Source organism: Nestor notabilis, unplaced genomic scaffold, assembly GCF_000696875.1.
Source record: "Nestor notabilis isolate BGI_N333 unplaced genomic scaffold, ASM69687v1 scaffold14226, whole genome shotgun sequence".
NCBI classification, from domain to species: Eukaryota; Metazoa; Chordata; class Aves; order Psittaciformes; family Psittacidae; genus Nestor; species Nestor notabilis.
In genome coordinates, this window is record NW_009932491.1 from 10,072 (window position 1) to 71,043 (window position 60,972).

Genomic DNA, 60,972 nt, shown 5'->3' on the forward strand with positions numbered 1-60,972 from the left:
CATCTCACCCATGCCAGTCCAGAGCCTGCCGCAGCTGCTGCCAGGGACAGTGGGCTTGTGCCAAAGCACTGGGTTGTGAATTGCCATAGCAGTTGTATCCCTTGCCAGAGGCTACCTGGTACAGCAGAGCTAACAGCTGCGGGATTTAACATCTTAAATTGCCAGGCTGACATCCATCAGAGCTCACGTGAGAGTGCCAAGCAATCTGGGTAACCTCCAGCCAAGTACTAAATCTTCTCTGTCCCCAGTATATGCTAATCTGTGAGAAATGGATTGTTACAGATCCCAGCTCTGCTGATGAAGCAATTCTGGTTATAAAATCCCATGATTTTATACACAGAAGTTTCCACTGTCTACCATGGTATTAGACACAGAAATAGGTGTAAAGCCACTAAGTCCATTTGCCACTGCAGAATTTGGAATAAAGTGAACTGCTTGAGCAAAGCTGTGAAATGTGTGTGAAGGACCATGTGCAACCAAAATGCTCTCCTCCTCCTAAATGTATACATTTCTCCGGTTGTCAGCAGTGCGTACATAGCTTCTGCAGTCAGATAAGATAGCTTCAGGAAAGCTGGAAATGTAATTTTTTAATGAAAATAATCTGCTGGCTCAGTATAGGCAGGTATTATCCCTGCATTGTCTGCTCTGCTGGAGAAGTTCGATAATAGGGCAGTGTTTGATTCTTCATGCTCTTTTCCCATTCCTGTGTAGCACAGTTGTTTTGCTGCTATTTGCAGTACCTTAAATTACTCACTGGTAAGTATTATTAAGGAACAATTCTTAGCACTTCAGATTTTCAGGGATTTTCTTTGGCTAATTTCCACAGCATCCCTGAGAGGTGTAATGACTCACAGCCTTTCTGTTCACAGCAGTGCTGTGTTGATCTGTTCTTTGAGTAGCTTAAGAGCATTTCACCTTGTGGGACTGCCTGGTTCCTTTGAAGCATGCACTTTCTGCAGTAGGAATAAGTTTCCCCTAAAACCACTGAGGAACTCAGAGGGCCAGGTTTTGTGTGTTACAGGATTAGTGTGCTCTGGCACTGCTACAGAGCTGCGCAGTTGTGGATGCATTAGGGAGAACTGAGCTTTTGGAGGGGAAAATGTCTCTCCAGCTTGCTTGGTTTAGAAGTGGTAAAGCACCCTGGAACAGGGAGAGGACTCGCTCAGATGTCACCTTCCTGCCACCCTTTAGGGGTGGAGATCCTGCAGCTCTCACCTTGAGGGGGAGCTAGGGAGGGAGAGTGGGCTGTGTTTGAAGCAGCTTTCTGAGCTCACATCTGTGCATGGTCCAGCCACAGGCTGACCTTGGGTAAATAAGCGAGACTGAATTGAGGAAGCAGACAAGGCTTCAAAGACAAGAATGCAGGATGGTGCAGCATGCAATATTTATGAATCCAAGTGTAAAATCTGTTAACCAATATGCTTTCCAAAGGATGCTGTCCAGGGAACCACTCAGTAGCCCCAGTGTCCTTGTATGTGGGATTAGAAGAACATAAAGTTCATAAAGTTACTTTTTTTTTTTTTTAGTTGAGCTTAAAAATGGTGTGAAAAATACATGATCCATCTTGGTCATGGTCTAGTGTGTCAGCATTGGTTTAACTGTTTGGCTTTCGCTTGCTTTTTCTATTGCACAATCACCCTTGTGATTGCACCTGCGGGTGTGCACCTCCATGCTAGCCATGCATTTACATCTGCAGAAGAGTGGAGATAAGTTTAATAACTACTCCTGTTTAAATGCAGGATAGATATTTTACATGCCCATACAGACCTTTGACTTGTTTTATTATTTGCCCTTTGTCTTTTGCTCACATTCCAAATTGTGTGCATTTTCTACAGGCATTGAACACTCCTCATAAACATGTATCTTCATTTCTGAGCCGATTTGCTGTGTTTCTGCTGATCAGATCTAATTTAAAGGATGGGCTGAGGAAAGGGCCACCCACTTGGAACAAATATTTCAAACAACTAATAAAAAGGCAGGTAGAGAAGATTCTCAGCGTGAGTTCTGGTGCTTTAATTGACAAAAATGGAGCCATGCCAGTTTTCACTATCTGAAAATCAGACCTGTTACTTCTGTGTCTAGGTCAGCATATTAGTGCTTCTGGAAAATCATTCAGTTGTTAGTAAAACTGATCTAAATACTCATGAGTAGTACTGCACTCTGCCAGTTTTGACCCCTTGGCAAACTGTGAATAAATATTTTATTGATTTCTTTGGATTGGCTCAATAACTATTAATATATCAACATATATATCTTTGGAGACATGAATTTTTCATAGCAAGTGTTCAAAAGATCTGAAAAGCAATTTTCTTTTGGGGATGTGTGACTGGCTGCATGGGTGGCATTGTGTTCTCTCATCCCTGATTGTGTTAGCATTTTAATTGCTTATTCTGTCAGATGCTAATTTTGATTCTTGATGAGGTCTGAGTGGTATTACTAAGTCCATTCTCATTGAGCATTCATCCCTACAAAGCTTCATTTATGGATAAAGAGGTATGAGCCAGACAAGCGTCAGACTGGTTTCATTATTTGGGCTGCTAGCTGATAAATGCTCATGTATTTGGATCAGCTTTAGTCATGACTGGGCTGAAGACTTCAAATCAACTATCTCCCAGCAAATAAATTCAGGTATGAATTCAGTATGAAGACAACTTCAGTATGAAGTCTCCCATTTTGATTGCTGTGGTATGTATATTAATTTCTCCTCCTGAGTGGATAGAAGTTACTGAAGAAGTGTGTTATGAACCTTTATTTTGAAAATCAAGATATGACTCATTCTCCAAAAGCATCTATTGCACATCTTAGTAAGTTTAAGCCAGAAGATGAGCCAAGCAGCAACAGGCAACATCAAGAAAACTGTTTTGTGCCAAAAAAGTCAGTAAACTGCAAAGCCCAAGGGTGAACAGGACAACCATGCAGCTTATAGGAGTGGCTCCGTGGTGGACTATGAGACTCTGAAAGAGTTTTGCACTAGTAGAAAGTAACTGAGGAGATCAGTAGTGTGATGGGCAGCACTGGAAAGGGAAGTTACAACTGTCTACTGCCTCTGCTTCTCAGGAATGAGAAGAAAATGTATTCATACACAGGGATGTGGGTTTGGAGTGCTTCAGTCAACTCAGAGCAATGTGGATATGGGCAGGCTAACTGAAAGCAGGTGCAGAGGGAAAGTTAATGCATGTTGGCCTAACACAAGTATTCATTACATGCACATCGACGTGGCCCAGCTTGCCATGCTACTGCATCTGTTGAGCGGGTTTAATATGGTGCATAACCAGTATGTCCTTCCATAGGCTTCCTTGTGCCTGTCGAACAGTGAACAGAGAATAAGCTATTGTAGTGACTCAGGACTGCAGCTATTGAAGTGCTTCACAGGGAACCCTGACAACACTGTCTCCCTGCTTCTCTTTCTGATTCATTTTTGAATCTCTAAAGAAATAAATGGGCAGGTTCTGTTCAGACAATGTTCTCTAGTAATAGTTTTCATTAAGCCGACTACTGAATGTTTACTTGATTAAAATCTTTTGCTGGTGGAATAAAAGGTTTGTTGTTCTCAACCTGGCAAACAATCTCTAAAATCACTATAAAATGACATCCCAGGAAAAGCACCAAAAGCAAATAATTCTTGGGAAAACATTTCAAGTTTCTTACCAAAGAATTTAAAATCTAAATGTAAAGCTGAAACTCCACTGACTTATATTAAGGCCGATATTGGTTATGTACTTACAAGAAAACAAAATACTTCATTATGGAAAGTAATTTTGAAGGTATGCTTTAAATAAGACATCTTTCTGCTGCCGTCAACTAGAAATTACAAACAAGTATACACACTGGACTGAGAGCCCATCTTGTCTCTCATCAGTGCTTCAGACTGACTGTATGCTTTTTCAGTGCCTGATAATCACCACCTCACAGATACGTTGAGATATATTACATTTATGTATGTACAAGTGATGAAAACCTCTGCACTACAGAATAAACTGAAATTTTTCCCAGCTGCATTTTCTAAGATTCAAAGTGACTTTGTCTTTGCTTAGACTTGCTTATTTTATATTTGTGCTACAATGCTATTAAATGTCTTATACATGAATATTCCACTGTTTTGACACTGTGAAGATGTTTTTGTCAAATCTAAGCAACTGAAGACTAATGGAATCCTTTTGAAAATTGATGCTGTGAGCTTTTGGGGAACTTAACCTCTTTTATCCACAGCAAAGTCTTATGAGTTTCTGCAGAATAGAAACTGTACTTATGGGACTTGTGAGAACTTTCAGTTCCTTGAATGGGATGTGCTACAAACAATGAAAACATCATTTTTGTTGATGACATAAATAGTAGGAAATTATTTTGGTTAATCCTGGATCAGCTTGTTTCTCTATTTGTTTAACACTCCAAACTACCCATCAAAGCAGAGGTTCAAATGCTATTTTTTTCTCTCTCTTCTGTAAATTAAACCAAACTTCTGTGTTTGGAGAAATCTGTAAATCTGCTAATCCTTCCTCATACTTTAGAGAGAAATATTATTACAAAAAAAGATTGTTTAACTCTATCAGTGCAACAGTTGTAACGTGCAAAATGGAAATTCCTAGAAAAGTGATGCATTATTTTGCCTTGGACTCTATGTAGTCTTAACCAGATTGTTCAGAAAGTGCTCTGTTGTCAGTGGCAGCAGCTGGTTTGACCAATGACACAATAAAAACCCTCTTCAGAAACTTTGATAGGCATTTCACTAAATGCTAGCATTATAAAAGATATAAAGACTATGTTAATGACACCTTGATCCCGTGCTCATGGAAGACAATGACAAAGCTCTCACTGACCATGGTGCTGAAGGATGAAGTTGTTTCCTTTTATAACCTCCAAGTGTTTTGGTAAGAGCAATTGATCAATCCTGCCACCACTGTGTCGGGTAGCTCTTAATTTTGATGTTAGATATGAATGAACTGAGGTGAAATAATTAATTCAGGTTCTGTGGTGATTATGCACTGAAGATGGACAGTGCTCAGTTGCTATTCTCTGATCTAATCATCAAGAAATACTCTTCTCCCTTCCCTGACAAAAGATTTTGAAAGACATCTCGCAATCTTGGATGAACCAATATTATGAATTAAAGATATTTTGGCTTATGTATTATGGAAATATATTGGGTATGTTCAGCGTGCAAGCTCACTGGACACACAGTATTTGAATAACTTGTTCCTGTTTTGCCTAAACTGTGAATGTCTTTCAATCCACAGCTGTCATTTGGCCAACCCTCTCCCTCCAGTAACTTACAACTTTCAATTTCTAGTGTGCAATTTTGTTCATCCAGAGGATATCTGCGTAGATCCATCATGCAAGCAGCTGTTGTTGTGATCCTGAAAGAGGAGGGTGAAAAAAAAAATGAGATTTGAAACCACCTTTTATTTATTCGAGAAGGCAAAATTTTCTATGGTGGCTTTTCTGTTTGTTTGAATACAGAATGGATATGCACATGGATTCCTGGCACTCAGGCTTTACATAGCGTGTAAAACATGATTAAGTAATTTATGCAGCACTATATACTGATTACAGTATAAAGAGTCAGGGGATATGCTGAATACCATAGAGCAGAATTTTGACTGAAAACTTTATGTGCAAAAGTGTTCAGTGTTTTGAAGAACATTTAGTGAAATTTCTACTTGGACATTTTATTTTTGATGTCCTCAGTTCAGATATCTTCAAGCTGTTTTGCAAAATATTTTATTTATAACTAGGGCTGCTGATAGCCTTCTTTGTTAATTTTGTTGTCACCTACTGCTCTTTCAATTTTGTTTGATTGGTAGGTGCATTTTCATTCATACTGTGGAAATATTGGTAATATCTGATTGATTATTTTTATGATTTCATAAACAGTTTATCATTAACTGTGATAATTGAACATTACCTCTTAAAAATGGCAGGATGCTATCAAACACTTGTGAAATACAATATTATATGGTGGTTACTTAATGAATATTGAGAGTCGCTACGATGTAGGCTGGATCTTACAGATCTTTGCTCCTTCTAGAGGGCATGTGAGCTGATATTCAGTCCCTGAAGATATTCTTCATAGCCTAAGCCTTTTTACAGGCAGTTCCTCTCCTTCTGTTACACTGTAAATCACAGAGCATCCAAGCAAATACTTGCTGGTAAGCCTGTAACCCTTGGTAGAAAGGTGAAGTGTCTATGTGAGGACAGGCGTCAAATTATAGATTCTTTTAAAGATCCAATTAAGACACTCACAGTGGTGCTTTCAGACTCAAAACAGTGTGTTATCACCTGCATTTGCTTTTTTTTTTTTTTTTTGATAGATGTGTTCTTAAATCCTTATAAAACTTCTGAACTTGTGAATGGGAAAACTTGGCTTGTAATTTTATTGGTCTTTCTCCCCCCAGCAATTTCTACTTCAGGAAGGCAGATAACCTATTTTCTTGATCTGGATTTGGTCCTATTGCTCCAGTTCCATGACAATTAATGCCTCGGGAATGCATCTATAAATTTTACTTTTGATGTGCTAAGAGCCAAGCACACTTACATCTGTATTGGCATCATAATGCTTGCTGTCACAGAGCTGACATAATTAAAAGAAAAAAAAAATGCCACATGCTTCATTACTGTGACATTCTTCACATTATCCTAGGTCTACAAAATCCTTCTGTCTACCTGCATATAAGGAACATTTAGCAAGTCCATGCAACTACTCTAAAATACTGTCAAGTACCATGGAAATGGTATATTTATGCTTTTCCTTTAGGCTAATTTGCATGTGTCTTAACAGGTTTTGCATTTGTCATAGAAAAGGTTGGGGGCTTCATTTAATTTAGCCATGAACCAAATATTACCTTACTGAGAAGCACTGAAAAGATGTAATCATTTGTCAGATGCCTACCTAGGAATGCGTAAGGTCATACCTAACAGTATACTAACAGTCACAGTTAAATGCTTTTAAATGAAGATTTCATAGAGCAGTGTTTTGTTCCCAATAAATAAGTTGGCCTTTATGGTAATTTAGTTCATCTATATCAACCAGATTTATACGAGTGTGTCCAGAAGTAGAAGCTGACATAGTGTTTCCTAGACCATGGAGTTACAGTGGCCAGCTATTTCCCAAAAGCCAGCATATCTGTACTGCTGACTTCTGCAGTTTTGCATATCCCACATAAGCTATATAAGAAATCATAATTTGTTACACTTTATAACATCAGTGCAAATTATTTGTGCAGCAGTAAATTATGCAGTTGTTGCATATCTGACATCTAAATATTCTACATAATTATTTTTTCCAATAATTCTGACAACTGTATTGTCTTTTTTCTATTTGTGCAGTTTTTGGTGCACTGGTTGTTTTGGTGTGTCTGATCACTACTATAATTAAGAACAAAAATTAATGTATGCGTGACTAAGACACTGTATTGCTATTTGGGGGTGAGGTCTGGAAGTAAGTGTTTGGAGTATGCAGAAGAAAGATAATAAACCTCTCGTATTGATTTCTGGTTGCAGTAAGTGATCCAAATCTGCCTAGCTTGTTGATTGGTAATTTCTCATCCTTCATCCTTGTTAAATCACTCCTTGCCTCTATGTTACAAGGAAAGGTAAAACAGAAGCACTTGATCTATGTTCTCTGCTTCCCTTAGCTTTGTTTTGCATTCCCTATAGGGCCTGTAAGGCAGTCCCTGTACTTTGATGCCAGTCTACATACCTTGGGGAAAGTCAAAGGTGGTGGCAGTGAGCAGCTTTCCACCTCATGACTCATTTAACCCCTTAGCAGCAGTCCTGAATGCTACTGTGGCTCTCTGCTGCAATAGCAAGCAGTTGCTTTCAGGAAAGAGGGGAATGACATGGTTTTAGCTGAAGTTTGCAGAGATGAGAGCTGCACAATACTAGATGGGAAAGACAACTGGAGACTACTGTCTAGCAGGCAGTGGAGGGTGGCTGTCAAGAAGCTTGAAGTTTGTGGCTTCCAGCAGCAGGAGAAAGAATCCTGCTTCACTTGTAGACCCACAACTTTGGAAGTGGTACAGTGTCCTGGATAGGGGGGATGATGAGCAACATTTGCCCAAAAATTTTTCTAGAGCCCCCTGAGCCTGACCTGTGTCCAGTGCGAATGGGAAAAGGCAGGCGGGAGGGAAGGAAGTCACCAAACTACTAACACAGCGTGATGCCTTCTAAAGCTGGAGGTGCTTAAACTTTATTGGGAATCAGTTTTTGTTGAAAACTGCTACTTGCAATTGCAGCAGGAGTGCTTCAGGACCCGTCAACATTCATTACCTGTAGTTCATAAATCTGCCTTTTGAGCATTTCTTTCTCCCTCATGATAGATCTCAGCTGTGTAAAATTTTTAATGGCATTATGCTCTGCATAACCACAAAAGTTGTTTAAGGACATAAATTAAACTCAGATTGTTGTCTCAACTGAAAAAAAAATAAATCAGGTCTTTTATTATAAATAGAATAAAATCCCAAACCTGATACTGGCTGCACTCTCTCAGTGGAGAAAATAACTGTTGGCTTGCACACGCACCAGGAGCTTAAAAATGAAGACATTCAAATGCAGAATACATCAAAGGCTGTAATGGTAGGAAGGGGAATGCAATAGTCTGAAGATAGGGCAAAGCTGCAATAAATCTGTGTTCAGGAGGATTAGTCCTGAAAGTCCCTGGGCACAAGCAGTTTGTGGAAATGGTGAAATATCATGAGGCTCTGTAAAAGTTTAAGTGGAGGACTAATCCGACACTTGAAGCAGAGTTATATATGTCTCAGAGTAGGATATGCTTCTTCCAGGCTTTCCATTCTTAAAATATGCTTTAAGTTCCAGTGTTGCAGCTAATTTGTTTTGTTTGTACAGTGTCTTTTATCCTGTGATCCTTACATTCTTTAGATTCTTTTGAATCTAATATACAATTCACAAAAATTAAGAAAAAAATTAAACAAATGATAAAAATGGGATTATACAAAGAAGACAAGCAGTTTGGTGGAAATATATCATTATGGTACTTAATTTGCTTCATGTCAGTACTCAGACATACTGGAATGGAGTATACTGGAAGTCTGCATTGCTAACAGGCAAGATAAATAACATTTGCAATAAAGCAAAATTAACTGGTTTTGTTTTTTGTTTTTTTGTTATATTTGGCTTGGAGTTCAAGTTATCTGATCCACTGCTTAGATTTCATTTTTATGTCTGACTTGCTGAATACTGTATTCTTACTATATAGTCAAGTTATTTTTAGCCAAATATTATATGACAGAAAACATTAATCTCCAGTAGGTACAAAACTGACGTCCTTAGGTAATACTGTCAAATCCCTGCAGGGCAGCAGGTCTTATAGGAATGAATGGTGAAGAATATTTTGGGTTAAGTCATCAGTGAGCAGTTAAAGTAAGTTCAGAATGAATGTGGGAAGTGGAGTTATGGTTCAGTACTGAGAGCATTTCATCAAAATGCTGTCAAAAAGCCATGCCTCAATTCTTGAAGTAGAAACAGAAGCAATGTTTAAGACAGCAATGACAACTAAATGTGGAGATGATCAGAGCTAAACAATGCAAATTCTGTTGTGAAATGTTCCCTTCATTTGGAGGACAGGTATCAAATTTTAATATGTTCATTCTTTTTTCTCTCAGTCAACACAGCATAAATTATGAATGTATATGAAGTTATGAAATGAGATGGACTTTTTTAATGTCCTTAAAGCAAAATAAAATCTCAAATCAAATAATAACCATGCTTTTCTTAACCACTGAAGGGCTGGAAACTCTATTACACACTGGAATTAGATTTACATATCCCAGGTAAAACACTGATTTTATGAAATCAGTGTTAATTTAACTTCAGTGGTATCAGGGAACTTAATTCCATAGCAACTGTTTGACATCAGAACCCAGTCCCATGGTGTAACTTGCATATTTTTTTCTGGAACTTGGAAGAACCTTGATGTTTGAGATTTAATGGGATGTCTTGTAGGGAGAGTTATTGAAGGAATAGAGGAAGGCATTAAAAATGCACACTTGAAGGCAGAAAAAAATGTTCATTTAGTTGGCAAATTTTTTTTCTCTGTTCATGCCATGATAAGTTTTACAGTTGTCAGGCCTGGTAACATTGTAAATTTCCAAGCAAAGTCTGAGTGCTTGACCCTGGCAGAAAAAGTCAGCTCTGAACCTGCAAACATGCTCAACTTGTAGTGCTTGAAAGAGACAACTCACAGGATGTACAGTTGAGCATTAGCATTATTTGAGTTGGTAGTGTGCATATTATATAATGTAGCATACACTTGAGAAATCTGTGTTCGACAGTCTGTGTATTGCTTGTCTGGTCAAATTCTATTAAAAAGAAGTTGCAAGTGTTAGTAAAATTGGGAAGGGCCAATAGGTGAATAAATAATAACATTTTCACAGTTCTCAGTAGAAGTTGAGAGAAAAATGGAATATTGGGTCCTAAGCCAGATACAGTAAAAAATTTAGGTGCTTAGTTTTAGATATGAGTACATTAGCATGTGGAAAACATTTTTTTTAGATTGGAAATTGTTATAATTTAGCTATTAAAATTCTATTTCAGCTATTTTTAAAATTTGGGGTTTTTTTTGCTGTTATTTTTATTTTTTTTTTTTTTTTAATATCTTTGACTCTAGGGAGGCAAGCTGTCAACTCCTAGGTTGCTGCTGGGGACTACATATTTTGGGATAACACTCAAGTTTATGAGGAAAGCTTTTGTATGGATTTAGGTTGGCAAGTACAAGACACATTTCCCTTTAATCTTGCTCAGAGAAACAGTAGAGTTGCATAAGCATGAAAAAATAAAAAGTGTCTTGAGGAAGACGTGTACAGAGAAATATAATGTTCAAAGAGATCTCAAAAGCTGTAAGCAGTTGAGAACAGGGTCTTGCTCAAGAAGGGCCCAACAACCTCTATTATATTGGGTAAAGTGACCCGTTCTACTTAAGTCACAAAGATGAGGCCGGGAAAAACGTGTCAGGTTGGTTTAACATGGATCATTTCATCAATTAGGCTCACTGCTGGGCCCCAAAGATGGCACCACTTCTGAAGAGAGTATTGATGATAAAGAACTGATGAAGGCAGTGCTCACACACAATGAATTTTGTCATGTTATTTCATTGTCAGTGTTATGCACCAGTGAATTGCCAAGGTCAACCCATTGCTGGTAAGCTGCTTGAGCTTTGTTTCAGACAGAAGTCCTGGAAGAGTCAAAATGCTATTATTAAATAATCTTTCTGTCAATCGTGGTAGTACAGTCTAATCCTGTGGGGTATGCTCAGTATGTCTTAGGCATCTTTAGTGTGTATGGTAATAAGTATTTTTAAAAGCCTGAATCACTGGATCATGTAGACAGAGAGATAAGATGTGGATAAATCTGAAATATCTGGAAAAAAAAATAATCAAAATTCCTTAGTTCTTTTTTAGATATACACAGTGGAAAGATGTGCTAAATTAAAAAGGAGAGCTCTTGGACTTGTGCATTGTGGATTCATTTATGCCTTTGTAAGCAAGCTTATGATTGTGACAGACTGAGCCACTGGCATTTTGTGCTGAGTTGGAGCAGGTGTAAATAACTAATACATGCTACAAAACACAAGAGTTGCAGCACTGTATCTTTAACTCTGGCAATTCCAGCGATTCAGGATGAGTGAACTATTAAACACTATAGTATGAGATTCAGCTTTGTGCTACCATCTATTCAAGTGTAAATATTCTTTTGCTGAATATTTACTGAACTGTTTGAACTGACTTTGAACTTAAAACCTGTTACCCATCTGCTGTTCATTCCTTTTTACTCTCTTACATGTTGTATTTACTGTATTTGTTATTTTTATTTATTTTGGTTTATAATGGTGAAGGTCTGTTTGCTGGAAAAGGTCACTTCTATTCTTCCTTTAAGGATCCCAGGTTCAATAATTTCTTGAAGCTCTTTGAAGCTTACAGGTTTTCTGGAGAAGGCTTTCAGCTGTAGTACTTTATGATTATGGTGTTGTGTGCTGCCTAAGAACGGCCTGGGTACTTCACCAGCAATGCCACCCTGAGCCCAGTGGCTGCTGCATGCTGGTTGGTGCAGGTGGGCCAGGCTATGGCATGTCAGGTGTCAAGGTGAGAACCTAAAGGGAAGGATTCGTGACACTCCTTCATTGTCTGCATTATGTTCATTTCAAGTTTATTCAGTGACCCCCATTGAAATCTATCACTGTGCTGTAACGTTCAGTGTATTTTAAAATCTCATTTGGGCTAGCAGCTGGTGATACGAAGGTAAGTTGTTGAGTCAGTAAAAGAAAGCAGAGTATATTAAAAACACTAGCTTAACGGATATTGGGATATTGGGGGGTTGAACGATGACCTTTAAAGGTCCCTTCCAACCCAAACTATTCTATGATTCTATATTCATCCCTGACCATGAGGGGGTTCACAATGAACCCGATCTTTGAATGCAGAGACCTGCAAAGTGCCTACTGCTGCAAAGCATAACCTAGCACAATAACATCCACTTGTCAAGATCTAGGAATAGAAAAAAAATCACTAAAATGTTATAATGTAACTTCTTAAATATTCACCAAAAGCTCTCTTTCTTTGGTGCTTGTAAGCCAAATTTCAGTGCAATGAGAATTTTTACTGCACAGCTATGAACCCATGAAAATAAATTTCATAATATAAATCCAAAGAGAACTATAATTATACTAGGGCAAACAAGATACTTCAATAAAAAGTGCCTGAGAGCTGGAGCTGAAATTTACTGCAAAAAGTAATTTAGCTTGACAGTGCAAGTATGTTGCAAGCCAAAAGAAAAACCAAGTGAGCTAGATGGGAAGTGCTTAGCATAAAGGAAGGTCCAAGACGGAAGTAAAGTCAGATAACTAGGTTTTAAAATTTAAAAAATGGTGCTAAATTTGTAACTCTTTCAGTATCTCTATACAAACCTTCTAAAAGTGACTAAATGCAGGAAGTCTGATGTTACTACTGAAATTTCTAGCTGCAAGTGATATCCACAGACTGAAATATCCTACTCAGGAGGGAATAGAGGTTTCCTAGGTGGTAACGGTGATGTCAGTGTCATTTGGTATCTTCATCTTTTGGGTTGTTTGTTTTGTTATTGTTTATTCCATAAAACCAGACACCAAGCTATGTATTGTGTGTGCGTGAAAGACATGCACATGTTGAGATGTCTCCCCCTTCTCTGGAAGGAGTCTAGGCAGTATCATCCACGCACAGTCTGGTTTGTAATTGGAAGGCTTTGGGATGTGCTTTATCATAATCAGTGGTGAAGAACAGATTGTTTCTGGGATCAGACATACTTCATATTGACCCATTGCTGTCTATCTTCCCTGTAACCAAAGATCTTCCTGGATTTTGGAAGCAGGGGTGAGGCTGGAAGAGTGCTGTCATTTCCCTGTAGGTGCTGTGTGACTCTTCAGGAACTGGCGTTTCTCATGTAGCTACTACATGTCAATATTACCCATATTGGTGCATGTCAAACAGAAGCCTGCAGTCATGGGAGGGAAGCAAGGATCAGACCAATTTCTTGCTTTCATATTTCTTGCCTTCTTTTCATGCCTGGCCTGTTGGATTTTCCAAGATGGGGGAGTCTGCTCCTTTTCCAGTGGTTGTAGCTTTACCTATGCACTGGAAAAATGGGCCAAAACAGTGGCTTCAGTATAAAAATCTTGGTGAGAGACATAGAGATCTAGTGGCTTTAGATGAAGAGAATTATTTTGAGCATGATATGTCCTCTGACTCCCTGTTATGCTGTATTACTAATTTACTATTAGTAAATGCACAGGTTTTCTGCCCTTACTATTGGTTCACACCACCTGTGTGGACCAGCAGAAAGGGCAGGGCTCTGAGAGAGTAATTGGGAGCACTTGTTGGGGGTTGGGGTGTATTCCTGCCTCTTTGTGTTGGATGTGTCTGGCTCTATGTCTATCTTCTTCTGGAATCCAGACCTAAGAGGGGAGCTGACTTAAAAAATTATGGCAGAGAGGGTAGGTAAGTGCTGAACTTCTGTGGTTTTTGTGGAAATGGGTGCCTGACCAGTCCAGGTGTCTATTATATGTTAGGCTCTTTGCTGATGAGATGTAGATGAGCCCTGTTTTAGCAACGAGGAAGAGGAGTATAATAACTAATCAATTACAGAGAAATTTAACCTGAGATTTTTAGGTCTTAGTGGTTCCATGTTGTTTAAAGCTACAGTTCCTGCTCCTAGGAGAATGCAGTAAAGAGGGAAAGCAGGATTTTCTGTAGGGGGTCCTGTGGAGAAAAGAAGGAAAAGTAAGAGGCAGGAGGAACCCTGATGCAAAAGAAAAGAGTCTTCCACTTGAATCTGTGGTTAGTTTTATGGTCACATTTCTTTATAACGGGCTCACCTACAAAATCTATTAATGGCATGTATCACCTAGGAAAGATTGCAATACCAGCAGGAAATGGCTTCTTACAATATGGCATTGTAATACTTCATGTTTGTAACTGACTGTAAGACCTAATACTCACTAAAATATGATTTCACAACTTGCAGAGAAAATCTTAAATTACCAAGCCTTTACAGACCATTCAAGTGATTCTTATTATAAAGTGTGATTGATTTCTGAAGGTTTTCTCAGATCTCTTGTATTTAATGTTTTCTATGTTCTCCCATCCTGGCCAGAGAGTAAGCACACTTCATTTGATCCAGATAGGTAGTTGAATGTGAAAGCTAATAATTCCAGTCAGCAAAGCTGGCAGCATAATTATGTCTTGAAACATATGTTGTGAGGAAATGTGAATGCATCTGAAGCTGAGCTTCTGTGGTTAATCTACCATGTGCAGTGACTAATTTTAGTGCAGAACTGAAAGTAAAACGAAACTCTTGCACTAGGACCTTAATGAGAGGATCTTTGCCAAAATATTGACCCTGCCAGCAGAGTAAAGTGTGAACACAGAAATTAGATTGCCTTTTTGCACACCCATAACTTGGGAGGAATGCTGATGTGATTTTTGTGTAGGAAACTGATTATGCCCTGTCACTGGATCTTGATTGGAAAACAAGATAGAGAAGAAATGAACATTTTCATAGCATGAGGCCCAAGATTGATTCTATGACAATGAATCAGTTTAAGGTGTGTATTACTTCACAGAGATTTCTAGTTACAACATCTTATTAATTCCCATAACTTTTTGAATAAGCATAAATTAATTATAACATTCAAATAAACTCTGGACAGTAGGGTGTTTCTGTTATTCCAATACAACTTTTCTGTAGTAGTTATGCCTTATTTTTCTTTGTGAATTGTGCAGTTGAGCCAGTTAAACATAGGAATCAAAGTTGTACCCTGTTATTCATTTTAATCGGAAAACAAGTGGGAAAGGAAGGATCTTTGGGCCATTGTTTATAATACTGCAACTACTGCCTCATAATTTTTTTTTCATAACCTGATCAACATGTTTCTTAAGAACTTGGGAATAGTGGGGCAAACTATTAAATAGCAAGTTTTTGGGGAACCACTTTTTTCTCATAGCCCTCTGGTTTGCAGTCTGAATTGATTTATGGCTGGTGTGTACCCCTTTGCCTTTGAGATAGTATTGTCCTGTGGCTTAAACAGCGCTTTTCCCTAATGTTTTTCCCCTTTCTGGACAAATACATCTCCTATCAGTACTACTGCTGCTGAAAAAAACTCCTCTGTCCTTGTTGAGTAGACGCATGTCCTTTCCCAGCTGCATCAGCACTAGATGAAGAGGTTACCATCTTCTAATTTATCCCTGTTCCCTGAAAATTAAAATCCATTATTATCTACCAGCAGAGCTACTGATGTGGAAACACCTCACCTTGAATAGTCTTTGTGAATCTGTTTTTGTTGGCTGGTAGTTACATTGGGTAAGGTGGTAACTAGCTCATAGTGACCAAAATAGATTAGGAAGTGTTCACCAAAGTAACCTTAGATAGCATCTGTGAGAAAGCTGTAATCTCTAGCAGAGAAATGGTGATGGGAGTAGACTGGGGGAGATCTTAAACCAGCACAGGATAGTTTAGGAGAGAATGTAAGTGTACATATGTGGGCTTGTCTGTGTGAATTTAATTTGAGGTTGTCCTTTTCACCCAGTTCAGCTGGGCTTGCATAAGATGGAGCACGTTGACAAGCCCCAGAGAGTGAGAAGCTTAATTATACTTAGAGCATTTAGTTTCTCCTGACTGCCAGCACTGATGAGTCATATGCAGATTTCTTTGAAAAGAAAACTGGGTTTTTGCCAATGAGATATTTTTGTCCTAAAGGATCTCTTAACTAAACTCAATATTGATAATTTTGAACTGGTGTGGTATGGATATTTTGTATTTGAATGTGGTGGTGGTGGTGGGGGAATATTTTCACTGCTTTTGTCTTTCAGTAGTGGTAGTTGTTTTACAAGGTGGGTAGCAGTTGTGTATGCCAAAAATCTTTCATGGGAAAGAAAAAAGTACAAAAATTGTAAGCAGTTCTAGAGCAGTATATGTATTTGCTTGTTTAACTCTATTTGTATTTTAATAGGAGAGAGAGCAACTTGCTCCATTGATGTTTTGTCCAGTTTTATTTGGTTTGAGACTTATATTAAAAATGAAGCTTCTTTTTAATTGCAATTAATGATACCTAGTGCTCTTTTATATTCACTGAATGCTGTGTGCACCAGTGATCCAGCAGACTGATATGTAGTTGTATAGCATCTTGAATGCACATCTGTCACTGCTCCTCTGTAACCTGAACATCCCTCATAAACAGAGCACATGGCTTGTTATAAAGTGTTATTGCATGAACTAAATGTATATTTCATAATTTAAAGAAATGTGTATGTCCTATAGATAATATACTTCTATAAATGCTTTCCCCGTATCTCGGAAGACCATATTTTGTCTATTCGCTTTTTTTCTCTAATTATTTAAATTTTATTTTTATTCCAAAGCATGCACATTACTTTTAAAAGTTTCATAGCAAGATTGTCTGGTCACCCAAGTTAGGTACTCAAATCCACTAGCTATTCTAATTTCTCCTTGGCGCAGCACATTTTTCAAATGGATGCAATACAGGACACTCAGAGAGGTGGACCTGTTTAAGTAGGAGAGTAAAAGCTCTGAGTACTTAAAGTTCAGGTTGCCCACTCCATGCCTTAATATGCAGCATAGACATACTGTTTGATAGTTAGCATTCTGTAGGGCTGGCAGGTTGTAATTAAGACTGTGCTAATTTGTATCTGAAATTCAAGAAGAAGTATGAATGGAATCTCATGATACCTTACATACTCATTTTGACTATAGAGCTACATTTAAGGTACTCATCTAGAAAGGCTGGCTAGACAACAGTTGATTTTTCACTAAAATTAAAAATGTTAGCTGTGTTCTGAATGGTGGTGCAAATACTTTTAGCAAGATACATTTCACATGCGCTTGTGAAATGTGAGGAAGCTGGATGTTCTGTGAAGGTGGGGACGTACTAGCTATTGGCTCTTCCAGCAGAGATCATAAAAGCCTTGATGAAAAAAACAAAATAAGCAATTTTGTGAACCAAAGCCATTAGCTGAATGAGTTCAAGACTTGGTTTCCTCAGCTCCTTAGACATCAGGACAGATAAATATTATGTACTTCTGAGAGTTTCTTTGCTGAGGCTCTGCTGTTGAGCTATGGCAGGCCTTCTTACCACCTTTTACCTCCTACCTCGATAAGCTTTAATGTTCTGCAAGCTTGGAGTCTGCAGGCTTTTGTTCTCTCCAAGAAACATCTGCATTTATTTCTACAAATAGTAGACATGTAATTTCTCACACTCAGTGTCTGTTGTGCCCGTTTCTTCCATCTTTAGCTTTAAGAGCATGGTATTACTCTGTTTAATGCTTCTGTGCCTTTATTTATGCAGTGCTCATGAGGACAGAATAAGCAAAAATCTCCTTAAATGATAGAGATATTTTTTACCATAATGTTAAAATACTGAATTGAGATTGAAGCTTATACAAACAGATTTATTTTCTGCTCAAGTTGTCTGACTCATTAAGGAGAATTTTCAGATAAAATCAGGTTGTTTAGGATGTTTAATTCTCACTTTGGGTTGTTTTGTCACAACCTTGCTGTTTTGCCTGGCTTCTTGGAGCCTCAAGAGGTGGTTGGGTAATTTTACTTGGTTTTTGTTAGTTGTTTTTTCTTGTGGGACAAAAGCGAAATAGAGTAAGATGCTGCTGCTTGACTCCTGTATTGAATTTTCTTCTGCATTTTGTAGTTCAGAAGCTTTTCCCTGAAATGTTTTAATGATGGAAGCCATAATAAATTACATGTGCATTTTTTCATCAAGATGCTAATGAAAATGTTGAAAGCATGAAAGACATCATGCCAACCTGTAATCTTTTGGAACTAACTCTCATCCTTCCACTTTCCATCATCTATAAATTTTTTGCTAGTATTCTCATGTTTAGTAGCTAAATAACATGTTATTGATAAAGCTTAGTATTCGGGTAAGCCTAAAGAAAAGGCGCTCTAATAATCTACAGCTTTGATGACTGCTTAGTGGATTACCATGAACTCCAGATTTTCAAGGAGCAAGATGTCTTACTTCAGAGATCAGTGTTTCCTCTCTTACCCCCAGCAGATACAAATGCAAAATAAATATGTAATTTATAGGGGAAAGAAATTACACTCTGGGTTTATTCCTTTTTTTTCTTTTTTCTTTCTTTTTTTTTGTTTTGTTTTAAAATCATCTGAGTGTGAGTTCCGTGGATGGATATGTTTAATGCTGCTTGCCCTTTTTTTGCCTACTCCTATGGGCTGTAAATGGTTCACTATAGGAGCTATCACACTGTATTCAAATTCCACACTGGTTACCCAGTAATTTCATAGAATGTTTTCTTTTCCTTGAATGGACACTTTTTTTTTTTTGTATTGAAGGAAGGAGCTGAGAACCTTTCCAGGAGAGGGATCCAAAAATGGGTTTGGAAATGTTGTATTTTAAATTTTATATATTGCAGCTTCTACTAGTTTAATACATTTTTCCAAGTCTAATTTAAGGCTCCTTTAGAAGGAGGAATATTTACATATAGATTTTATTTTTTGTTACATTTACACAAAATCAGTGCATGCCTGGAATAGTGGGAAGAACTATAATAAGCTTTTTTTTTTTCCTTTGATTTATCAACTCCTTTTGCTATGGCCAGGGCTGTCTCTTTGAGTATGCTAATAGCTCTTCAATTTGGCAAATAATACCTTGCTTATACTGATAAAATTTAATACAGGTGACTGAGTATGGCAGAAGATCGAGTTATTCTCCATGAGAGTGAAAATTCATGGACAGTGCTGTGAGGTATTCAAGCAGCTTTACTTATAATTTTGTGGGTGTGTAGACCTTTGAATTTTTTTCAAGAAAATGCTTTGATATTTTCACTGGATTCTTTAAAATAAACCTGACATTTTGCCATTAAGAAATAATAGAAAAAGAAAATTAGAAATGGAATAAAAGATCACTAGTGAATGAAAGCTCATATATATATCAAACAGCCATCAGGTCAGTGCACATAAAAGATAGAAACTCTTATTGCTGTTGAGAAAATATTTCCAGTGAAACAGGCATTCCACCACTGACATCTCAATCTTGGGCTTATAAGAAGACCTACAAAACATCCTCAAAGATGTATCTGGAAACTAAGCTTTATGGCTGTACCATTCATAATAGGAAGAGTGAAATGATACAGGTACAAAATACCTGTGAAAAAAGCTGCTGTTTATGACCCCAGGTAGTTGAATTGCACAGAGCTCTGAACTTGGTTCAGGTCTGTACTTGGTGGAACAGAGGACGCAGCAACTGCAGTATTGGTTAAATATTTTATATTGGTTTTGTTACAAAAGACCATACTGATGGATCTGTGAATTTAGAGCAATTGTTCTAACGTGTTCTTTACCTGAAATTCGTTACTTTAGTTTGACCTAAAGGGGAGCTTGTGTGCCTGAAATCTTGTCTATTTTTTTGCAGTTAAATCGGGTGGTGCAGTAAAAATACTATTCTTCCATAAAAGAGGTTAACGCTGGCATTTTTCTTTTCCTGCACTCCTGAAAGTGTTTTAGTAAGGTTTGGTTTTGTTCTGACTTTGCTGTTGTTGCTTATTGGAGTTGTTTTTGTTAATCAAACTGTATAAATCTAATTTTGTTTACAGCATCTTTAATGATAGCCACACAGATCATCTATTGGTTTAGAACCTTTATATTTAACACACAGGCTGTCTGCTTGAATCCTCATGCATTTCCCAGAATTAGGAATATTTTAAAATATTTTAAGAACTTAACTTATGCCAAATATTTGTTATGCAGAGGAAAATTATTTTTCTCCTGTGTAGTCATTTTCTTACGAGAAATTAAGCATTCAGTCACTTTAATGTTGATAATATACCATATGTAGAGTAACTACTGAAACACCTGTGACATACCTTCAAAGCAAATCTCTTCTCTTTGCTTCTTTTCTAAAGGCAATCCCAGCAGGGGGCTCCCAGGTAACACTGAGAAATCTACTGCTCAATGAACACCAGTTGCCCACACTGGATGATAGTTGTGTACTTTAAAACTTGCTAGAATTTGAGATTAATTACAATCTAGAGTATTTTTTTATTTTTTTTTAAGCATTGTGTTTAAGGAATATTTTAGTTGCTAAAATCTTTTGGTTCATCTGAATGCGTTTCAGTGGAAATTGCTATTCCTTGGATCCAAAGGTAGATGGTGAAAAGCTGAATTTTTTGTCTTGGATCTTTCACAAATCTGGCTGATATAGGTCTTGTGCTAGTTATCACCATCTAACATCCCAGAGAGAGCTTGGAATCGTTATGCATTTTAGTCGCTTCCTGCAACTGGGTTAAAGTGTATACCCTGTATCAAGAAGAGGCAGTATTAACTGTATTAAAAGCAGAATTATCAGTCTCATGTGATAAAATAATTTTAAAAATGAAAAATCTATATACCATGCCAGAATCCTCCCAAAAAAATATACAAACCAGCTATAAAATTAGTGCTTTTATACTTCTTGCAGTGAAAAACTCAACAGTCGGAGACAAGTCAGTCATTAGCCAACTGTATTTCAAATTAATCCAGCTGGGGTCAATGGAATATTTCTTATGAAAGAATTTGACAATTTTTTTTTATTCCTTCCTCCCCCCCCCCCCCCCTTTTAAAATATGCAGCTAGAGATTAATCAAAAGTATTTCTTCAGAAACCTTTCTACATTTCTTCAGGTAATATCTCTTGTAGAATAGCTTATGAACTAATAAAATGCAAAGAGAGGTTTGAGTTTTTGGTTTTGGTTTGTTATTTTTTTAATTGGACCTCACAGGTGTGTTCCACAGACACTGTCTGACAAAAGAAAATAATGGGAAATGGGTTAACACATTATTTGAACTAAATCCTCACTAATAAAATAAACCTGTGCAATGTTTTTCTTTCTCTCCCTTGATCAGAACATGCTAAAACTAATAAATACAATGTTGGGGACATACAGGTGATGTATGTGGAAAACTGTTAGGCCTTTTAAAAACTCTTGAATACCATATCTTGTTTTACTAAAGCACAGATAGCCATAAGGGATATTGTCTTTCCTTTATGAAAATGTTTATAGTAAAACCTCAGAGCAAGTTTAAAACATCCCACATCAGCTAATAAAATAAAAAATATTAAGAATTCTATACCAGATTTACTTTCTGGGTTCTTCATTTACACAAATACATTAGGAACAGGGCTGGAGGTAGATTTATGTTTCAAACATAACCACTTGATCAGACTGTCTTACTTAGTTTACAAATCCGTCTATCTAAGGATTGCGAAAAATGCTGCAGTTGCAGTGTCTTGTGACCATTCTCTCAGAGGTGGCTAGAGTGGCTCTGCTAAAAGAGGCATCAGCAGTATGCATCAGACAGTTAAATTTCCTAGGCCTGAGAAGGGCCAAGGGGTCTAAACGTCTCTGAATTTCTTCTGCCTGTGCCATGATGCATAGGAGATGTCAGCTTACCCTTTGTATGTAACTTACCTTTTCAGGTGATAAACTTTTCTGTCTGATCTATAGAAATTACAATAATGTAAGAGGATGGAGAGATATATATATATCTATATCTCTATCTTTTTGGAAGATGTCTGGACCAAGCCTATTGTTATGCACATGGCTTTGAAAAATTCATTTTTTCATGAATGTGAAAAACTGTGTACTTGCCATGTGTGGAAAATAAAGGTTTGCAAAAAGTATGTTCAAATAAATTGTACATATTTTGATTTGTCTTTAGCTGTCTTTTCAAAGAGAAGTGCAAACTTTTACTGACCTGACTCTAGGAAGGATCTGTGTGGGATTTTTTGTTTGGGCGTATGTGTTTTATTTGGTTGTTTTGGTCTTTTTTTTTGTGTGTTTTCATTGTGTGTGTTTCTTTTTTCTTCTGTTTTGTTTGTGTATTTGTAATCCAATTGAATGTGTCATCCAAAACTACGAAAACTGTATTTGAAGTACCTACCTTCTTATGTCTGCTCAGGTTGACTTCTTAGTCTAACACAAAGAAGTCAGACCTGCAGTTCAAGGTGGGATTGTATTACCAATGCTATAGCAATACTTGGTAATCTTGCCTTATTAACTCCTTTATGAATGAAAACATTATAGTTGTCACACATCTTGCCTCTTAAAATTAGGTCATTTTGGCCTGGCAGTTATGAGACCATGTATGTTGATATGTAGCAAAGGTGCCAAATAAAGGAATTTTCTATTGTATTTTATGGAGTAATTAATTTTACATTTTATCATACTCAAGGGCTTGGCTGTTTTCTAGATTGCAGCTACTTCTAAAGTAGGCCAATGAAATTTCAGAAGAAAAACTAATCCTCTTTTAAAGCGGAGATATTTGTAGAAGAGTGAGGGTTAAGAAGAAAATACATTGCTTGAAAACATTTTCTTCTAAAAGCATTACTTAATTTTCATCTTAGTATTGTACTTAAACCTCAGTTCTTAATTTATCTTAAAATTACTTAAAAACACTGTGTTTGATTGCCTTAGTGAATTAATCAAGGCAGGGTTGCCTTGTACCATATCAAATGTGCAATGATGCTGATACCCTTGAACACTTGATAAGGTACAAGCCAGCATTTTATGTGGTGTGGCAGAGAGCAGGTATGGCCTGATAAACTGAGTGTAGTGAGTGAAGGGGTTGTGTTTGAGAAGCAGCAGCCCCCATAACCTGGCACCTTTTATTAATTTTCCTTTTTCAGTTTGTGTCATTAGTTGAATGGGCTGTCACAGCATTTGTTAAGGATTTCAGCAGCTGTAGGGTAGTGTTCATTAGAACAGTTCTTGTTTCTTAGAGAGAATACCTAAATTAAGAGGGTATCCACCCCCCCACTTGTGGATCTAAGTGTATTCATCAGTTTGGTGTGGGTCTGGTAGAATATTTGTTGCCTCCTCTAGGACCTTAATGTAACTGCCTTATGCTTTTACTGTATAAAAAGATGCAGATTTAATCCCTACCCATAGCCCCTCTGATTTTGGTTGAACCGGTACTTCACTGACGTCACAGATCAACATCAATATAAATGACACTGAGGTTGGTTTTGAGCAGCTATGAACTTATGCTTTCTCTTGGCGTAATAATTATTCTCAGCATGCTCAGAATTAATAGCGTGCAAATTGGAAATCTGCAGCAAAGTACAAATTTAATTACTGTCCTTTTTAATTTTTTATTATTAGAGAGAAATGGGTTTGCTTTTTATTAAATGTCTTTTTAATGAACTTCAAAACCTGGAAAACACACATACTGTGGTATGTACCAAACATATGCTGGTACGAAGTGTACTAAAAGGTACTTTATTAATCTCTGCCATTATATTTATTTTTAATTAATTTCTGTCTCCCAGTGTGTTTGAGGCAACTATAAGTAATAGAATCATTTAAACACACTAAAGATGAGCTTTGGTGTGAATAGAGTTTTGTGGTTTGGTTTTTTTTTTTTTTTTTTTTTACAATGATTTATTTTTAAAAGGCAATTATATTTAGAAGTTCAATTTTGGTACAGATTAGGTTGGCAGTTGCAGAGTTGTAATTCTGTTGGAAGACATTTCCGCTTCTGATATGAAAGGGAGGACTTGCTCAGGTTTTGTAGGCAGAACATATAACAGAGAAGAATGTATAATAACGTATAATAGAGAAGAAACTAATCCAAAACCAATTTAAACCAAGACAGTAAGTGATGATGTGCTGCATAGAAAACATGTAAACCATACTTTGCAGTGTCCTTCAATTTAAAAACTAAATATTTGTTAAATGTTGCCTCATTTTTTTGTATTGTTCTATGGATAGTATTCATATGGTTAAGTAGTATTTTAACAATATTAATATATTTAAATAGGAGACATAATTTCAATAATCTGAGTTTGATCTAGAATCTGCTTGATTAAGTGGTCTTTGAACAAAGCCTAGTGGGCTTTGCTCTACAAAATGCTTATAATTCAGTTCTTCAAAGTGCTGCGTTTGATAGACATAACCAATTGCAGCATCTAAAGCTTGTGTTTAAATTCAACCCATGGAGCCAGTTCTTGTGACTCTTCCAAACTGCTTATGTACTTAGCTACTGATTACAAGAGCCACTACTCGTATATTTAAAGCTGAGTCCATGTTAAGTACTTGTGTGTTTGTTGGGGTACGTTTATGCATTCACTATAGGACTCATTCAACCTGAAGTATTTCCCCACCTTCTGTAGGTTATTTTGGCATAAAAAAAGTACTGTGTGATAATGGAATAAAAAATAATTTGGCTGGAATTGGAGGAAAATGTTCCAAGTCAAATACAGGGAATTATCTGATAATTCAGTACGAGTTTATGAATAGCTGCTCTCCACAGAGCTGAGTGTTTCTGCCAAGAGGTAGGGGAGATTTGCAGTGTGTGCCGCTGGAGGGATTTCAGATTGCATGCTGTCAGTGATGATAAGAGCACCTCTTTCTGGGATGGACAGCTGGTGGCTTCCCCCCCGGTGTTTGAAGTCATTCATACTAAAGGAAGAGAGCAAGGCTGTCTCTGAGTTACACCTAGGATGTCTTGCCATACCCTGGCAGCCAGAAGAGGACCCTACCTTTCTTCCTTTTTGGTTTTAAGGTTTCAGTCTTCCTTTTCCACTTGTGCTATTTATTAACTACCAATTTACCACTTAATTTTATCAAGCCTGGGATGCTCCATTTTGTGCTTAACACTGAATAAAACCTCAGTATTTCAGAAGCAGTATTTTTTTGTTTGCACATAGAAGCCCATAAGCAGTTGCAGCATTTCTGGTTTACCTGCAGTAGTAAAGGTCTACAGAAATGATGCCCCATACATTTAAGCGCATTACTCACTTAAATTTCATCAGTTTTGGCTGTTGCTTTCAGTTATAAATTACTACAATGATCTTAGTCTTGGGTATTCTTCATCAAATGATGTTAAAGAAATTATAAAACCCTGTATTGATTGGTATGTTACATTGTGTGTAACAAACATGTGAGTAAAATAGTAGTGAGGTTGCATTTCACCATATACAGCATTACATGGACTTAGCAAAAAGGTTACAAATCCATCCACTCCAGAATGAGGAGGTGCCTGAACTGAGGTTGTCTCTGATTTCCAGCTGTGGCGTTAAGCAGTGAAGTACACAGCAGCCTCCAGGGATGGGTGTAAAGCAGGTCGGTGCATAGTTTTCCATTCGTGCCCAAATTAAATACTAGAGAAGTAAAACGATGACTTCAGCTTCATTCAGCAAATGGACTAAATGTGCTGGTCTCCCACTGATTTATCATCCTTAACATCCTGTAGCACTCTGTCCTTTCCAATCTTGGTACATTAGGTAGAGGAATAAGAAACTGCAGGCTGGACATGAAGAGCCCTGAGAGGAGCTGGAGGAGGCAGGTTTGGGGAGAAATGTTCACACCTGAAGAGGACAGTGCAGCTAAGCTGATAGGGAATGTAAAATGGGTTTCAACGTCTGTGCTGGAGAAAAGTCTGGCTGGACCTGAAAAAACGTTTCTGAAGCGCAATAGGCCCAGTGGGAAAGTAAAGCTTTCTGCTGTGTTGCCTGCTATTAGCAAGTTAGATGGCTGCAAGGGACACCCAGCCTGGGAAGGAGACAACCATTAAAACCAGTAAATCAGAGAGTACTTTCTATTTGGAGTAGAGTACTGCAGTGTTGTTTGTCATGAGCTTAAGAGTGGCTAGGTTAAATATTTTTTATTTTTGCTATTTTTTGTTTTGTGCCTGAATATAAATACACTTCTCTCTACGTCTGTAAAACAAAGCAAGCAAATTTAGTTTCTGCAGGTTTCTCTTCTGTTCTACACTTTTCCCCTCAGCTAGAGCACATAACTGTTCTTCAGTTAATTTTCTCACTCATTCAGTAAAATGAGTGATGTTGAGAGTGTCTCACTCCCTGGTGTGCCTTCACTGTTCTTGCATACAATTATGAGACAGACTACACCTGTACTGCCTCCTTGGGCGTTCAGCATTATTTAGACAAGCACATCTCTCAGCTTCTGTGTGAAAAACAAGCTATATCTTGGTACGCCAGTGCCTGCTTGAGTGCTGCTGTGCCTCATGCAGTAAATTGCAGAATGTAGCTGTATTGACATCATATGTTCCTTTCTTTATTTTCTCAGGATGTATTATACAAACCAAATAGCAACCTCTGTCAAGTTAACTGCAGTGTGTGGGAAATGACATGAGATGGACTGTGTCAAATTAACCAGTTTTGCGCATGTTAAGAACAATCCTGAAAATGCATTTTAGCTTAATATCTGGCAACACCAGATATAAAGAGTGCTGCAGCAGTCGCAGCTAAATACAGATGTTCTCTGTTTTAACTTCATAAACACACAGGCTGGAGGAGTCCTTGGTCAAGCATGAGAGAGCATAAGTGAACTCTGGTTCTTTTTTCCCCTCTGGTAACTGCTAAGCGTAAGAAATAGCTCTTTCTCTATAGCTACTGAAGCCTGGTTAATAAATACAGCTGTATTTTGGCCACACATACCGTCTTCCATGCATAGCCTATTGTTACCAACTGCTTTCTCCCCGTGAGTTAAGGTACTGGTCATTGCTCGCTCATCTAAGAAGGGCTTAAAGAGGATTTGAGGAACTACAGGCCTGTCAGTCTGACCTTGGTGCTGGGGAAGCTTAAGGAGCAGATCATCTTGAGTGCTGTCACACGGCACATACAGGACAACCTGGTGACCAGGCCCAGTCAGCGTGGGTTTTTTAAAGGCAGGTCCTGCTTGACTAACCTAATCTACTTCTTTGACAAGGTGACCTGCTTAGTAGATGAGGGAAAGGCCATGGATATTGTCTACCTAGACTTTAGTAAAGCCTTGACACCATTTCCCATAGCATCCTCCAGGAGAAACTGGCTGCTCATGGTGTGCTCTTCACTGGGTAAAAACTGGCTGGCTGGCAGAATCCAAAGGGTGATGGTGAATGAAGTTCAATCAGCTGGCAGCTGGTCACAAGTGGTGCTGCCCAGGGCTCAGTACCGGGGCTAGTTCTGTTTAATATCTTTATCAATGATCTGGACAAGAGCACCCTCACTAGGTTTGAAGATGACACCAAACTGGGCAGGAGTGTTGATCTGCTGGAGGGTAGGAAGGCTCTACAGAGGGATCTGGAGAGGCTGGATTGACGAGCCAAGGCCAATTGTATGAGGTACAACAAGGCTCAGTGCAGGGTCTTACACTTACATCACAACAACCCCGTTCTTCACTGAAAAGGCTGTCAGGCATTGGAACAGATGCCTAGAGATGTGATTGAGCCACCATCCCTGGAGGTATTGAAAAAGATGTGTTTATGTGGTGCTTAAGGACATAATTTAGTGGTGGACTGGGCAGTGCTGGGTTAATGGTTGAACTGAATGATCTTAAAGGTCTTTTCCAACCTAAATGATTCTATGATCTCTTTGCACCAGCCATGCCATGCCCAAGGACTGGGCTACAGAGCAGGAAGAAGAGATGACAATAGGATTGACAGAGGGCTACAGAATCCACAGACAATTCAAACAGTCTGCAAGCAGCAGGAGGGACTAAGAGGAAAATTCATCTGCCTCAGGATCAATTTGCTGTATCCTCTTTATCTCCTTTTTTCCTTCTGATTAAACAAGTGGTCCTAGCAGTGCATCTCCTGTGACTTGGGACCAAGCTGCCTGCCCATCAGGCATAATTGCTTGTTTAAGCATAGTCTGTTGGGAAAAAGTTTACAGCAGGCCCAGTGTGACCTGTGGCAGGCTGAACTGGCATCCACAATGCACGCTTGAAGTGCTGCTTTCATCCATACCTGTTATTTGCTGTACGTTGAGGAATGTATTCCTTTGCCTGTGAATCCTGAAAACTGACCCTCAAAGACTCAAATCTTTTGGGACGTAGAAGAAATGGCAAATATACGGTTGACTTGTTTTTGCAAAGTTCTTGTATATCTTCAGGTTTCAAAAAACGTGAAGTCCCAAATTGATTCTTCTAGCCTTAATACTGCAATGTGGTTCATATATAACCACATATGAAAATACTAAGTAGGAAAAGTAGTGTCTTCTGTGTCAGTTGTGATTTAATGTCTTGCTCCTTCTTGGATTTTTTACTCCAGCATGACACTACTACTACTACATTTTTTTAAGATGCCTGCTGCTACATCTTTTGGCATTGATACATGGAAGAAATAGCTTCTTGTATCATTTTCAAAACTACTCTATCCTTGATAAAAGTATGCTTTATAAGTTATTCTGTATTTGTCTGTAGAGTGAAATAAAAAGTAGCTTTATAATTCAGTCAGATGAGGTGGTTTTTTACCACTTAGAATGACTGCAGTATTTTTCTTTTTTTTTTTTCCTCTGGATCTGTTTGGTAACACAGGTGAGGACAATCTTTTAAGTATCAGTGTAAGTAGGCTGCTTTTTCCCATGATGGGATGTCCTCAGAAGGACCCAGTACTTGACTTTTTAGTAAAATCCATTAAGGTCTTTGGAGGAAACCCAAAACTTTACAGCCCCAAATCATGGCAGTACAAAACCAATCCACAAAGCAGTGAATTTTCACTGCACTAAAAGATGTAAACTGGTGGCTATCAAATTCCTTTATCAACACTCAGATGTATCACTGAAATAGAGTCAAGAAGGGAAGTTTACACTCAGATTTACCTTAAAGATTATATTTAAAACCAAAGCATTCAACATTTAAATATATCTTTTCTTGTATTCTACCTTTAGGGTATGCTTGATTGGCTTCCATGGGTATCATATGAATAAGTATTTCATAAATCCAATGTTGCATGTCTCAATTCATGTTTTTGAATTGGTTTGAGGTAGATGCATGTGCCTGACAATATTTATGCCACAGAATACTTTCTTTATGTAAGTGATGTAGTAAGTCCTTATTTTGAAGGCAAAGATTGTTCTTCCTCCTGTCTCCTTGCGCTTATAGTGCCCAGCAAAGCGGCATCCTCTGCTGCAGGGGTGTAAAAATGTGTGGTCTCACTAAACCCAAAAGTTTTCTGTGCTCCAAACCAGATCTTCACTCCTTGTCACGATACTACTTCCTACCTTGAAATAAATGAACACCTGCTCTGTTGAAAGATGGCTTTGTGTGTGAACATCAGGAGGGAGGGAAATCTATGTAAAGGTATCACTGAAGGTATGTTGCACTTCTTAACTAGTCATTTTGAAGGATATGCTTCTTTCATCAAAACCAGATGAATTTCTGCTGATATTATCATGACATTGCCTCAAAATAAACAGAACAGACACCTAAGAAGCAACAAGATGTTACTGCTCTTCTAGTGAAATGCTCAGAAGAATTAAGACATGGCAGAAAAATACTAGAAAAGGATGATTTAAATCAGAACTTCCATTCTCAACATCCTGATGTAAGAATTTTAATAGGGAATTCAGTACAGTAAATTATTAAAGTTTCCTTAAATATCTTAAAGACAGATTACATGTCTACATCTTACCTGGGAAAGTGGGACAAAAGACAAGCAAAAGAAACTGCAACATGTGTTGGTTTGAGAATCTAGATCTTTGGGAGATATTTCTAGAGAATCTTACCTGAAAAAGCAATGAAAGTAATGAGGCATTAGACATGCTGCTAGTGCCAAAAGGATTATAGCTAATGGGATCTGATAACTTATTAAAAATAAGGGAAAAAATAATGAAGAATCCAGTATTCTACCAGCTGTACTGGGACCAAGCTAGAGCTATTTCAGACACCAGCCTCACAGTGCCACAGGTTTGCATATTGACTTGAAGGGTTTATTTGTTGTTTTTTTTCTCTCGGGAAGCAGTTGGCTACACCACAGAAAATAATAATAGCTGTCCTGGTTTTGGCTGGGGTAGTTAGTTTTCTTCCCTACTAGCTGGTACAGTGCTGTGTTTCAGCTTTAGTCTGAGAATAACGTTGATAACGCACTGATGTTTTATTTGTTGCTAAGTAGTGCTTGCTCTCAGTCAAGGAGTTTTTAGTTTCTCATGCTGTGCCAGTGAGGAAGGAGGTGAACAAGAAGCTGGCGGGGAGCAGAGCCCCAGCTGACCATAGGAGTATTCCATACCATAGACCATCATGTTCAGCATATAATACTGATGGGAAGAAGGAAAGAGGGGTGGACATTTGGAGATGGCATTTGCCTTCCCAACTGTTACATGTGATGGAGCCCTGCTTTCCTGGAAATGGCTGATGGGAAGTGGTGAATTAATTCCTTGTTTTGCTTTGCTTGCATGCACAGCTTTTGCTTTCACTATTAAACTGTCTTTATCTCAACCCAGGAGTTATCTCGCTTTTACCCTGCCAATTCTCTGCCCCATCCCACTGGGTGCGTGTGTGAGTGAGTGGCTGAGTGGTACTCGGTGGCTGGGGTTAAGCCACAACAGGTCCATAGCACTTAACAGTGACACTCAACTTCCCTGGCATATTTGAAATGGAGTTCAGTGGAAATATTAATGTGGAGTTAAATATGTTTATGTGTGTTTAGTTGCTTGGGCAATAGGATGAAAGAGTTACTCAGTAATGCTATGAATTATTCACTACTGTAAATAATTAAGAGAAGTAGCATTTGCAGTAAGAGACAACAGCAATGCACAATTTTAGAAGGCAGAAGGTTTAGGAGTATTCTGTGTCTGCACAAGTTTATGTACACATAGTTCTTTAAACCACGTGGGTACAGCAGCTGAAAGTTACTGGAAAAAATAACTAAAGGGACTGGTTATTTCATCACAGAAATATTAAGATGGAGACATTCTGAAGTTTGATAATGCTTTGTTATATCATCTAAAACCAGTCCAGCATATTCAGTGCAAGTTTCCCTTGTTTATTCATCTGTAAAGCCAGAAAACTAACCTTGGTTTATTTTTCTTCAACTCTGAGACTGAACATTGCATTAACGCCAAACTGCCAAGTAAATGGGTACAAGCAAAGTAGGTTATTTAGAGCTGCTGTGATTGTTTCAATTTGTGTTTAAAGAAGCCAGTAAAATTTCATATTTGAGGCTGAAAGGAAGCATTAACTCTGGAACGAAAATAGAAAAATGTGTGGGGAATTAGAGGCATGGGGGAAAGCAAGCATTTTAATCATCCTTGAGAGGTGGTTTAATGCCCTGCCTATTTTACTGGGAACTCAGACACTGTTCTGCAGCATAATTGGTGTTGTCTGTCTTGTTCAAGTCGTGCCAGGTCAATGCTCTGTCTTCATTACTAAAAGCGAAAAAGAGATGTTTGGTGATGCTGTCTTCATGCTCTCTGCTGCATAGAGGCTAAACACAAGCTAATCTGTTGCAAAGTTTCTTCTTTGCTTGTGAGACTAAGATTGGAGCTGTTCTCAAATATCTAACAGGCAATGCAGAATTTTACCTAAAAACATTTTCTGCAGTGTTTTCTGGTGTTTTATTTCTTATGAGCTCTGTCATCTGGTACACGAAGAAATTGCTGTTTGTATGATCTAAAGGTAATCTGTAGAGTGACAGAAGCACATTTATTACTGTGAGGAAAGTGACCTCTGACAGATGCAAACTTAGTGCAATAATTGTGGTCTGTTGTATGAAACCTGTTTCAGTGTCTCAACTTCATTATTTCTTCTGCTTGTTTGTTATCTTTGTCTTTGTAGTACTAGATGGCAAGTGTGTGGAATATAGGTTGCACTCTTTTAGTTGGGACTTTTTTTTGTTTTGGTTTTGTTTGGTTTTCCTGCATTGGGGTATTAAGTTGAAGAGCTGCAGCTGTTGCAGAGTTGCATAGCTGCTGCTTATCCATTCAAATGTGAATGTTTTTTTAATCATATGAACTAGCAGCCTCATTATGTGCAGGTGACCATCTTTGCTGTTGCACTGGAGGTTTGCCTGACCATCTCTGAGAGGCAGAACAGAAGCACTATGCTTGGGCAAGGTCCCAGCTTCTCAGCCAGGCTGGTGCTTTGTTGATGAAACGCATGAGAGGACCTGCAGCAGATTCACCAGATGTGTCCCAGCTTCTTTTGCTATTTTTTCAGAAGACAGTTATTAATAAGAAATGTATGGCATGTGTGTGGAAGCACGTGTGTGATGTACATTTCTAGGTGTAGTTTATATTGTTTACAACAGCTTGTGTGGGACTACTTGGCTCTAATGCACATTGTTGCGACTATGCAAATCCTGGAATGTAAATAAGTTTAGTTCCTGGCCTTAAGAAAAAATTATTTTTTTTGAAGCTCTAAAACTTCTCAAGCCAAAAAGTCCTCTAATGATAACTGCCCTGCTAAGCTGATTTTCAGCAGTCAGTTTGATTGAAAGGAACTACAGGACGTCTGAAGGCAGTGGGAAAGATATATTTTTCAGATGTTCTTTTTAGAAGTTGATAATGAGAGCCTGTAGCCTATCAGCTATTTCCCCATGGGTTCCTTGTTTTATTTTTCTCAACTGCACCAGAGCAGACCTGGCTGTATCAAAATGCCTGTGTGGTCGCTGATAGTAATTGATGCACTACCAGTGAATATGACAAGTTCAAAAGAAAGCATGATGAACCAAAATAATAATTTATAAATTATTTTTTGTTTCTTATCAAGCTTGAATTTATGGGTTGGAAGGCTTTGAATGCATGGGTAGTGTTGCGTTATAAAGGTTATGTTTTTATAGGCCAACAGGTCATTTCAAAGTTCGATTTTCAGTAAACTCTGAGTTATCTTTCCCCAAACTTTATTTTCATTTTGAATTGCTGCAGCAGTTTTGGGTTTTTTTCAATCCTATTTTAGGTATGATTTTGAGGTATTTCAGTTAGGTTTTCCATTTTATCTTTTTTTTTTTTTTTCCTGATTAACTGAATTATGCTTTCAGGCTTATGTTCTCTATTATTTTCATTGTTGACAGTGATCAAGGGTTGTTTCAGACAGGCAATGCTGGGTTTTTGTTTTGTTGTTTTTTTTCTAAACAAAACTACCATAACTTTTTAAAAATAATGCAAGGCCTACTCAGGCTCTGCAGCAATCTCAACATAAAAAATAACTTGGTTTAGTTTTAATTTATACTTCTGGATCTTATCATTAGATTGTGCCTGTCCAGATATTGGAATATATTTTTATGTACAGGGGTGAATATAGGTTGCACTGTATGGAGAAGCAGTTGTGACATGAAGAGGCAGTGATAAACCAAGGTAGATTAAAGAAACCTGTACCCAGACATGTAGATAATCTTTAAATAATTCATGTAAACTCACAAATGCCTTCTTTTTATTCCCTAACAAATGTTGGTTGCATTTCTTCAGGTGACTCCTAGTTTTACTTTTTATATTGTTCTAAAGAACTGCTGGAGCAATTCAGAAGGAAGGAATGTTTCTGTAGGCTGTGATCAATTACTAGGCGAGAACCATAACAAAGAACTCACCAGTAGTGCTAACACGCTCAAAAGAGCTGAAAGAAAGAGAGGCATTGGGCTGTCAGTTATTAAAGGGAGTTTTGATGCCCTGTGGAAAATTCTTGAGTGTATTGAGGCAGTCTGGATAGAGTATGTGCTGACTCATTAAGCTGCACTGAGAAACCAGGAAAAAGGAGAGGAGAGCAGCGTTGGTACTGACTGCACTTTACCAATCATGACTTGCATTCTGCCAGGACAGCTGCATAGGTGATTAAAAAGCCCAACATACCGTAGGCCGTAAAGGACTGTCCCATCTGGATGGAGTCGAATCATTCGGTTTTTCACTGTCACCCCATGGACAAATGACTTCTTGTCATTTTGGAAATACGTGTCTGGCACCCAGAGCTGGTCAGCCACTCTGTTGTCCAGAGTTAGGTTCAAAGGTATTCCAGAGTAAGAGAGTCTTTTATCCCTCCAGGACTGCTGGAAGTACATGGTCAGGGTGTAGTCCTAAGGAAGAAACAAGAATGACTTTTTTTACTTTGCATACTGAATAGATTAACGCAAGTTTATGTTTAGATAACACTTGGTAACTAAGTATCAGTAGCAATAGGAAGTTTAGGGGTCATTCAGATATTGTTGTCATTAACCATGACAAGTCTTGGCCTGTTTGTATTAATGTCAAACTTTGCACTACTGCCAATTGGAGACTGCCACACGCTTTCAAAACCTCTTGAGCCAGAGGTAGTATATAGTGCATTTGGGTCTCCAGTCTGTGGATCACACTTGCATCATTGTGGGTGTTTGGTTTTTAATTTTATTTGAAAAGAGCAGGGTCTATCTGACCTCTGCATGCACTGAGGACTTTCTTTTGATGTTTCCTCCCTTCTTCCCTAAAGTTTCCTCACACAATCCAGAAAGACCAGCAGTCCCTAGACCTCCTGAGGCAGAGCAAATCAGACTTCAGAATGTATAATGGACAACTTCCCATTCTGCATCTGCTGGAGCTGCCAGATGTAATGACCTTAGATAGCCAGGCACATCTCGCCTGAGTCTGGGGAACATGGTGTTCTCTGTCCTTAGCAATCAGATATTACCACATAGAAAATGAACCTCTTCTCTTGACTATCACTCTGTGGCTTAGGTAAAATGTAATTTGTGCAGTCCTTCAGCTTTCACTTAGTCTGAAAAGAAATTTTTCTAAAAGGCTTCTGGCCTGATTTACTCTCTTGTGTCTGTCTTTCTGGGAATTTGGTGATTTTTTAAAGGTATTCAGTTCTTTAAAGTGGAAAAGCCCATGTACTTTGTAGATGTTGGATTTTTAAAAAGATGACTGGAATGTATGTAGACTATTAGTTTTGTTTTCCCCATGTCATCCCACAGCCTTTTCAAATGGCAGGTCATTTTGTCACACATTTTTTACAGTATAAGTGCAGCAAAATTATAGAACTTACTGAAAAAATTAGTTAGGGTTAAGATTTTCTTTTATGTGAAAGAAAGCCTTGCATCAGTCATCCTCAAAAATACTAGCCTGGTCTGTAATTTGTGAAGAAATAGAGAGCTTAAAAGCCGTCTGATGTAATTTGCTTTCTTCATCTTCAGCTTAATCATTGCCATGAAATCAAAGCAGAGTTGTTACCTTTCAAAAAGACTTTCTGTCTGAAATGTTGCATCTGGCAGAGTTATAAACTACACACTTATTGGTAAAAGAAGTTAATGAAAATACTTCTCTTCCTTGCCCTGGACCTACAATAGTTGTTTTGTACGGAGGAAATGCCATGACTTGATGATCAGTGGTCACAGACAATAGGACAATTATGTCCATTGTGAGAACTGATTTACAAGGTTTTCATAGATGCGCCTTTTTCCAGGCCTGCAAGAAGATGGTTACAAAGGACAGAACCAAGAGGTGGTATGCCAAAACCAAAAGTTTTTGTTGGTGTTTTTTTTTTTTTTCCTGACCCAAGTAACTAGGAGGAGATCAGGATACCTTCTTTTGCTTTTCAGTCCATGCTGTTGAAGATTGGAACTTCCAAGTGATGCGGTGGGGTATATTCTGAGCTCTGCTGAACAGGTCATTTATAATTTAAATGGCAATATGGAGAATCATGAACCCAAGGAGGCAAGTCTTTGAATGTACAATTTGAATAGAGTTGGGTTAGAATCAGGAATTTAGAGAGAAATTAAATCCCTGTCCTTTTTTTCTCTTACGCATATACAGACTTGGAGACCAGATGGGACTGGATGAGAAAAAATAAAAATTAAGACCAAACGAAACCAACACTATTCTGCAGTTTTCATATGTTGTATCTGTTTCCTAGCTTGCTTTATTTCAAGCAACTTCAGATAGAAAAGCTTTCATACATGGCTGTTACAAGTTAAATCCTCAGTGCTTTACTTGGTATCCTTTACGTCATCTACCTGATTCAGCAGAGCCTATGCTGTCTGCTGCACAGATGGAATAGAAATTCCAATTATATATAATTATCTTTTTTCCTTCCTGCTTTCTTTTATATTTTCACTAGGTCTTAGAGCTGCTCTTGTAGAACTGTCATGCTGTCCTGGAAAAAAGCTAACAATTGAGAGTGGTGCCTATGTGATGGCTCTCAAAGATTAGCCAAGATAAACTACAAGAGATCTTAGAGGATGTGATCAAGTGAAAGAAAAAGAAATTCTGTCTGTTGGCTATGGTTACTAGAAGAAAATGAGTTGCTATTTTTAGCATTGTAGCTTGCATAAGTAATTTTGCTTCTTCCAGTTGTGCTATATACAGAACACTGCTGTTGGTAACACTATGGTAAAGAGATCTCCTTCCTTGCAATTGTGCTGTACTATGTAGAAGTATGTGGCAAACGAACAAGTGTGATGGGGAGAAAAAATCTGAGCTTCATTCTAAAGGAATCTCAGTGTTTCTTAACTCAGCAAATGATCTATTTTCTCCCATTCCCCAGATCATGGAGGTGCTACAGATCCAATATTTTGATGAGGCAAATGAAGACTATGTCATGATTATGAGAGTCCCTGTTGCTGTAAATTCTTATTTTAAAAAGCATAGTTAAAGGTTATTTTAATGAAAACCAAATGTATATAAACTATAATAATCCAAATTATATAGTTACACATTTTTATAACTTTTTTAAAGGAGTACAGCTTTACCTTTCTCATATTTCATCAGTGAGGAATGAAATGTCAGCAAACCATATGGCTAGTCTCACATTGAAGGGTTTTGTATTAATTTTTTTATGTTTTACAGTGGTGTGAGTGAAGTGAAGATTTAATGACTACTTGCCTTCAATGCTGTAAAATTTGCTGGGGATTTTGTAGATTCAAGCTCTAAAGTGTACAAATAATTTCTGAATCTTCTGGTTCTTGGCTACAGAATATTTTTAGCTTTTTATGGCAGCTTTCCAAGGTCTCAAGCATCAGTCTAAATATGAAAAAAAAATCAGACCATTTAACTTTCGTACTTAAGAATTTCTAATTGTGAGTTTAAAAGATCTGGGCCCAGTGTAAAATTAAAAAAGAGAATCTGTTTCTGCAGGTAACTGTTCTTTTAAATGATTTGTTTTAAAAACATTTCATTTTTTTTTTTTTTGGAAGCACACTGAATATTTTTTGCTGAACTGTACTTCCTATGATAAAAGAAAAAGCTGTAATGCTACTGAAAAATCATGGTGTTACAGTACATTTAATTCAGCTGTCACACAAGTGCTGCCCTGCTTTTCCAGGGCGTAGTCAACCTTCCTAGTGGCAAATGTCTGAGCAGCAGTGATAAAGTTGGTTTTGTATGTATTGATTCCTCCCCACCCCTTTTTTTTTTTAATGTGATGGATTCTGATTTGTTAGTGTGAAATGTGTTTTTTTCCCTTCTTAGTAATTGTGCAAATTTCTTACGCATTTCCAGTTTGATACAAGGGTATAAGTAAGCATGTATATATAGTGTGTAAGTCGGCCTGTGTACCAGCATTGTAATAGGGTACATTAGGTTGTGAAGACAAATACATGCGAGTCCTAGGTAAGAGAGATTCTGTGAAAATGTGAGTATGAGAAACTAGCTTATTATTACTCAACATGGCAAATTATTTCTTAATCTGAATTTAAGCAGTCTCATAAATAAATATTGGTACCAAGCTTCACAGTTCACTTGACTAATATAAATTTCTTGTGGTAAAGAAAATGAATGGATCGCTGATGCATATTTGTCGTGGTTCAAGCCCAGCCGGCAACTTGGAACCACGCAGCCGCTCGCTCACTCCCCCCCTTTTCCTTCCTCCCCCCGCTCCCGGAGGGATGGGGAGGAGAATCGAAGGAATGTAACTCCCACGAGGTGAGATAACAGCTCTCCAGTAACTAAGGTATAATACAAACCACTACTGCTACCAATAATAATGATAAGAGGAATAACAAGGGAAAAGGACACAACCGCTCACCACCCGCCGACCGATACCCAGCCCGACCCGAGCAGCGATCTGGGCCTTCCGGGTAACTCCCCCCAGTTTCTATACTGGGCATGACGTGCTGTGGTATGGAATACCCCTTTGGCCAGTTTGGGTCAGGTGTCCTGCCTCTGCTTCCTCCTGGCTTCCCCTCCTCTCTGGCAAAGCATGAGACTGAGAAAGTCCTTGGTCAGAGTAAACATTACTTAGCAACAACTAAAAACATCGGTGTTATCAGCATTGTTCCCAGACTGAAAGTCAAAAACACAGCACTGCACCAGCTACTAAGAAGGAGAAAAAATGACTGCTGTAGCTGAACCCAGGACAATATTGTACTTGAAGTTAGAACAATCTGTAGTTCCAGAAAGTAATAGATCGGGGAGTTCCCATACAATATTAAGTTTCACTTTTATTTCCATTTTCTTATTCCCTGATCTTTTTTGTGCAACATGTATGGATGATGTAAGGGTAGTAAAAGACTTCCCCTCTTCCTCCTCGCCCCAAACCTCTGTAGGTCTCTGAAACCAGTAGAGCTGCATTAGAATAGCTAAATAACTTGGACTTGCTGGTAATTTCCACTGTGTGGTTTACAAGTTCAACACAGCAAAATATAAAGTGGAATACTTCGTTATATTGTAATCTAACTTTCCAGGATACACAGAACTGGTACTTCACCATGGTTATCAGTTGAACTATGGACTCTGGTGGAATAAAACATAAGTTTACGTATCTGCTGTACTGGCGGTTGCAATTCTAGGCATGTTTTAAGAGGAGAATAGGCAATATTTTAACTTGCAGTGTCCAGCTTTGTGATCTAAAAAACCTTCTGTGTTTTTCCTCTTTCCAGGGTGGCCTCAATCTAAGTTCTGTTATCATTTCATGTATTGAAAACAGTTTATCACATTCTGATATACTTAAGCAATAACCGAATGTCAAAGCACACTCCAAAAGTCTTACCACCTAAAAATTAACAGTATGTATGCAGTTATTAGCCAGTTAGTAAATGGAAGAGTATTTTGTGACTATTTAGCTGTTTTAGGTCAACTCAATGTCATATATTAGATCTCTAGATGTGTTTGTACATGAAGGCACTGTGCAGCAAAACAAATAGGTGAAACATAGCATACTTCTAATAGACAACAGTCATACTTCTGATAGACAATAGTGTGTGCTGATAGTTGAGATGCATACTGTATACCCAAATGGTCTTAAATTAAAATTATACCCTTGGGAACCATTCAATAAACAAATATCTGGCTGCATTGCAGAAAATGAGATACAATGCAATTCAAATAGAGTATAACTTAATCAAGACAAACATAACTGAAATTGCAATTTAAAATTAAACATGGAGTGAATACTAATATCGACTGTAATAAGGTCATAAATGTAGAACAGCAATATATGTAAATCCTGCTGTGACTGCATGATGTTATTAATTGGGGAAGATTATTTTCTGTGTTTATCTGATACTAAAGAATGGGAAGGGTAGAGTTTTGAGACAGTAGTAAGTGCTGAATTTGGAAATTATACTCATTCCTATGTCGTAAGCATGCTAATACATTAGAAGAAGCTGTTAGCATTTGCTTAGCAACAGGTAGCTGTCCTATCTTTGGTACTTCTAGGGAAGATCTGTACCTTCACCTGAAAAAGAGCCATTTTAAGATAAGAGAATGGGGTTTTTTTGCTTGGTTGTTTGTGGCTGGTGGGGTTTTATTTTTGGTGGGTTTTGTTGTTGGGTTTTATTTTTGTTTTGGGATTTTTTCGGGTGTTTTATTTGTTTGGGTTTTTTTGTTTGTTTGGGTTTTTTTTTAATCCTTTATAATTTCCCATGTATAGTTGATGCTCAATTTGAGATACTGCACAGAAATTACAAGACAACATTGTAACAGAAATTAAGGAGGAAGAAAATAGTGGTTCTATTTATGCTCTTCTCTAAAAATGTCAAGGCAACTACATCTCTTTATTAGGTCTGCAGTCCAGCCAGGCAAGAAAGCTGTCGAGTTAGGGATGTGCACACTAGTGGATGAATTGTATTTGTCTTCCTTCCTAAGGATATAGTTGAGCGTTCATTTTGGTTTTGTTTTCAATGAAGACTGATGCAGCGTATGTTATCCAGTTCCCTCCTTCTTTGCAAAGTCGTGGCAGGAGGAGGGACTTGAATTATTCAGTGCTCTGGCCTGGTTCACAGGAGGCTGTGGTTCTCATGAACTACGTTTCTGTCAGGGGAAACAAAATTTTCCCACAGCAAGCTTTAGTTTTGCAGAAATCATGTTTTCTGCCAGTAAATTGCGAATAATTTGTAGATGTGAGATTTCTGTAGGAGAAAAAGTTGTGCAAGGTGTTATTATTTTATTTGATCCAGTTGGTAGCTGTAGTTGCTATTGAAGTGCCTTGCATTTCTGTTTTTGAAATGTGCTGACAATTCTCCAGAGAAAAGTTTCATAAACCTTGCTGGCATTTACAGCTTCACAATTACGTTGCATCACAGTTGTGTCCTACAGAAAGAAGCAGAGATCTGGCAAGAGTCCGCATAGCTGTAATGATGTTGCTCTTTATTGCTCAAAGCACAGCCAGGAACAAGATTAGACTCATTATAAGAGTAGTGTTTTGGAAATGAAGGCACTCATCATTACTGTATTGGGATCTAATATTACTCTTTGCAGTCAAGGCAGAAGTCCCCTTAACTGCAATGGAATTAGAATTACATCCAATGTCTTCAATCATTACTGAAAAAGCAAACCAAAAGGGCAAAACATTTCTTGGTTACAACAGCAAACTATGTATTTTGTTGCATCTTGTTTGGTGTTTTAGTAATAATATTTAGAAGAAGTATTTATCACTGCTTCTGACATTTAAATGAGTTACAATAATTTTGCTTCATTGGCTTGGTGTTATTTAACACAGAGGTGGGTAAAATCCCAATTTTATCTTGTGTTTTATCTTCAACTTTGCCTTTTTCTGAGAGAAGAAGAGTATAGACTTCTGTGCTTTGGATCAGCATTGAATTGTCTTGCCCTCTGCTTCCGCCCCCCTCCCCCCATCTGAGCTTTGCTAACCTGTGAGATCTCAATGTGCCACTTGCTCTTCATATAGGAAGAAAATAGATGATATTGCTAAATATGAACATACTAAATACTAACATGGATTACTTTGATTAGGAGTGGTCTTACTTTACTTAGCAGGAAAGTAAGGTAGCAGGTAAGGTAGCCTTATGGGTACGTTGTTGTTAACCTCACTGCATGCTGGAATCAGAACATGTCCATGGTATGATTCATATTCCATGAAAGATCTATGAACTGCTTTTTGTACCTGTAGGAAACAAGAATGATATCTATTCCCATGCTATTCTATTTTGCTTTTGAAGCCAGTTATCTTTTCTGTATAGAGGGTAATACTGCCATGAAGATGTGTGAGAGGAGGAGTGGAGAACGGGGAAAAATATGGCATGTGTTTAAGTAAGATGACATTGTAAGGAGTGTTGGAGTAAACAAATACAAGTGTACTGGCATGTAGGGTAACTGTGTGTGTATTTTTTACAGGCAGTAAGTAAGTATCCTTTATATTTTGGCTCCAGTAAAAGTACCCGGGGTTGATTAAAGAACAACTGAAGGGAAAATGAAGGAACAGAAAAGCTTCTCACTGGCACGTAGCACCACAGACTAACATAGGTTAATCCATGTCTAGATACATCTTTTAAGAGCAAATATAGACAGCAATGAGACAAATGTGTTTTCTCTTTAGACATTTCTCTCTGTGAAGCAGCTGAAAGTACATTTTTGCCAAAAAACCCAACCAAACCCAAGTTGTCCAGGTGGTTCATACCTGTCTATCTGTATCTGAGGACTTCAGTTAGTGTTCACGTCCAGATATTAGCAGCTATAGCGCAAAGGTATTCTAGGTATTATATGCTGCTTTGTGCTGAAGTCGAGGATGTTCTAGGATTCTTCTCTTGTGAGTCTTGCAAAAACTTGTCTGTTTATACGCAGGTATAAAAGGGAATGGTGGGATAACACTTTAGGACTGTGACAGTGTGCCCAAGTGGTGCTGTTCTCATGCTCTCTGCAAAGCATGTGGAGCAAGCACTCCAAGGAAAAGAAACTTCAGGCTTTAACTTATGTTTCAAAACACTTCAATCTTGGACTGGAAGCACCAATACGCAGTACTGGGACTGGGCATTTGGGAGGAAACTACTTCCCAGGTTCTTGTATGGACTACATGGAGATGGTTTCTTACTGACTAGAGGACTGAATCCTAATGAGGTGGGCATAGATCAGCTCTAAGGGTCTACCACATTGAACGTGATATGAGGAATAAAGCAAACAGAAAAAAAGACACTTTGGAAGGATGCAGCACTTGAAAATTCCTGTAAAGGCAAAACATTGTGGAAGAGTGGACAATTAAATAAACCACGTTTCCCTTGCAACCTATAAGCAAGATAATTGGAAAGCAGCCTTATTGCTAGCAATTCCCAGCTAGCTCAGCAGGGGTGAACTTTGAGACTGTTACAAAGTGCACTGAATGTCTAAGGAGAACAATACAGTGCTAAGATCTCAGAAGAATTCCTCATGGTGTCAGTGCACAGCGCTGTAGGTGAAGCTGAACCAATTGTTAGCTTAGGAGCAGATGGGAGACGTTTTCTGAATTTTGTCTTGAATGCTAGTGTGTAAGTGATAACAGTACCAGGAATCTAATAAGCACTGGACAGAAAGTTGAAGAGAACATAAGAACAAGAATGTCGTCAGTGTAAAAATGAATTGGAGTTGCAGGACAAGCTAGCTGAGCATGTACAGTAAAAGAAAAAGGCCCACAACCCTTAATTATGTGTTCTGCAGGGACTTACGTTAAGCAAAGCGTATGAGTTAAAAATTGGTAGTGAAGACAGCAAACTATGGCTAGACTTGGTTCCAGAAGATGCTCAAAAATGTAGGAGGGAAGTTGCACATATCTTCATACTACTTTATAATTAGAGCTACTGATTTTTATTATTTTGTCATGCCTTAACATACATATATATGTAATATATTTTTTTAACAATTTACCACAAATTAGGTAGGAGTTATATCTAGTTCTGTGGGTCTGGTGATTGATATCTATTTGATTCCTTCTGCCTAGTTCTCAGTTGTCACTCTACTGCATCAATTTTCTTTATATTCGAAAGAAGCAAATGGAGGTCGAAGTGACATGCAGTGAGTCAGTGGCTCTCCCTGGAACAGAAATAGTAATAATTTAGATGAAAGATCTTTAGACTGGTATATGCCTTACTGAGGATGTTTTTAATTTTTTGTTTGTGGTTTGGTGTGAGTTTTGTTGGTTGTTTTTTTGCTTTGTGTGTAACTACTGTTTCAGTTTTTAGGGTTTGGGGATTTTTGTTTGGATATTTTGGGTGGTGTTTGTGTTTTTGTGTTGGGTTTTGTGTTTTGTTTTGATTTTTGTTTTTTCCCCCCGAATTGCTCAGGACTACTTTGTTTCATTGTTCATGATGCTTATGCTTGAACTGTGTTGTGTAAAATAGTGATGATAATGAAGATTGTTATGTGGCTGGAGATATTTTTTCCCATATTGGTATTTTTGTTGACTGCTTTACAGAACCCATAAATCGTAAGGTCAAGCTGTCTCCCTCGTACTTTCAAGTGTAGGACAATAATGTTTTGTGCTGTATCTGGAAACTGGCGATAGAGGAGCCGCATGACATTTCTGCTTTATAATGTCTCTCAAACCAGAATTATTTTACACTTGGAGCTGATAACACTAAGGGTGCTAGTGACGCTGTGATAGTATGATAAAACTAGTGACATGCTGGTTGGAAGGTCCTCCGGGAGTTTCCAGTCCAGTCTCCTGTTTGAAGCAGGACTGTCAGCAACCCTGTCTTGAGACAGACACCAGTTTTTCTAGTAAACCTTGAAAAGTCCTCAAGTATGGGAATTCCACAGACACTATGGTCAGCCTCTTCCAGTGCTGCACTGCCTTTCTGGTGGAAACGTCTCTCTTGGCATCAACCCTGAACCTCCTAAGTTGCAATGAATAGTTGTTGTCTTTCATTGTATCATATGCCATTACTGAGAGTGGTTTGACTGCCATCTTCCCTTCAGGCAGTTGTAGGCTACAATAGGGTTTTCCCCTGCCTCCTCTTTTTGCCAGACTAAGCAAACCAAGCTCCCTTGTCTCTCCTGATAGGTTACACGCTCTAGGCCCTGGACTTGTTGGTATCTGTCCACTGGACCATTTCCAGTTTCTCAGTATCCCTCTTGAAGAGGGGGAGGAAAGAAATGGGGGACACTGTTTCAAGTGCAGCTTTACCATTACAGAATATAAGAGGGCAATAACTTCCCTCTGTGCTGACCACACTCCTGCCAGTGTAGGTTAGCATGAAGTTTCAATATGAAGAGAGTGCACATGGTGGCTTGAATTCAGCTGCTGCTTAAACCAACCCGCTTCAGCACCTTAATGTCTTTCTTTCAGTGAGGGGCTCAGAACTGCACACAGTATTTGAGATGTGGCCTCACCGGTGCCGAGTGCAGGGGGATGATCACTGCCCTGGCCCTGCTGGCTGTTGCTGACACAGGCCAGGATGCTATTTGCCTTCTTGGCCACCTGGGTACGCTGCTGCTTCACATTCAGCTGTCTGTCAATCAGCACCCCCAGGTCCTTTTCCACTAAATTCTACTGTCCTAAGGCCCGGAGTCCTAACTCTGCTGCTCCCTTTCTGGCTATCCTCCAGGTCCTGAACTCTGTCACCTTGTGGTCACTGCAAACCAAGCATGCTGTAAATACTTGCTTTGCATCTGGATATTTCTGCAAAAGGCAGGTTGAGAAAAAGCTTCCCCATGTGAATTCTCGTGAGCTGCATAATTTAAATATTAATCTAAAATCATAGTTGATGAGTTTACAACATTGATGCAAATTTTCTGTGGAAAGCTTGCTTTTGGCTTTTGAGGGGAATCGGTTTGCCTTGAAATGCATTATCATTGACTCTAAATCCTCAGACCAGAATCCAGAGTATTTTTAGAGTGTTGGTAATAAAAGACCCTGGTTTGTCTTTATCCCTCTATTACCATAACCAATTGTATAACTAATTGAGTTGGCCAATTTAAAATGATTAATCTGACTAGAACGCTACAAACCCATTGCCATTACCGGTTTCATGGGAACACACATTTCAAAACATTTTATAGTATGTGTAGGTGTTTTACAGGAGAGGGAAAAAAACCCAAGCAAGAGCAGATAATAACTCATCAGTCAGTTTGAAGGCATGTGAATAATAATCCTGAGCACTGATGTGGATGTGGAAGTCCAGGCTCTCTTTCCTACAAAATATATAACTAGGGAGGCTATAAACATAGTAATTATTTGGAGAACCAGTTAGCTTAGTGCAGAGAGTTGATACTGGCAACAATATACTGAAAATCTGGGAAAGTATGTTCTTGCAAATGACATTTTAAATTAAGCAATCCCACAAATTGGTTTTCTATAATGCTTACAGCAATAAAACCTCTCTATGGGACTGAAGTTTCAAAAGGCTTTCACCTCACTGAAGTCCAAGACAGATACTACTTCCATCCCTTCCTGTGTGCCAGCACACATTTGAATTAATAGGAAGTGGAGGGAATTGATCCAGGTTAGAAATGAAACCTGCCCATTCCTATTTTGGTGTGGTAGTTTTGTATGTAGATAAATTCCCTGATCCCGTCCCACCATGGCTACTCAAGGTGGGGCAAGAAAGGATAGGAAAGAAAAACTTAAGGACTTCTGAAAGATCATAGAGCACACCTACCACCATTCTTGACCAGTGCAAATGCCATTACATTTTTCATGTTTGCTAGTCAGGGGAGGCCAGGATGAACCAGCATGAGTTTGCAGTGTAGTGCCATTCAAGGGGTACCTCAGAGACCTGGTTTATTAGGTGTGTAAAACTGTTCTACAGCTTCAAGTCACAGTGACAAGAAGCAGCTTAGATCTATTGCTGGGACTGCACCAACACTTGTCAAATTACACTGGCACCCTAGATCTGTGGGTTGGTATCTAGTGGCCTACCTGCTAGCTCACATTGGCTGTGTAAGTTTATTAGTGTTCTCACAGCATTGAGATATCGCAAGAGCTCAGCAGCCAATCAGCTGTTTCAGTTACCTTGCCTTTCTTTGCTCTTGTTATTAACTGGGGAGAAAACCCCCCAAAATAGTATCCAAAACATTTGAGACGGTGAGGAAAGCGAATATGACTGTTCAGCTTTTCCTTGCTTGCTATAGCCTGCTACTGAATGTTGAGGCACTGTTGTGGAGCTTGGTGACCTCTGAGAAGAGCAGACTGGAAGCCTTACTGAGAGAAGTGTGGTGTTGGTTTGTTGGGGTTTTTTTGTTTTTCTGCCTCCTCTCCCCACCTTCTAAAATATTTGTTTCTTGGTCCATCCCAAGATGTTGGCAGAAGTACATGCAGCTGTGCTTTTGCACACAACTTCTCTTCTGTTGGTGTTCTTCAGGGACAGCTGTGTCACAGTATGAAGGGCGAACTTAGAACATCTCACATGGACCCATATGTGATGACCAATGACACAGAAGGTATAGGTTGATGTGTCTTTAATTTATTGTGGTTGACATGATATGAGCTAGAGGGGCTATTGAGGGCTGAGGGATCCTAAATCTATGGGGTTTGTTGGCCCCATAATGTTCTCTTCTGGGGCTTTAATTTCTGGAATCATTGCAATGTCTTAACCATACCAGCTACAAGTCCTCATGATTTTTTTTAATTTATAAACAAGAAAACAACTGCTTGTTACTGGTAAGTCTTCACTGCTTTGCAAATCAGACAATTTCCATCCCATAGAGGAATGGAAATTTAGTGTCTTTTCAGGAGTGAAACAAGCATTTCAAATTGTGCCTGTGCATTTATTCCTTCTTCTAAAAATATAGCCACTTTTCTTTTTCCTTAGTACCTCCACTGAGTACAATGACTCATTTTCTACTAAAATCCACTTACATTTATTCAGAAATGTTCCACATGCTGCTGGCCAAACTATGTGAAGCCTAGGTCTGTGCAACTATTGTTTAAAGCTAAAAATATGTTTTCCCAAGTATGGCTTTTTTTATAGGACTTATTGGCTTAACTTATTACAGAGGCAATGGAAGGCACTGGTGTCAGAAGTGTGAAGTGTAGAGGTCTAGAAGGCTTGGCATTTCTGAAAATAGTACTGATAAGTGAGGTGTTTGTGGACATGAATGGAAACCAATGTCTGTGAAGGAGCACTTCTGGCAGAGTAGTAATTACGGGACAGATGTAGCTGTTCTCCTGCCACCTACAAAGACGGCAAGGAGGGGGTAACAATAAGAAACTGAACTGTGGCAGGAGACCAGCTGTTTGGAAGTTTTGGTTTATGGCAGAGGTGACTAATGCCATTGTTCATGGCATGAGTCCAATGATGGAGATGATAGGTTTTTCTTTGTGGTAATGGTGGTCAGTGTCACTACTCTTCAGTAGGATTAAATAGTTCTTCCTGGTCACTTCTAATCAGGGATAAGGCCCTTACAGGTGATGTGATGATCCAGCACAAAGCAGGATGCGGCACCATGCCATGAAGCAACTTCGAAGCAATATGGCAAATGGCTTCAGTTAAGATTCCTGATTCTATGGTGTGGATGTAGTAAAGTATGGCTTTAGTGGAATGAACCTTTTCCATATATTGCCTGTTATTTGCCTTACCCAGTTACATAAACCTTGATAAAATATATACAGAATTAGTGGGTTTGCATCAGTAGATGCTGAATGCTTAGAGAGAAACATTCTGGCTAGTCCCAGGACTTTCCAGATGCATTGACTGTATCTGAGTGGAAGTTTAGTTTTTCATTTATTTATAACAGGAATGGCTTTTGTGTCTGTTATAGTAATAAACTTACCGAAGTACCAAATAATTTATCTTCCTGCTTGCTTACAGCTGATTACAAATCTCTAGGTACCTCAGGATAATATGAGCATCTGTTCCCTGGAGATTGACTCTTCACAGACAAATCATCATAAAGCAAATGAATGGAGTGGAGAATGGTGCTTAGGAATTAACTAGGGACAGCTCTGCCTCTCTTTGCTAACTCTCACCCTAGTATTTCATTCCTTTCACCAGACTGGCTTTCTGACACAACCTACATCAAACTTGCCAGATTCAGTAATCCATTTTCTTCAAACAGAAAATCAGATAGTGACTCTGGGACTTGAGCAGCTTGCTTTAGCAATTTGCATTAGCAGATCATCAGAAATGAATAGTCCTGCCCACTTTCCCAGCTACTCTGAACCCCACAGGATCAGGAGCAGGTCTCACTCCACCACTTAACAGTGTTCCTGGGGAGAGAGATCTCTTGCAATTTCTCATAGATTAAGATGAGTGAAATTGATTATTTTCCTGGCACACTTTTCAGTTTGCTGTCTTTAATGATAGAAGTGAGGCTGACACCTAATTTGCATGAGTTAAAACAGGCTTAGGAAACTGTGTTGTAAATAAATCTTGGGAGGAATATAAACTAGCATGGTTCAGGGTAAAATAACTTCCCTCTTGTGCATCAGGATGAAAATAATGCTGTGGGGAGATTATTTCACTTCTGTGTACTGGAGGATTCTTGTGTCTCTTTATGTAATATTTGATGTTGGTCATCACTGGAGATAAAAGTCTAAATGGACCTCAAGTCTTTAGCAGCATGACAGTGCTGTTGTTCTAAGGCAGCCAGATGAATGTTAACTCTTGGGTCTCTCCTGGATTAAAACAGGCAAACATATGTCTGTATCTAGCAGTAAAATAGCTGCAGATGAGAGAGCGCTCTGTACCTGATGCAAGAAACATGGGTATAGTTAATTCGACATATGTCTTACTAAGAATATGTAGAGGGCAGGGTTGAAGAAGAGCTTGGTTTTGGCTGCAGCAGAATGAAATTTGGTAGGCTTAGTGAAGTATTGTATGATGCTTGTTGTAAGGGTAGCTGCCGCTGTTTTGTGGCATGGATAATACTCTTCTGACTTATGCCTCATGTCAGGGAGGCAGTTAAGAAAGCTTAATCTCTGCCCAGCACTTGCTTTTTTTTATCATATACCCTCTCCTGTATCACCAGCCTGATGTTTGGGAAAAGCTTTTCTGTGATGGGGAATCTGTTAGGTGGAAGATAAGTGCTCTGTGTGGGAAGACTGCTTTTATTTCTCCTTTTTTGTATTTACAGGAACAATTCTAGTTCTTCAAGCTTTAAGGTTTTTTTAACTGTATTCCTTCTTCAAAATCTGTGTGCAAAGATGCTTGTCATAAACATACTTAGTTTCTACAACATCAGCATAGCTTCAGCAGTAGGTGTCAGTTCAATACTCTCCAAACCTTTTCCTTCTCCATTTCATAGCAAGTGGAAGTCTAGCAGCTGAAGGGGAAATCACTATGGTTACAGCACCCAGTCCTAGCAATGAGTCCAAGATTTAAGTCTTCCTGCTTGTAGCAAAATATATATATTTGAGACACCCCCAGGCATTCGGGATCGTGTTTGCAAGTGTTAAAACAGACATTGACAGTTTTTGATAATTCCATTGCAATGCTTTGCTTGCAAGACAGTGGCCTGCTATTATATATGGGTTGCTTTCATAAGAAGTGAAAGAATACACACTAGTTTAAAACACAGCTCAAAGCATGTTGAGTTTTTAAAGTCAGAAATCTAAGATTTAATCACCACCTGGTTAGCAGTCTGTGTCAACACTGTCAGCCAAAAAAAAATCATTGAAGCTCAGTTCCTTCCAGCTGCAAATATTACCAAGGCATCATTAAATCACAGAATCATAGAATAGTTAGGGTTGGAAAGGGCCTTAAGGTCATCCACTTCCAACCCCCCTGCCATGGGCAGGGACACCACACACTAAACCATATCACCCAAGACTCTGTCCAACCTGGCCCCCTTCAGATACTGGAAGGCTGCTACAAGGTCTCCACGCAGCCTTCTCTTCTCCAGGCTCAACAGATCCCACTTTCTCAGCCTGTCTTCACACGGGAGGTGCTCCAGTCCTCTGATCATCCTCGTGGCCCTCCTCTGGACTTGCTCCAGCAGCTCCATGTCCTTTTTATGTTGAGGACACCAGAACTGGACACAATACTCCAAGTGAGGTCTCACAAGAGCAGAGTAGAGGGGCAGGATCACCTCCTTTGACCTGCTGGTCACGCTTCTTTTGATACAGCCCAGGATACGGTTGGTTTCTAGGCTGTGAGCGCACACTGAAGCCAGCTCATGTTGTTTCTCATCAACCAACACCTCCAAGTCCTTCACAGGGCTGCTCTGAATCGGGCCATTTTTAGGGATTGAGACCTATGAACCTTATGAAATACCAGAGTTTCAGAAACCTACAGCAGATGACTTTATGGCCCAGGTGGTTCATATTTCCTATGTTGAGGTCTCTCACCCCTGTTAGTAACTAATTACAATCCAATTGCTTATGGATGGTGGAAAATTGCTGATTTACCACAGTTCTTCCTAGTAGACAGGTATGATTCCATAAACCAGACTAACAACCCAAGAGCAGAACTGTGCAGGGAGATTTGCTGAGATGTCCAGCCATTCTATAACATCAAGTGCACAAGGTGACTTCAACAGGGTGGCTTGTGTGTGCAAAGTTAGATTTGGGCTTCAGTTTCTCACTGAACTGAAATCTGAACACAGATCTGTGCTTGGTCTTCAGTTGTTTTAATCTACTGAACCTCTGTGGGGCTGGAAACTACACTGATCTTTTTTATTGGTGCTGCCATGATCAGTAATTCACTTAATCTTGTGTTTTATTTTAAACGCCAGTGTTCGTGCTGAAATGGAAGCTGTTTAGAGGAACATAGTTGCCTGAGTGCTGTTAGAGCAGTACTGGGGGTTCTTGTTCAGGGCCAAGCCTAATGAAAAATATAAACAAACAATGCTTTTGCACTGGCAAATGTCTCTTCCAGCTATGGCTCAAGCATAGGAGTTAATCTGGATGGGGAATATCTAATCTGGACCATTTTGGACTTCAGGTCAATACGTGTTTGTATAGGGTTGTCTTTATGCTTAATGGATAGGAAAAGGTGGCTTAGAGTTCCCCAGAAAATGAATTTCAAACGTGAGTATAACAACTAGTGCAGATCAAGTGACTCTGTATCATAAAATGTGACAATGTGTTTCCTTATTGCATTCTCAGAATGGCACTACTTGTTAATCTTGAAGGGCACATTATCCTGTAATATATATTCTCTAGATTTTATTTTTTTTTAATGAAATGGAGAATTAGAATTTTTAATCAAATCTTTCAGCAAACTCCATTCATGTTTTCATATGTTACGACTGTCAGCAGCACACCAGGTTTTCCCAAAGATGTATGTTTGGTTTTTTTTACTTTTGATATTAAGTTTTTGAGTCTGAGGAAATTGCAGTCTTATAATGTTTTATTGTAAGTAATATTTTCCATTTAATGACTCATAATTATGATGTTTGTTTGATTTTTTTTTTTTCCTTTTTTCCCAAATCTATTAAATATAATACTGGATGTAGAATTTTCTCCAGGGGGTAAGACTTTGAACATTATAACTGTAAGTCAACTGTATCTGAAACAACTTGTACGTATTTACCATGGTATTTTTGTATTTTTGTTTGTTAGTTTGGGATTTTGTTTTCTTGTATGAACATAGGAGCCAGCTGCTGCTATCATTTTTAGGTTGAGGATATTGAAAGGATACACTGTTTTAGATGAAGGTTAATTTGTATACGAGGCCTGAGATAAGTAATTGCTATTTTTTATTTATTTATTTATTTTCTCCTGTAGACTTTTGCTTTGTTTTGCTCAGGGGAACCTTAAGAATGATGTTGTTTTTTTTCTTTTTGTAAGACCTCAAGGAGCAGAAGTAGAAACAGCTGGTGATGCAGTAAAATGCAACACGTGCTCAGCAACAGTAGATCATGTCACTTCTTATTTGTTCTCTGATAACTGGTTTCTTAGATAAAAGAAATGCTGTTGATGTCAACTATCTGATGTTCATCAGAACATCTTTGACTGCATGATTTAAATTGGAGAAAATGGAAATGGGTGCAAGAACCGTGTCGTGGTTTAACCTCAGCTGGCAACTGAGCCCCACACAGCCGCTCACTTGCTACAGCAGGATGTGGGGGAAGAGAATTGGAAAGCATCAGAAGGAAGAATGGGGTGTTCAGGGTTTGTTGTGTTTAGCTGGGGTTTTTTTTGGGGTTTTTTTTTTTTGTTTTTGTTTTTTGGGGTTTTTTTTTTACTTTTATTTTTAAGGTCAGCAGACAAATGAAAGAACAAAAATACTTTTGGATCACCCAAACCTAAACCTTTCAATTTGCTTGCTGAAATGAAAATTCCTTTAAAATGTTTTTAAGCAAATGGCACCTCACATTTTTTTAAACAACTTTATCATAAGTATAGATGAATATACTTCAAAATTTAGTCTTAAAAATCAATATATCAGGCTGTTGATGAAATATATTTTATGCTAGAGAGGTTGAGGATCTCGTAAATGTGAGAAGAATTCATAACCTTTAAAAATGTTTCTGTTCTGAGAGACCTTCTCAGAGTTTCACCTAAATGATTCAAAGCATGTGGGTGTTCAGTCGCTTTCTAAGCTATTCCTGCAGGTTTTATATATGAATAACAGAATTATGCAGGTTGGAGGAAAGCTCAAACCTCCAGCTTAAAGAATGTCCAGCTAAATCAGGTTTCTTGGAGCCTATTCCAGTTGAGTTTTGAATATGTCCAAGGATGGAAACTCCACAATCTCCCTGGCCAACCTACTGTGGTGCTTCATCACCCCCACAGGGAAAATCTTTATCTTTACATTAGTCAGAATTTCTCACGTCTCAATGTGTGCCCTCATCTCTCATCCTGTCCCCAGGACCTGTGTACATTCAATACAAAAAGCTCATGCTTATGTACTGAATTGAAAATTGCATTATAGCTGATTGTTAAAGATATTACATAATGATATTGACTTTTAATTTTTTCTTATATATTCATGTTTGGTGTTTTAAGATTCTTTTTTGAACAGGAAATCTCTCAGCATTTAAATCATGTTAAAGTAGAATTTTATGTGACTGTAAGACAACCTATGGTTAAAAGCTTCAAGTCTTGTAATTAACTCTAACAGTTCTTTTGCTCCACTGAGTTTATACTTGAAATTTTGACTAAAAGGCTTAGCTTTAAGTACGTACACCAGAGGGCTTTTGTGATTTCCCAAATCTTCTTCACCTATAGGTGAAGGGAAAGTTCTCACAGACATGGATTGGGTCAGTGATTTTAAGCTGTCAGGTGGTGGGGAACATCTATCGCCCATTCGTGTGAAGGTAACCCAGAAAATTATTCTAATTCACATAAAACATTTTTCTGAGGTAATCCCCTGCATTGTTTTCATAGAATCATAGAAAGGTTTGGGTTGGAAGGGACCTTAAAGCTCATTCAGTTCCAAACCCCTGCCATGGGCAGGGACACCTTCCACTAGACCAGGTTGCTTCAAGCCCCATCCAACCTGGCCTTGAACACTGCCAGGGATGGGGAAGCCACAGTGTCTCTGGGCACCCTGTGCCAGCGCCTCAGCACCCTCATAGTGAAGAACTTCTTAAGGTCTAATCTAAATTTCCCCTCTGTCAGTTTACCTTGTAATGTTCTAGTAATAGCATGTGTGTACTTCTATGATGTTTTTCTCTTTCTTCTTAAGGTGTGTTGGGAAATAATACTGAGGATTAATTTTTTTAACCATGAAATGCTATTATGTCTCAGCAGATGAATGACAGGAATAGAGCTCACAAAGAATTAATTTAGAACATTTTACTGTGATTAAGTTCTTAAGAAAATAATAGTGAAAGCTTTGAGTAACAGCTATTAAAAGTCAGATATATTTTAATTTGTTTTAGATTCTTGTCATATTCCCAAGTGTGAAGCAAATTGGAGAGGAAAGTGGGGTAAAGAAGGGGAAGGAAGGAAGAAAGGAAAAACATCCTTTGTTAGTATGCTTCTAGTGAAGAAATGCTTGGAATCAAGTTTCATAACTGCTTGCTTATTGTGAGCTGAGAATATATTCAGCATTTTGTTTAACTGGTGTTTGCAAATAGTATTTCTTTCTGGTCAGTGTTTAGGTATCTACCACAGAAATAAAAATGTAGCTCAAATAAGTCTATAGGAATGCTTCAGTGTACATCCTGGTGTAAGAACTGACTTCCAGCTAAGCATTTCATAATCATCTGCAAGCTTAGATAGGGGAAGATCTGACATTTGATGTTGGAATACTGGCTCATTTCCCTTTCTTTTTCGGGTGTAAGCTGTATCATATTTCTTTAATAAAGAAGACACATTTCCCTAGTAGACAACACTCTGATATTATGATAAAGGATCATCATAGAGACTACAGAGACTAAGACAGTGTTTACATTACTTTTTCATCCCCTTTGCAAATATTCTTTAATATCAATTTTTACTTTGATGTGGCTGTTTTGTGTGGCTATGACTAGTAAGACACCTTCTATTCAAGCCTAGCTCTCTCCATCTCCTGAGCGTATGCTGCAAAACCACTAAAGGAATCAGACTAAAATTGGAATCCATACAAATTCTCAATGTAATGCATCTTGCCTTCTGAATTTGTCTACAAACACTGCTTTGGTTAGGTCAATGGGCAGCTTAGCTTTTGCACAGGCTTATAGAGCTTCTACAATTAGATTGCAAACAAAAGCTACAGAAGAGTTTGTTGGTTAAGGCAATACAACATTTGCATGGGGACAAAGAGAGAAAACGCAAATTAAATTGGAAGTAAAACTGCCCATGGAGATGCTGGGAAAGAGGAAGAATGTATTGCAGAAAAAAGAGAAGATCTTATTTCAGTCCTGGGAAAATCTGGAAGAAGAAATTAAAGGAGAAACATCAGAAGATTTATTGTAAATTTAGGAAGGTGTCAGCATCTTACAAGAATTTTTTCTGAGCCTCTTGATTTTTATACGTTGTTAGTCTAAAATAGTGAATTGCTCTGTTAGAGCTTTGCAAGCTCTAATATGCACTCCAGGGACACTCACATGAACACATATTTTGATCTACTGAACTTTGACACTAGTTTCCTCAGGTACTTTCTGTAACTTTCTTTTTTATTACACTCTGCTGTCTGGAGGAATATTCCGCCTTGATTTAGATCAAAGCATTTGTCTGCTGCCACTCGGTCATAAGCCACTGAACAAGCTGTTCCTTTGTTTCCTTAACTGAATTTAAACTCAGTGGGACCTGTGTCCAGGCCCTTTTCTTGACACGTGTTACTATTTCTGATGAGTGAGTAACTAAAAATCTTTATGAACTTTGCCATGCCCAGCAGAATTGGGCTAGAGAGCTCTGTCTTATCCACTCTGTGAAGGTCTGCAAACATCTGAAATTCAGGGGGAAGATTTATGTAATATAGCCAGCAGTAAACCCAGAAAATTATTAGTGTAAGAAAATTAACATGGGATTCACACAGCTCCTTAAGCAGTGTACTAGCTTTCCACAGAAAAAGTGGTAAGGACAGGTGCTGACTGCTTTTGGAAATCAATGCCACTTTCTGACAAATCTGTTAATTTATAATGGCTGGTGGTATTAGCTGTAGGCAACCTTCCTGATCTAATAAAGACAATTCTTATATCTCACAGATGCCGAAATCTAAATTTGGCTTTTGATGCCAGACTGGATCAATGTTTTAATTAAGAGATTATAATCCTCCTTTCAGCTGCCACTTTCAACTGTATGTGGCCATATGTAGTTCTTTGTTCTATAGTAAGAGGGTAATTTTGAAAATACTTGCTGAGAGATGCAAGTGAGTCTAGTTTTGTGGATATTATTGGAGAATCCAACTCTAATCCTGTGATTATGCAAGTTAGCCCCTTGATCATTTCTGTCCTGGAAAGCGGGGTGAGGAATGGGGTGCCCGTGCCCCTCAGGTGGGTCTGTGCAACTCTGATGATGATGGTGGTTTCACTGCACATCTGTGATCTTAGTGTGCTACAGGAAAGGTTACTCTGTGAAAAGTCCTTGGTACAGGAACATGAGCCCAGCCTGTTTTGCTAGCCTTCTAGCACACCCCAAAGTATGTCTCCTCTTAGCCATGGTGCAGGCAGCGGCTTCAGGCTTGGACTTCATTTTTGTGAATAGTCTTGAGTATTTTTGCATGTTTTGATCAACAGAGGATGGGCAAACATATCTATATTTGATGAATACCAGAAATAATAGAAGCAGATTATCTGAACTGAACAGATTTGTGGTTTCCTGGAGGAAATGAGTCACCATTTTTATATGTTTTAGGTCTTCGTATGGCATTTGAGGAGTCCAAATCACATGTTTGTTTTGTAATGTTTCAGAGCTTTGGGTAAGGGCTCTACTTCTCTTTGACAACACGCAAATTATTTTGTGGGTAATGTTTTCTTTGTCTTATGACTGGGCTTCTTCTTAAATAACAATATTAAAAAAAAGTAGTAAATGTTGATTTTTCTTTTTTGTGCTTTTGCCACTTTCAGATCTACCACATTTACTCTTTCTCTTCTGTCATTTCTAACTGAATACAATTAACAAATCTTGCTCTAGATCTGTACCATGTTTCTTCCAGTTGCTTTTGCTGAGTTTATACCAAGCTATTTCTTGGTGTGTTCCTTCTGGGACTTCTCGGTCGGCCTTCTGGGAGCTGTGGAAGTGCTGTGGGAATTGCTCATTCACTTTGTCTGATCCTAATAGATGCTGGGGTGGCACTGGGCAAGAAATGCTTTCTGAGACTCGGGAACAGGAATACACACTTTTTCTAGAACTTTAAAAAGAAAACCATCTTGTGTTGATACTGGTCATTACAGAACTAGCTGTAATTTAATTTTTTTATATTAAAGTTTAATAAGTATAATAAGACTTATTATGGTGAACTGTTTTTCATTTGTGTTCAGTACATACCAGCTTGATTTATTATCCTTCGTTCACATTTAATTAACATCACCCTCTGGCGCCGGTAGGACAAATTGCCTCTTCAACTACATGGTATGAGAATTCTGTGTTTCGAGGTTTTCCTGTCTCACATATATTTTCAGCCACCCACCAAATGAAAGAAAAGTTCTGGTCACTTGCTTGTCTATAGTCTGATTAAAATCCTGTATCTATTTGGTGGGGAAAGCAGGCCTGAAATGTTAGTTATGTATCTGAGATGAAGCATGCCTTTAAGAAACAGCTATGCCACAGACAAGTAGAGGCTGTTGCTGTTACTGAGTCCCTGTAAGATCACTGCTTACCGCATCTGTAGAAGATTCAGCATATTAACCCTTACATGTGGTTTCTGGTCAAAGGACTGGTGTGGAAGGATAATTTTATTATCTCTCTATGATTCCTTACAACTCCAGGAGAACTGGGAGAAATTACTGTTAATCTACAGGTGGTCCTTTCCCCATCACTCATGAGAACTGCCCTTCCGCGTGCCTGTAGTAGTGACAGGAGCTACATGGCCTTGGGAAACTAAGACAAGGGCATCAGAAACTTGTGTTAGCACATGTACACTTCATCTCGTAGTAAGTTATTCTTCATGAACACATGCCTACTGGAAGGAAAATTAGACTCGCCAAGGACTTCATTAGTGAGGTTTCCATGAGTACTAGCTGATTTAGGGGATGTGTTTCACTTGTGTTTATACTTCTTGTGCTGTTCAAACTCCTGGTAGCTTCATTGAAAGTATGAACTTCAACCCTTTAATGAACAAGTACCCAAGTAAGGAGGAGTTTAGAAAGAACCATCTATAGAACCAGATGACAAAGTCTAAAAAGATACATGGCACTGTAAGACTTTTACAACAGCCTTATGTAAATAGGTTATCTGCCCCTCTGAGTGGTGGCAGACGTTAAAACAACTGTTTTGTAACTGAACTCTGCTCTGCACTGAAAGCTGTCTACAGAGATTTGAGTCAAACCCCTGTGATAACTGTCTTTGGAATGAGCTTATAACCATTGTGCCAAGGACATGGTGAAATAATCTTAAAAAAAATAGGAAATTATAAAGATGCACAAAAATTAAATTGGTACACATGTGAATGAACACTTAATTTGGCTGTTTTGCAGAACATGATGTTGCTAATCATTTGATTAGCATACAACCAAGACAGGCATTTTTAGTTTAGATTCAGCCCAGTTATACTGAGGTTATTATTTCTTTCTGCAAAGGATGCTTTTCAGAACAAAACTCTCTGGGCAGTCACATCAAGAATGTGACGTGATACCAACCACCTCTTCTGGGGTAAACTCTCTAAGGCTTCTGTGGTTTGGAAAGGGAAAGTAGAAAAATAATGCCTCAAAAATGTCCTGATGGAGATTTGTTTTCTTTAAGTGTCTTTTCACTGACATACTATGGGGCTTTGTGCAGACTTTTACTACAGTATCAACTATTTTTGCCTTAACTCTATGGACCATTAATGATTCTACAATTACATCCAGGACTTCAAAAGCCAGACACAGGCCCAGATACCTGCCAGGTGCTGAAAGAGTCCTCAAGAGCAGATCTGTGGGTTGTAGCACTTTTGAAAAATGGTGAGTTTATTTCAGTAGAGAACAGAAAATGTGAAACTCTGAAGTTGTTTCATTGTGATTTTAAAAATTCTTTCAAATTTTTAGCAAGAAATAAGTCTCTGTTTAAGCTCCCTTGTCTTATTTTATATAATCACTGCATGTAATTTAATTTGGGAATTGGCCTAAAAAAGGGTGACTCAGCCACAGTAATTAGATAGACGTGCTGAGAGCAGTCAGTGGTGCCAGGGTGAATCCAGGAAGACAAACCCTATAAACAGTCTCTTCAGGTGACCCTGGGCTGCTTGAGCGTTTTGGTTTCCACAAGCTTAGTGTTGTAGCTCCCTAACACAGAGGCAGAGCTCTGTTACGACTAAAGAGTAGGTGCAACAGAGAGCTGGGGAGAGAGGATCTAATGAGCTTGTGGACAGCCTATAGACAAACATCCTCTGTACCTTCTTATTAAGCTATCTTATTAAGTCCTGTGAGGCCAGTGAAGTGATGATGGAGGGCTCCTGATTGGGAGCTATGGATTTGGTAGCTGCCTCTCATTGCTGTACTAAGTTAGCCTTGAAACTAAATTGCCTGCCCATTTCACCTTACCTCTTGGGCAGCCCTTAGAGCCCATTTCTGAAACAACCTGCTTATCATTTTTTGGGATATGCACAGGCCTTTAGTTTGTGCTCAAGTGTGTACACACCTGCTGATGATCATTTCACATATGAAAGGCTTGATTCGGCTTCCTTCTTTCAAGCTGTCAGAGAGGTTTGGTGTGACATATACCACCAGAACTTTCAAAATGATCGGGAACATCTTGCGCATGAGTCCTTAAAAGGACCACAGGCATGAGATGACAACTTTACAGCCCAGTGCATTTGAATAATAGCAGAATTTTGGGCACTTGCTAATGAAAGTATTGGTACCTATTGGCTCACTTTAGGAAATTTCTTGATGTATTCAGCTAAAGGTAGGCTACTAGTTATATTTCCTTGAAATGCCATCCTTTTGGTAATTTATTATTTCTCAAAACTACTTTTTCCTAGCTTTAGGTGTGTCTTTGCACTGGTCCTGCAATATTTTGGAAGTTTTTATTGTTTACCCTTATTTTTAAGAAGTTAATGTACACCGAGTCTTCCTAACAAGTTCACATAAAAAGCCCTGAAGTATTGTATATGAGAGGATTAGTTTAAAAAGAGGTTGAAATAGGTGACTAGTGTTTCCCACTATTGGTCTTTAGGGGATGTAATTTCTCTGATGGTGATCTGTAGTGCCTATTGTCAATGTGATACGTTAAAAATATTCTTTGAGTATAATGATTAATTCTTACAGTGCTTCTTTATCTCCTCCTTTATTGGTCAGTTCACATATTTTTATGCAACATGGTGAGCACTTCTTCCTTCCAAATCTGGTATTTTTCTATTTGAGGTTTTCTCATTTTCTGCCCAAGTTTCCTTGTAAAGGCAGATGGAAGGCACTGGCACAGGTGAATACTTGTTTCCAGGCTATGGGCTGTCTGTTGAAAGATTCAGTGAGCTCCTTAGAAAATGATCTGTCAAACAGTTCATCTGGAGAGAGCCCAAGATGCTGTGGCAGAGGAATACCATGTGATAACTGTGAAATTTGACAAGTGAGGGCTACTTAAGTTGGTGGCCTTTGAGCTCCGGGAGAGTGATCCTGGACTCATGACTTCAAGCACAGTGTGTAAAATAAATGTGATCTGTGGTCACCAACTTCATTAAAATCCACCCATTAAAATCCACCCTCGTTTTTGTGCTTCCTATATTAGTGTTGTTGCCATGTAATAAAAACTCAATTCCTTGTGTTATGAAAATCATTCTAGCCTTAAAATGCTGTCAGGGTTTTAAAAAATATTGTTTACTGGCAGCTGTGTCGTCCATGCCATGCTTTACTGGTCTACTCTATATATGCTATTTAGCCACACCAGAGTGTTCTTTGCAATTTTACTTATTTATAATGTTATGATTCCTTTCATGCTGTCAGTGGCTTATTTTGCAAGGCATAGTCAGGGTAGCCTTAATATAGATTTATTGCTGCTAAAATATCAGATTAACTGTACAGATGACAGGTAATGCTGATCAATCTGTCATCCTTGACTATAAGCAGTTTCAGAAATTAATTATTTTTATTTTCTGAACAACCTTCATAAGCCATCTATACCTGGTGTCCACACCTTCAAGCTATATGCTCAGCTCTGAAGGGAGGAAAAAAGGGGGGGGGGGGGGGGGGGATAGGGTT

The 60,972-nt window shown here is 38.5% G+C and overlaps 1 protein-coding gene across 1 annotated transcript; it reads right to left on the reverse strand.

Moving 5' to 3' along the window:
• Positions 1–5,271: 5,271 nt before the first annotated feature.
• LOC104407208 (gamma-aminobutyric acid receptor subunit beta-1-like) lies at positions 5,272–59,529 on the reverse strand (the record flags this gene model as incomplete). Its single annotated transcript, XM_010016426.1, has 4 exons — positions 59,417–59,529; positions 35,619–35,649; positions 34,066–34,286; positions 5,272–5,354 (listed from the first exon to the last, which is right to left on the reverse strand). Coding segments are annotated over exons 1-4 (448 nt in total), but the record flags the coding sequence as incomplete, so codon positions are not given.
• Positions 59,530–60,972: the final 1,443 nt, after the last annotated feature.